This window comes from Pan troglodytes, chromosome 10 (genome assembly GCF_028858775.2).
Source record: "Pan troglodytes isolate AG18354 chromosome 10, NHGRI_mPanTro3-v2.0_pri, whole genome shotgun sequence".
Classification (NCBI taxonomy): Eukaryota; Metazoa; Chordata; class Mammalia; order Primates; family Hominidae; genus Pan; species Pan troglodytes.
In genome coordinates this window covers 75,523,564-75,582,829 of record NC_072408.2, presented here as the reverse complement: position 1 = coordinate 75,582,829, position 59,266 = coordinate 75,523,564, and the positions used below count along the sequence as shown (strand labels likewise).

The 59,266-nt window shown below is 41.0% G+C and overlaps 1 protein-coding gene and 1 pseudogene across 11 annotated transcripts; one reads left to right on the top strand and one right to left on the bottom strand.

Annotated features, from left to right (window-relative positions):
• Positions 1-642: 642 nt before the first annotated feature.
• On the bottom strand, positions 643-35,825 carry MDM2 (MDM2 proto-oncogene). 11 transcript variants are annotated; one of them, XR_010148356.1, is made up of 13 exons: positions 34,981-35,347; positions 34,386-34,456; positions 34,182-34,266; positions 29,857-29,931; positions 26,542-26,675; positions 23,113-23,162; positions 19,031-19,098; positions 18,810-18,906; positions 14,558-14,718; positions 8,832-8,987; positions 8,071-8,148; positions 1,588-5,556; positions 643-1,099 (listed from the first exon to the last, which is right to left on the bottom strand). XR_010148356.1 is itself a non-coding variant. In XM_063786900.1 (12 exons), the coding sequence occupies exons 3-12, from the start codon at positions 34,260-34,262 to the stop codon at positions 4,981-4,983; spliced, it is 1,476 nt and encodes a 491-aa protein (XP_063642970.1). In that variant the 5' UTR covers positions 34,263-34,266; positions 34,386-34,456; positions 34,981-35,347; the 3' UTR covers positions 643-4,980. The 11 variants fall into 11 exon arrangements, 8 of the variants coding, with proteins under 8 accessions (XP_063642970.1, XP_001155208.1, XP_063642971.1 ...); XR_010148355.1 differs by lacking the exon at positions 34,386-34,456 and having other exon boundaries at positions 34,981-35,825; XM_063786900.1 differs by having other exon boundaries at positions 643-5,556.
• Positions 35,826-37,857: 2,032 nt separating this feature from the next.
• LOC129136655 (SUZ domain-containing protein 1-like) lies at positions 37,858-38,512 on the top strand (annotated as a pseudogene).
• Positions 38,513-59,266: the final 20,754 nt, after the last annotated feature.

Below are 59,266 nucleotides of genomic sequence, written 5' to 3'. Positions count from 1 at the left end.
CCAAGATTGCACCACTGTACTCCAGCCTGAGCCACAGAGCAAGACTCCGTCTCAAAAAATAAATAAAAATAAAATAAAACCCTTATTAAGGATTTTAAAAATCTTAATTATATAATGCCAAAAGCTAGTCCCCGTCTGGCTTAGGGGCCCACAAGCTCCTGCTTTAAAGCCAGTTTTTTTGTTTTTTTCTGATGTACTTACATTTGTGCATCACAATCAAGAGGTTCCCAGCTTGGTGGAACTTTCAAAGATGAGGCAGAAAACTAAACAGGCAATTACAATCTTACTTTTCATGCTGACAAGTGGTACGGTGGCTAGCCCAAACTCCCCTCCCTGTCCCAGCTACCTCCCTTATAGACCATTCACGATCACTTAGGCCAGGCTGCCATGTGACCTAAGAGAAGACAGGGAGAACACAGCATTTCTTACTCCTACTAACTTGCAACATCATTCTCTCAAGTTGCTCTCATTGGAGGCGCCCAACTGCTTCAAGCTGCCCAGTGATATTTGTATTTCTAAAGTGGGCAGGCATGGCCATTCCAGAAAAAGAAACACATTCAGACTTGTGCCTTTTGTTACCCAAATATATGATATTCAAATAATTTCTATTTTAACAACTCATAAAAATTTAAGATCAAATAATTGCATTCTTGAAACAATTCTTAATCATTTATTTTCAACACGTGTACTATAAAGAACCTAAGAAATCAGACAATTTTAATAACCCATAAACATGTTGAATCCATTTGCAGATTTAAATTTTGTAAAAATAGTTGTCACTGCCTCCATATATCAAGTGTACTATGTTTATAATCACATTTATGCTACCGATACTCCTCAGAAAAAAACAGATTCTGCTTGGTTCTAGCTTCAGTATTATGAACTCCAAATAATGCTTTGAGGACCTCCAAAGGAAAAAAACAGATTCTACTAGGTTCTAGCTGAAATATTATCAACTCCAAATTGAAGCTGAAGTATTATCAACTCCAAATAATGCTTCGAGGACCTCCAAAAAAAAAGAGATTCTGCTTGGTTGTAGCTGAAGTATTATCAACTCCAAATAATGCTTGGAGGACCTCCACAGGTAAACTACTAATCCCTTTGGCCATTTATTGAGACAGATAGAGAGAGAGAGAGAGTTTTGAAGCAACAATGTACCATTAGTAAAGTTGCTGTGCAGAATTACCTCAGTCCTATTCTAAGCTTACAGTTCAGTTGATTTTATTGTCCTCACCTAAGTATATACAATTCACATATGGGAGAAAAACACTAAATCAAGATGGTTATTTTCACTGTTTTGCTTAAGATTCATATTTAAATATAAATCAAGAAGTTAATCCACAGTTTGAGAGATACTTATATTAGAAATTTTAAATGTTAAACTAATACATAATTGTAAATATGGTGTATGTACTGTTTCACATACAATGGGTATTGATCAAATCAGTGTAATTAGCACACCCATCAGCTCAAACATTTATCATTTATTTGTAGCAAGAACATTCAATACATTAACTATAGTCACCCTACCCTCTCTCTCTCTCTCTCTCTCTCTCAATAAATGGCCAAAGGGATTAGTACTTTAACCTTTGGAGGTCCTCAAAGCATTATTTGGAGTTCATAATACTTCAGCTAGAACTTATTCCTCCAAACTTAACTCTATACCCATTAAAAGTGGTTTTGTGTGCAATTAACAGACACATGTTCTACCCATACATTGTTTTCCAAAATTATTGTGTGGCTTTTAAAAAAAAAAACCCCACACAACAAATTGCAAAAGGCACTGAGATAACATCTGCTTCTAGATCATTGCTAGGCTCGAAAAATAAAGCTTGTTCTACCAGGAATGACAAGTTAGAACTCAGTATTTGCCAAAGCAGAAATTATATAGTGTCAGTTATTTCAGGCAAACCTTATTCGGCTCTCATCCCCAACTATCTGTCAGAACAATTAAAAGAGATCAAAACAGTCCAGCATAACTAGGCTTCATTATATAAGGCCATTTTGTTCTAAGACACTAATAAACCAAAATAAGAAATATTAAAATCAAAATAAAAGATATTATTCGAGCTATTTTCATACAAACTGTTGGTTCCTTATATCCTCCCTTCTATAATAAAGGGCATATTTTACTGCAAAGAAAATTTTACTTTATATCACTAGCCATAAATTTTTGAATGTCATTAATTACATGTTGTCTAGTACCATTAACCAAATAGCGTAACTATTTTATGTCCACATTTCACTTCTGTATTTACAAACATATCTATCAGTAAAGAGTTAACAATGAGATGCGATCAAACATCCATATTATCTGATGTTTTGTAGACAGCAATGTAGATGATTTTGTAATCACCTTTCATCGGAGTGACCTTATATAAAAAATAAGTCAATAATTTAGAGGTTCTAAGTCTCCAAAGGAGATTTTCAAATGTAAATATAGAAATGGTTATAGATAATGAGATTTTTAGGAAACCTCTGCCATGTCTGCATCCTGTTAACTGTTATATCATCTTTTCTTCCAGCTGCTTTCCTTTGCCTGCAACAGGGGTCAAGATAAGTTTTGCCTGACTTCTTTGATGTCTTGAACTTTCCGTAGTCCTTTTTCTTCAATTTGTTCATTATAAATATAGCTTGGCATTTGTTTGATCTTTTCAACTGTCTTCACTGCATCAGTAGTTTTATTCCATAGTTCTTGCAGATATTTGACAGGCTTGTTTCTATATTTTTCAAATTCAAATCCACTGTAAGCTCATTATTAGCAGTTGCTTTACAGAATGCTTTAGTCCACCTAACCTTTTGAGAATTGCACTTCTTTTAAAGTTTTTGTGACATTTATGTTTATACAATCTGAACACCTTGCAATAGCTGCAGATGAACATCATGATGTGGTCAGGGTAGATGGGTCCCAAAGAAACTAACACTTCTCAGTGCTGAGCTCGGATGGGCCTCCACTGACCAAACATGGAGCTGAGAGGAAGTCAAGAGGTATCTTGGAATTCCACATGCTGACCCTGTCATTCTTGAAGGAAAATGATGCATAATTTCTGAATAATTGAGAAAGAACTTAACAATCTTTCCAGTTAGTTTTTAAATAACAATTCTGTTTATCAAATTTCTGAATTAACTTTTCTGAATACACGGGTTTCTAAAACTGGCCTTAAGCAAAAGTCTGAAACCTAGGCTGGGAACCATGTAACCCAGGCCAAGAAGGTACTTTAAAGTGTCTTAGAGTTGTTTTTCAACTTAGGGGGAAACAACAGATTCCATTAAATCCCATAAAGGATTTTTTTGTGTGTGAAAAAGGGCCTGATGTACTAGGTTAGACTCAGGAGGCTTTAACAAGTTTTGTCTTACGGGTAAATGGTGGCTATTTTCACAAATAACATCATTACTCCCATCCCTTACTATGGTTTATACAAAAGAGGCTGGAGAATAAGTACATTTTTACAGCCGGGTGTGGTGGCTCATGCCTGTAATCCTACTTAGCACTTTGCGAGGCCAAGACAGGAGGATCTCTTGAGCCCAGGAGTTCGAGACCAGCCTGGGCAACACAGGGAGACCCTGTCTCTATTGTTAAATCAAGAAAACCTAAAAAACATTTTCACTTACATAGCACCAAATATAAGAGCCTTTTTTTTTTTTAACCTAGAAAGAGTATTTTGGAGAGAGAAACTAAGGATCAGAAGGTTTAAGAGTATCAAAAATCTGAGGCCAGGTGCCTCACACCTGTAATCCCAGCATTTTGGGAGGCTGAGGTGAGTAGATCACTTGAGTTTAGGAGTTCAAGATCAGCCTGGCTAACATGGTGAAACCCTGTCTTTAATAAAAATACAAAAAAAATCAGCTGGTATGGTGGTACATGCCTGTAATCCCAATTACTTGGAAGGCTGAGGCAGGAGAATAGCTTGAACCCAGAAGGCGGAAGTTGCAGTGAGCCGAGATCACTCCACTGCACTCTAGCATGGGTGATGGAGCAAGACTCTGTCTCAAAAAAAAAAAAGAGTATCTAAAATTTAAATACTAATTCTTGGCTGGACATGGTGGCTCACATCTGCAATCCCAGCACTTCGGGAGGCCGAGGCGGGTGACCTCACTTGAGGTCAGGAGTTCGTGACCAGCCTGGCCAACATGGTGAAACCCTATCTCTACTAAAAATACAAAAATTAGCTGGGCATGGTGGTGCATGCCTGTAATCCCAGCTGCTCCAGAGGCTGAGCCAGGAGAATGGCTTGAACCCGGGAAGCGGAGACTGCTAGATCATGACACTGCACTCCAGCCTGGGCGACAGAGAGACTCATCTCAAAACAAACAAACAAACAAAAAAACAAAAAACTAAATCTTTCACACATTTTCTCTTCATATCAAAGGTACTAAGTGACATTTAGGCCGGACGCGGTGGCTCATGCCTGTAATCCCAGCACTTTGGGAGGCCGAGGTGGGCGGATCACGAGGTCAGGAGATCGAGACCATCCTGGCTAACACGGTGAAACCCTGTCTCTACTAAAAGTACAAAAAATTAGCCAGGTGTGGTGGCAGATGACTGTAGGCCAAGCTACTTGGGAGGCTGAGGCAGGAGAATGGTGCGAACCCGGGAGGCAGAGCTTGCAGTGAGCCAAGATCATGCCACTGCACTCCAGCCTGGGTGACAGAGCAAGACTCGGTCTCAAAAAAAATAATAAGTTACATTTAAATGTCATATACATATTTAAGAAAAAAAAAACCAAGTACTTCTCATTTAAGACAGAGTAGAAATTATTTAAAATTAGGAGTTGGTGTAAAGGATGAGCTACATATTCAAGTCAAATTATAGTAAGTATTCACTATTCCACTACCAAAGTAGGTCAATTATACTAAAGAGAAGAAATCTATGTGAATTGAGGCATTTTCTCACCTTGATATATGTGAATAAATTTCAGGTTGCCTAAATTCCTAGGGTTATATAGTTAGAAATATATAATTCTCTTATAGACAGGTCAACTAGGGGAAATAAGTTAGCACAATCATTTGAATTGGTTGTCTACATACTGGGCAGGGCTTATTCCTTTTCTTTAGCTTCTTTGCACATGTAAAGCAGGCCATAAGATGTCCTGTTTTGCCATGGACAATGCAACCATTTTTAGGTCGACCTTGACAAATCACACAAGGTTCAATGGCATTAAGGGGCAAACTAGATTCCATACTCTCTTCTTTGTCTTGGGTTTCTTCCCTTTCAAACTCTTTCACATCTTCTTGGCTGCTATAAATAATGCTACTAGAAGTTGATGGCTGAGAATAGTCCTCACTTTCTTGTGATTGTGAAGCTTGTGTAATTTTATCATCATTTTCCTCAACACATGACTCTCTGGAATCATTCACTATAGTTTTTTTACAATCAGGAACATCAAAGCCCTCTTCAGCTTGTGTTGAGTTTTCCAGTTTGGCTTTCTCAGAGATTTCCCCTTTATCTTTCCCTTTATCTTCAGGAAGCCAATTCTCACGAAGGGCCCAACATCTGTTGCAATGTGATGGAAGGGGGGGATTCATTTCATTGCATGAAGTGCATTTCCAATAGTCCTTCAATGAAATAAGACACACAGTCAGTTTCTGTAACCCTTTAACTGCTCAGTCACAGGAATGCTAGCAACTTTGCTATGTCTAAGGTAAAATATATCATAGGGCTCAATATTCAGTGTTTCATGTTTTATATAAAATAGTCACTGTGAACAGCATGAGGACTATAGTTAGTTATATACTGGTATACTGGAAATTTACTAAAAGAGTAGATTTTAGGTATTTTAACCATACACACAAGAAAGGTTAACTATTCAAGATAATGGATTACATTAATTTGCTTGACTGTAGTGATCATTTCACTATTTACATGTGTGTCAAAACATCACGTTATATGTCTCAATTATACACAAAACAGATTTTTAAAAGGTCAATATGTAACAGTCTCTCCTAAAGTAGAGTAAATACACCCATTTTTTTCACCCATACCATCCTGAAAAATTCTAAACTAAAAATATATTAACTGTGATGTGATATTAATATGTACCTATAAAGTTATCTGTTTCAGGATAACTTGCTTTAGTTGAAGCAAGTCTATGGGATCTTTTACTCTGTCATGCAGCCTATATCCACTCCCTTAAAGGCTCAACCCTAGACGCTATTCCAAGAGTCTATCCAATCAATCTAGATGAAATCTGCCTCTTCGAGAAAGACTTCCTAATCCACCAGTGACTAGAACTACCTTAGAAGTACTCTAAAACCATGGCTTAACTGAGTATTCCCTAACTCCATCCACAAGAGAAATGCTAAAACATTTTTCACAGCAAGCATTGCTGCTAAAACCTATCATCCTTGGTCACTAACCGTAATATCCTTTCCTTTACCTCTCTATCCTTTCCTGTGTTCTCATCTTTGTAACTGCTCAATGCTTCTTCCTTTTCCCAACGTTTTATCCCACAAACCTTTCCACCATGCAATTTGGGTAACAAACTCTCCCACATCCCCAGCCTTTTTACATAACCTATCTTCTTGCATTAGCTGAAGCATGGTTCTTGCCTGAGGACTTTTAACAAGTGAAAACTCGTAAGTAAGAGGTATTTCCGTAACCATTTTGAGATTGCCTCACAAATGATGTTAAGACAGGAGCAATAAAGATAGACTATTCATTCTTCTTTTTTCAAGTTATAGAAGGGGGTTTTTCACAGCTCATAAAACCAAAGAAAAAGGTCTTGCAATATGGGAGTAAAAGTGCATCAAAAAGTCCAATAAATTCCAAGATGAATATCTAAAATAATTTGAGTCTTAAAATAGATTTAAAAAATTAAAAGTATCTAAAATATTTTACTCAACTTGACATCAAATGATTCAATTAGTTATTTATTTTCTAACACAGTAAAAATTTTGGAAACTCTTGAATTTTCATCCTTTTTTGCACTTGAATAATTAGTAACTGTCTATAACTCAGAAAAAAATGGAATTTATTTCCTATTCAAATATAATAAAGGCAATATTAAGAACAAAAACTAAAGCACAATAGTTTTAAAAAAACCTATAATACCTCAGGAACTCAGTGAAGTATGCATGAGATGTAAACATTTAAGTGTTAATTTCTTTAATGGCAAATCCTACCACATTCTATAATACAAATCAGTAATAAAAATGTTTACATTTGGCTGGGTGTGATGGCTCACACCTGTAATCCTTGCACTTTGGGAGACTGAGGCAGGTGGATCACTTGAGCCCAGGAGTTCAAGACCATCCTGGGCAACATGGTGACATTTCTACAAAAAATACAAAAATTAGCTGGGTGTGATGGCATGCACCTATTATTCCAGCTACTCAGGAGGCTGAGGTGGGAGGATCACTTGAGCCTGGGAGGTGGGGGCTGCAGTGAGCCATGATCACATCACTGCACTCCAGCCTGGAAGACAGGGCAGGACCCTGTCTCAACTGAAAAAAAAAAAAAAGTTTACGTTTGACAAGGTTGGCAAAATGTTGGTAATAGTTAAAGTTGGGTGATGAGTATACTGGAGATACATTGAAATTTTCCAAAATAACATCAAAATGTACAAATTCAGCTGGGCAGTGACTCATGCTTGTAATCCCAGCACTTTGAGAGACCAAGGTGGGCAGATCACTTGAGGTCAGGAGTTCATGACCAGCCTGGCCAACATGGTGAAACCCCATCTCTACTAAAAATAAAAAAATTAGTGGAGTATAGTGGTGCATGCCTGTAATCCCAGCTACTCAGGAGACTGAGGCACGAGAATCACTTGAACCTGGGAGGTGGAGGCTGCAGTGCACTGAGATTGCACCACTGCACTCCAGCTTGGGAGAAGGGTAAGACCCTGTTTAAAAAAAAAAAAAAAAAGTTCAAATTCCAGCACCTAAAAATAAAAATTATAGCTACAGGTCTCATCACAACAAATAAAAGAAAAATGCTTTAAATTATTCAGACTTTACAAAAACATTTTAACTTTATAAAAATCAGTTCATTTCAGAAAGAAGCTAGATATAGTCTCCTAATCTTGACCTTAATGAAATTTTTATTTCTTAAAAAAGTAGATGTATACTTACAGCTAAGGAAATTTCAGGATCTTCTTCAAATGAATCTGTATCACTCTCCCCTGCCTGATACACAGTAACTCGATATACCTAATAAAACACATTCATTAGCATCAATTCATTGCCCTATTTCCTTCAATCAGAAGGCTTCCTAGTAATAAGTCCTAAACAAATATCATGTACTACAATATATGAGAAAGTCTTAGACAATATCAAATAGAGTAAGTGAGTGTAAAGGGGGAAAAAATGGAGGAGAGAGAAATCCTTACCCACAATGGTAAAAGTCAATACAAAGGATGTTTGGGATGAATAAAACAAAACATTCAGCTAGGTGGTTTTACTTCATAAATAAATAATATGGAGATATTAAATAATAGGGAAATAGCTAGAAATGTTAAAGGCAGTCACTTCTGGGAAACAGATCTCTAAGGGTACTACTTGACTTTGTATGCATGTTTTACTTTTATAGAAAGTAAGTTAATATTAAAACAGTAGTTGAATTATATGTTTTTAAAAGTGAACAGACCATTATAATAAGCATGTTCATTGAGGTCTATTGACTTCTTGGCAATTAGTAGTAATATAATAATATAAATCAGATGATAAAGAACTATGAAATCCTCAAGTCCACAAACCGATGTGTTAGTTTAAACAAATCAAGAGGTAAAGATTTCAAGTGAAATCTGAATAATATTATTTCAATTTCAAAGTCAATGAACATGGAAAATATTTAATAATTTTCCAATATAATTAGAGGGGAAAAAAAATACTACCTCATCATCTTCATCTGAGAGTTCTTGTCCTTCTTCACTAAGGCTATAATCTTCTGAGTCGAGAGATTCAACTTCAAATTCTACACTAAACTGATCTGAAACTGAATCCTGATCCAACCAATCACCTGAATGTTCACTTACACCAGCATCAAGATCCTAAAACAAGAAAAAAATATATAACTTAATAAACATCACCTCTTGACCTCTGTATCTGTTTCCTAACTCATCCCTGTGCCTCTGCTGCTGCCAGCAGGGTGTAACAGTTGGGGGATGGTCCTGCTGCTCTGATCCGGGACTTCCCGAGGGAGATCGGCGGGGAGAAGACTAGGCCCCCCAGCCAGCCATCCCGGAGCCGGCTGCCACGCACATTTCCTCCTCAGATCCATCCTGCACACTGAAACTAGATTAAGGTTTCAAGGTTATTACTACATTATTTTCCCTGTTCAAAACCCCACTGCATAAAGGAAAAACACCAAAGCCTCTTGGCATCGAAAGTACCTACAGTGTGACTGTATTAACATCTTCGTCTGTCTTCAACTAGACACCCCTCCTCCCTTACTAAATATGGATAATCCCGCCAGATCTAGATTGCTTCCTCAACTAATCTTGGCATTTCAACTTCCACACTTTCCCCCTCTAACTAGAATAATTTCAGTTTCAAAATCCTATTCATCCTTCTTTGATTAAGCCTTTGTCAATACCATAACTGAAAAGGCTCTTCCACCCTTAATTATCCTTACTACTTGTATAATAATGAATTATATAGTCTCACACATAAATTATGCAAAACATAATTTTGCAGGCATGTTTCTCATCTGAATTATATATACTTTGAGCTAAAACCTGTCACTCATCTTTCTATGTCCAAATTGGTAGAATACACGTAAATAAAGTATAGTATTTTTATAGTATCCTAGGACAGGAGTTGGCAAACTTTCTGTAAAGAGCCACATAGTTAATTATTTGGGCTCTGCAGGGCCATGGTTTCTGTCACAGCTACTCAGCCCCGCTCTTGTAATGCAGGAGCAACGGTAGACAACAAGTCAACAAAAATACCATGAAAAAATGCAATATTGGGAGTGGTTTTTAAAGTTTTGGCTAATGTTCGCAAAAGAATGCCCCAGAAACTATTAAATTATCTCTCTCTATATATATTTTTAAAATATATAAAATAAATATTTAAAATATATATTTATATTTATATAAATATTAATATATATAATATATACAGATGCCTGCCCATTTATATTTACATAAATATATTTTTATATTTAAATATATATTTTTATATTTAAATATATATTTTTATATTTAAATAATATATATTTTTATATTTATATAAATATATATTTTATATTTATATAAACATATATTTTTATATTTATATAAATATATAATTATATATACTATATATAACAATGTAATATATAATATACATTAATATAGATTTATAATTATATATTATATATTTATATATTATTTAAATATAAATATATATATATATATTTTTTTTTTTTTTTGGAGACAGAGTCTCGCTCTGTCACCCAGGCTGGAGTGCAGTGGCACCATCTCGGCTCACTGCAAGCTCCACCTCCTGGGTTCACACCATTCTCCTGCCTCAGCCTCCCCAGTAGCTGGGACTATAGGTGCCCGCCACCACGCCCGGCTAATTTTTTGTATTTTCAGTAGAGACGGGATTTCGCCGTGTTAGCCAGGATGGTCTCGATCTCCTGACCTTGTGATCTGCCCGCCTCAGCCTCCCAAAGTGCTGGGATTACAAGCATGAGGCACTGCACCAGGCCTAAATACTATATATTTAAAAAGCATCAGGCTGGAGGTGGTGGCTCATGCCTGTAATCCCAATACTCTGGGAGCCAAAGCAGGAGAATCACATAAGCCCAGCGGTTTGAGACCAGCCTGGGCAACAGGCCAAGATCTCATCTCTGAAAAAAAAAAAAGTAAAAAATAATTGGCCAGGTGTGGTGGTGCACACCTGTAGTCCCAGCTAACTCTCAAGGCTGAGGAGGAAGGATTGCTTGAACCCAGGAGGTTGAGGTTGCAGTAAGCCATGATCAAGTGCTGCACTCCCGCCTGGGCAACGGAGTGAGAGACTGTCTCAAAAATTTAAAAAATATATATATTTTTAAGCATCAGATAGGCTTGCTCTGCAAAGATCTTAGATCTTTGTAGTCAAAAATACCTAGAATTGTTTGAATTCCAATTGTGACAATTAGTTGTAGGAACCTTAAACAAGTTATTTAAAACCCCAGTCTTAGCTAAAAATGGAATCTGAGGCTGCAAAGATGACAGAAGATCATAATATAAACTGCGTGGTGTACAGTCTAGAACACAGTCTTAGTTTCCCACAATTTATTAAACCCCAAAGAAAGAAAAGATGGGAGAGGAATGCACTTTCCTTTAACTCCCTTCACAAACTGGTGAATGATGACACCCAATGATGACTACAACATTCTCAAATGAGGGAAATTCGAAGAAGAAGAAAAAAAAACTGGCCCTACCAAAAGCTTTCACAACTAGGGACTTAACCTGAAAAACGAGATTTTGTTGTTGTTGTTTGAGATGGAGTTTTGTTCTCGTTGCCCAGGCTGGAGTGCAATGGCGTGATCTCAGCTCACTGCAACCTCCGCCTCCCGGGTTCAAGCGATTCTCCTGTCTCAGCCTCCTGAGTAGCTAGATTACAGGTGCCCGCCACTATGCCCAGCTAATTTTTGGTATTTTTAGTAGAGATGGGGTTTCACAACATGTTGGCGAGGCTGGTCCTGAACTCATGACCTCAGGGGATCCGCCCGCCTGGGCCTCCCAAAGTGCTGGGATTACAGGCATGAGCCACCATGCCCAGCTGAGATTTTTTAATAGATAGGATTTTTTAAGAGAATGCAGGACAGGACTAACAAAAAGAAAAAAAGAAATACCCCTCTACTGCACACGAGTTATTAAGAAATTATTTTAGGCAAATGGAGAGGAAAAGTGGTCCTTGGAAGGTTTTTCGTAGCTCCAGAAAAATTTCTTGTCTAGCATAAAAGCCCTGGCTCTTAAAGGCTGGCAACCTTTAAGATGCAAATGCAACAGGGTCCACCCAACATGGCGATTCCCACCGTTGTCCTCTTGCCCTTGCCCCATCAGGTACCTAACAGCATGGCCGCCCCCACATAACCCCGTGTGTAAAATGTCATGGCATCCTGCATTTGTGTATTAAAGGACTGGGGTGGGAGGGCCAGTTTTCTTGAGGGCTAAATGACATGCCTGGTCAAACCAATCCTCTGAGCCCTATGCAAATAAGACACCACCCCCTCCAGCCATCACATAAAACTGGCTAGTATTGTCGGAATGTGAGGTCTCCTCTTTCAGCTTTAGAGCCCCCCTCCCTCTGTCTGTGTAAGGGGGAGCTTCTTCCTTCTGCCTTCTCCCTTCTTGCCTATTAAACGCTCTGCTCCTTAAAACCACTCCACGTGTGTCCGTGTCTTTTTTTTTTTTTTTGTCCGTGTCGTTTTATCTAATTCAACTCAAAACAAAAAACCTGGTGTTCCTCTACTCCTCAAAGCCATATCAGTAACAAGGCAGTGTCCCAGGTACAAAGCAGGAACAAGGACTCTAAATATCATTCAGCTAGAATTCTGATATAACTTTAACAAAAACTATACATTAAATAGGGGTCCGGGCAGGTGGCTCACATCTGTAATCCCAACACTTTGGGAGGCACTTGAGGTCAGGAGCTCAAGACCAGCCTGGCCAACATAGTGAAACCCCATCTCTACTAAAAATACAAAAATTAGCCAGGTGTGGTGGTGGGAGCCTGTAATCCCAGCTACTCAGGAGGCTGAGACATGAGAATCGCTTGAACCGGGGAGGTGGAGGTTGCAGTGAGCCAAGATTGCACCACTGCACTCCAGCCTGGGCGACAGAGAGACTCAATCTCAATAAATAAATAAATAGGGTACAATAATTCTCTTTTAAACCAAACTTGTAGGTTGGATACTCATCAAGTTTTAATTGGATTCAATTTCATCACATATATTTCCTCTCAAGAGCCTATTTTTTCCACTGGATTTATTAAATGTTTTCATTTTTGTCATTAATGATCTATCTCCCCATGAAGGCAAGAACCATATCTACCTTGACTACCACTGTATCTGCAGTGCCATCTCAACTGTATGGAATTTGGTATAAACTTAAATATCTACAAATGAAGAACCTGCTCTCAGACTGAGCAGGAGCTCATCATGCCATCTAGCGGTCTACATGAGTAACAGCTCCGTTAGGTACAGTAACTCTAGAGGGCAGGTATGCGTTCATACAGTCACTGCTTTGGAAGAGAAAAAAAGATAATACAGGAAGTAACAAGAATAGGTAAAAGACTAGGATTACTATCACAATTGGTTCCATTTCCTACATCTTCTAGAGTACTATACAATGATTACTAATACCCAGAATAATGGCCATGAGACACTGCCATATTACCAAAAAATGTATCCAATCCTTTGGTTTCCGTGGGCGACATTGGAAGAATTGTCTTGGGCCACACATAAAATACACTAACAATAGCTGATGAGCAGAAAAAAAATTGTAAAAAAAAAAAATCATAATATTTTAAGAAAGTTTATGAATTTGTGTTGGGCCACATTCAAAGCCATCCTGGCATATGGCCCACAGGGCATGGGTTGGACAAGCTTGATTAAAGACATACAAAACAAAATATTCCATTTGTGAAGCATTCTTGTTAACAAAAAAATTTTTTACCAAACTTCTTTCAGTCACATCTCTTAAGAAATGCTGCTCACTAATATTTTGGAAGTCTGTATTAGTAATGAGAAAGTACTGATACTCTCCCGTCATCCATGCAATAATAAACCTGCATTTTTTTTTTTTTTTTTGAGATGGAGTCTCGCTCTGTCAACCAGGCTAGAGTGCAGTGGCACGATCTCAGCTCACTGCAACCTCCACCTCCTGGGTTCGAGCGATTCTCCTGCCTCAGCCCCCCAAGTAGCTGGGACTGCAAGCATGCGCCACCACGCCTGGCTAATTTTTGTATTTTCAGTAAAGACAGGGTTTCATCTTGTTGGCCAGGCTGGTCTTGAACTTCTGACCTCAGGTGATCCACCCGCCTCAGCCTCCGAAAGTACTGATTACAGGCATGAGCCACCGCACCCAGCCCAGTATAAACCTGTATTTTACAGCATAAGTAAATAGAACTTACCTGATGTCTAGACCTATTTGGCAAATGTTAAGTTCAGACTATGCTGACTTTTTTGCTGATGGCTGTAATAAAATATATTTTTACTCTAAATAGTCAAATTTGCCTTAAAATGCTAAACTATTTAACTGAACCAAATTTTTGGTTTTGTTCCTTTTTTAAAAAGTGTAACTTTGAAATTCTCAAACAACTCTATACTCCAATTTATTTGACTGTACTATTGGTGCAGTGGTCCACAAATATTCTCTAATACATACAGTGACACTGATAATTACTAATACTACTACTAATTTTACCAATACCGGTGTTACTCCACTATTTTCCACATTTCTCACAATACCTTGGGTTGAAGGTGGAGATCAATATAGTAGTTTTATTTTAAAGTAAAATTTAGCACTGTGTTTTCTATCAATCTCGTAAGACACATGTACATTCTATCGGTATCCTTATTAGGACTGCCAAGACTAGACTTTGAACAGTAAGAGTCTTGCCTTACTTAAAATGAGAACATTACCGGATTCGATGGCGTCCCTGTAGATTCACTGCTACTGCTTCTTTCACAACATATCTCCCTTATTACACACAGAGCCAGGCTTTCATCAAAGGAAAGGGAAATACTATCAGATTTGTGGCGTTTTCTTTGTCGTTCACCAGATAATTCATCTGAATTTTCTTCTGGATATGTAAGGAAAAAAAATAAATTGCTGTACTGTGATTTAGAAAATTGAGCTGTTTTGAGTACCTATTTGTACAGAAACTTAGTTTCAATAAAATTAGTTCAAAAGTTAACACTGTTTTATTGAATCTGTCCAACTGTTACAGCAGAACACTATCTGTGTGTATTTATTTATTTGTTTATTTATTTATTTTCTGAGAAAGGGTCTTGCTCTGTCACCCAGGCTGGAGTACAGAGGCACAATCTCGGTTCACTGCAACCTCTGCCTCATGGGCTCAAGCGATCCTCCCACCTCAACCTCAGCCTCCCAAGTAGCTGGTACCATAGGAACGGTACCATAGGAATGCACCATTTTGTATTTTTTGCATAGACAGGGTTTCAACATGTTGCCTAGGCTGAGAATACTATTTTTTAAAAGCTTTCTGTTCTTCTTTCAGAACTTTATCTCCATACATCACAATTTAATCTATCTAATAAAGTTTTTATTAACCAAAAAATCTAGGAATTTTTTTCTGTCAAAACCAAACTTTAAAATATAAGAGCTCATCTGTTTTTTTCCGAAAAGAGCCAAAGTGTTTAATGTACTTATATGGTATTCTTAATGTTTCAATTTCTTCAGTACCCTACACTTTTTCTTTTGAGACAGAGTCACACTCGACCACCCAGGCTGGAGTGCAGTGGTACATTCTCAGCTCATTGCAACCTCTGCCTCCCAGGTTCAAGTGATTCTTGTGACTTCAGCTTCCAAGTAGCTGGGATTAAAGGTGCACACCACCATGCCTGGATAATTTTTGTATTTTTGGTAGAGACAGGGTTTCACCATGTTGGTCACACTGGTCTCAAACTCCTGGCCTTAAGTGATCCTCCTGCCTCAGCCTCCCAAAGTGCTGGGATTACAGGCCTAAGCCACTAAGCCCGGCTCTTCAGTACCCTATATTTTAAACAGAAATCAAAACCAGTAAAAATTTTCCATTTTATTTTAAATAATAAATTATCTCTGAATGGGTCAGAATGTTAGACAAATCCGTTAGACATAAATGAGAATACTACCTTATACTAGACATAAAAATGAATTCCAGGTGGATTAAAGAGCTAAATATAAAGAACAAAACCATTCAAGTACCTATAACAAAATATTCTTATAATGCTGGGGTGGAGAAGTATTTCATAATACTGCAAAGTCCTCAATAAAAAGGCTATCAAGATTAGACCATGTCAAGGTTTACATGACAAAATAAAATACCAAACAAAAGTTAAAAGGCAAAGGTCAAATTCGAAGATAATATCTGCAACATATATAATAAAAATTACCCATAGTATACATATTATACAAAGTCCTACCAAATCAAGATAGACTGTATTTTCTTTTAAGGAAACAGGAAAAAGCAAGTCACAGAAGAAATACAAATGACTAATAAACATATGAAAAATCTTGAGTTATGTACTTGAGTAATAGAAAAAAAAACTCTTACCTCCTAGGGATCAAAGAAATGCAAAGTAAAATGATATCATTTTTCACCCATGAGAATGACAAAAATTAAAATGAGATAGTATCAAAGATTTGAGAAAGGACTTTTTTTATCATTTTTTTGAGACAAAGTCTCACTCTTGTCCCCCAGGCTGGAGTATAATGGCATAATCTCGGCTCACTGCAACCTCCACCTCCTGGGTTCAAGCAATTCTCCTGCCTCAGCCTCCTGAATAGCTGGGACTACAGGTGCCCACCACTCTGCCCGGCTAATTTTTTTTGTATTTTTAGTAGAGACGGGGTTTCACCGTGTTAGCCAGGATGGTCTCGATCTCCTGACCTCGTGATCCTTCCTCCTCGGCCTCCCAAGGTGCTGGGATTACAGGCGTGAGCCACTGCACCTGGCCGGGATTTTTATGTTTTATCTAGATCACAAGTTCTGCACGTGAGTTCTTAATCATGTTTGTGTTCCCTATTTTTAAAAAGGTGATCTTGGCCGGGCTGCAATTATAAATAATGCTGTAATTAGTATCTCTACATATAAATCTTTGAATTTTTTATTACATCCTTAGGATAGATTCCTAGAAATGGAGTTACTAGGATAATGTTAAGAACTCTAAGACGTTTTTTTCTTTTCTTTTTTTTTTTTTGAGATGGAGTCTCACTCTGTACCCCAGGCTGGAGTGCAGTGGTGCGATCTCGGTTCACTGCAACCTCCATATCCCAGGTTCAAGCGATTCTCCTGCCTCAGCCTCCCAAGTAGCTGGGATTACAGGCGCCTGCCACCACACCTGGCTAATTTTTGTATTTTTAATAGAGATGGGGTTTCACCATGTTGGCCAGGTTGGTCTCGAACTCTTAACCTCAAGAGATCCACCCGCTTCGGCCTTCCAAAGTGCTGGGATTACAGGTGTGAGCCACCGCACCAGGCCATCTAAGCTTTTTTATAATCCGAAAAATTTAATCAATTTTTACCCACTTTTACCAATTTACAGACCACCAGTTTATCAGTGCTAATACACAAGTTATTAGCACTGATGAGTAAGGATGAGTAAAAATTTTATTTTTACTAATTTGATAGATCAAAAGGACACCCTTTTGGCATTTTTTACTATCTGTAAAGCTAAAAATCACCAAAATTCACCCTCTCCCCATATTTATTAGTCATTTGTATTTACTGTGAGAAATTTTTGTGAACTGTCTGCCCTTTTTGCTATTTGAAGTTTTAATGTTTTCCTTATTGATTTGGGAAGACTTTTTATGTAATACAGATATTAACAGTCAAATTTAAAGTGACTATCAAATATGTTGTATTCTATTTTTCATTTAACTTTTAAACTCATTTGAAATTCATTTTGGCATAAGGTACAGATCTAACTTCACCTTTTCCCCAAGTAACTACCATTTGTTCTAGTTCCACCTCTGCCCTAGACACCTCTGCCCTTCCTGTCTTCTGCCTGCATGTACGAGATTCTGGTCTGGGTTCATTTATTCTGTTTCACTGATCTGACATTCTCTTTCATCTGAATCATACGGTCTTAGTTACTGCGACTTCCTCAGGCAACAGCCTTCTCCTCTACTAACTGTTCTCAACTATTTTCTCTCTGTCAACTATTTTCTCTCTCTCTTTTTTTTTAGACAGTCTCACTGTGTCGCCCAGGCAGAGTGCAGTGGCGTGATCTCGGCTCACTGTAAGCTCTGCCTCCCCGGTTCATGCCATTCTCCTGCCTCAGCCTCCCGAGTAGCTGGGACTACAGGCACCCGCCACCACATCCAGCTAATTTTTTGTATTTTTAGTAGAGATGGGGTTTCACCATGTTAGACAGGATGGTCTCGATCTCCTGACCTCATGATCCACCCACCTCGGCCTCCCAAAGTGCTGGGATTACAGGCGTGAGCCACTGCGCCCGGCCCTTATCTCTTCATTTCTAAAATGCTATTTACTTTCTGTTTTAAAACTCATAGGTATGTACTACCATTTATTAAAAATAACAATTTAAAAATTTAACTGTTAAGGTGACTAAGAATAATGGTGAAAATAGAGTTTATATGCCTGTCTCCTATTATCTTTCTTTTTAGACAAAGTCTCACACGGTTACCCAGGCTGGAGTGCAGTGGCGCAATTTCGGCTCACTGTAACTTCTACCTCCCGGGTTGAAGTGATTCTCCTTCCTCAACCTCCTGAGTAGCTGGATTACAAGTGTGCGCCACCAGGCCCAGCTACTTTTTGTATTTTTTTTAGTAGAGATGGGGTTTCACCACATTGGTCAGGCTGGTCTCAAACTCCTGACCTCGTGATCCGCCAGCCTCGGCCTCCCAAAGTGCCGGGATTACAGGCGTGAGCCACCACACCCCAGCCACCTCCTACTATCTTAACAGAGAGTTGGCTAACTATAAACTCCAGTGGGGCACAGTAAACTGTGCCTGCTGTAGTCAGCCAGAAAAATATTGCTAAATAAGCAATTTGTAAATCAAATAAAATCAAGAATGAAAAAAACTCAGAGGTTAATTCATCTCAACCAAAAAAGGGGAACAATTTAATTAAGTCTAAAAGCACTAATTTCATTAGAGAAAGAATATCAAAAAGCTGTGTGAATGCGTCAAATAAATATTCACATATACCTGTCTCACTAATTGCTCTCCTTCTAGATGAGGTAGATGGTCTAGAAACCAAATGTGAAGATGAAGGTTTCTCTTCCTGAAGCTCTTGTACAAGGTCCTAAGCATTTAGGAAAAAAATAAAATACAACAAACTTAACATAACCAGTAAGCTAACTTGTTGTAAATAACCTTTCCAATTTGCAAATAATATTACATTAGAATGAGAAATTTACTTAGATTACCTTTTGATCACTCCCACCTTCAAGGTGACACCTGTTCTCACTCACAGATGTACCTGAGTCCGATGATTCTGAGAGAAAAGAAAAAGGATCAGAAACTTGGTGGTGGGCGGGGGCAGCAGGGGGAGGGGGGGCGCTACTCAGTAGATATGCTATCAGTCTAACACAAACCCTTATGCAATTTAACCTTTCAATAAACATTAAACATGTATTTTCCAGGTGGCACCCTCATACTAAATGTTGCAGATGTAAATAAAATAATTCAACTTTAATGTAGAAGAGTAAAGTATAATCAAGACATTAAAAGACTGTTAGATAAATTAGCAGAGAGACAGGAGAGTCATTATTTTGGTAGGGACAGGGAGTGTCTGAGAAACAAAGAATCAGGAAATATTTTGTAGGACAATGTGAAAATAGGGCTAGGAAAGGCCATTCCAGACCAAGAAAACGCCATGTGAAAAAGTATCCAAAAGCAAACTAACAGTTCCTGTTGCAGGACACCACAAGCAGTTCATTATTACTGGAATGTAGGCAGGTTCAGACTGTAAAGGATCCTGTGGTCTAGCCAAAGCAGGACTCATGCTGTCATTCCCTTATCACTGCATTCTTCCCCGCAGATACTTCAGAATCTTCCCTAATGCGATGTTGCAGCCACTCACCATTAAAAAGGATTTTTGTCCAAGAAATGAAACTGATTTCTAGCTCACAGAAAATATTACATCCAGAGAGCAATAATGAACCCCTAAATGGTAATTTTAAGCAGAAGAGTGACAAATCACTCTAGCAAAACATAAGAAAAAGAGGGCAGAGGCAGGAAAACCAGTATTAGACAATTGCAATAATACAAACTAAAAACTATTAAAGCCTAAACTAAGGCATGGAAGACAAATTCCAGAGATATTAAATAGGTAAAAACCAACAAGACCTGGTATTTGATATAGAAGGCAAGGAAGAAAGGAGTTAAGATGATTCCAAGATTCTAACTTGGGTGAATAAATCAGTGGTACCATTCACTAAAAGAGAAACTTTAGAAAGATAAACAGATTGGATGGGAAGATAACAAACTGAGTTATTCAGGCACATAGGTTTCATTTGTAGTTGGATATACAGACTTTGAGCTCAAAAGTCAAAGTTTCAGATTTGGGATATACAGACAATTATCATCAAATACCCTTTACTACCCCCCTTGGAAACATTTTCATCTTAACAGTGAACTCATGCCTGGACATTAACATTTTGAAATTACGCATTATCATAGATTAATTTTCTCTTTATACTATGGGTAAGGCATTACACTAATTTTCTTAAGTTGTACATAATAGGTTATATTGTCCAGGAATTTTGGATTAGTATAAACAGATGCTACAAAAAAGATGTAATAAAAAGGAAGCCCTAGGCTGGGTGGGTGCAGTGGCTCACGCCTGTAATCCCAGCACTTTGGGAGGCCAAGGTGGGAGGATCACCTGAGCTCAGGAGTTTGAGACCAGCCTGGTCAACATGGTGAAACCCTTTCTCTACTAAAAATACAAAAATTAACCAGACGTGGTGGCAGGCGCCTGTAATCCCACCTACTCGGGAGGCTGAGGAAGGAGAATCACCTAAACCCGGGAAGCAGAGGTTGCAGTGATCCGAGATCGCACCACTGCACTCCAGCCTGGGTGACAGAGTGAGACTCCATCTCAAAAAAAAAAAAAAAAAAAAAAGTGACAAAGTTGAGAACATGGAATAGGAGTTCTGAAGTTAATTCTACTGATATCTAAACCAAACTCAGACTGCAAATAAGTAATTTGTAAGTTTCCATCTCAATAATACAATTTTTCTAGTAATGTGCCAAAGTTTATTTAAACAAATGAAGGAATGAATACATCAGGGATACATACTTCAGAAAACTCAAACTACTACTACAAATACTACAATTGTATATTTAGCTATCACACAATTTCTTAAAGAGCTTTAAAACAACAGGTATACATATGTAACCAACCTGCACATTGTACACATGTACCCTAAAACTTAAAGTATAATTTAAAAAAAAGGAAATAAAAAGGATACAATCTAAAGCTCAAAAAAAAAAAAAAGAGCTTTAAAACAATAAAATGCCAAATCATCAGCCTAATAACTACTTTTATTTTGGGATAAAATGGAGATACTTTTCTGGGCTTTAAATCCTAACTTTGGAAGAATAAGTATTCAATTCAACACATTTATTAAATACCATATTAATAAAACACTATAGTGTGTGATGCACAATGCAAACCTGAATAGGACACAGGTAACAAAAATATAAACAAGTACAACAGCCAGACGCAGTGGCTCATGCCTGTAACCCCTAAACTTTGGGAGGCTGAGGTGAGAATATCTCTTGAGCTCAGGTCAAGACTAGCCTGGGCAACATAGCAAAACCGTCTCTACCAAACATACAGAAAAATTAGCCAGGCGTGGTGGAGCACATCTGTAGTCCCAGCAACTTGGGAGGCTGAGGGGGAGGATCATTTGAGCCCTGGAGGTGGAGGATGCAGTGAGCCAAGATTACCACTGCACTTCAAGCAGGGTGACAGAGTGAGAGCCCATCTCAAAAACAAACAAAAAAACCCACAAGTAAAACAAAGCAATTTTACAATAAAATCTGAATATGGAATAGAGGAAGTACAAGGGAGTGGTCAATTCATTCTAGGAACTAAACAAGCTCCTGAGAGGTTTTTTTTTTTTTTTTTTTTTTTTTTTTTTTTTTTTTTGTCTTTTTTTAAGAGATGAGGTCTTGCTCTGTCACCTGGACTGGATGGCATGATCACAGTTCACTACAGTCCTGACCAACCAGGCTCAAAAAATCCTCCTGCCTCAGCCTCCTGAGTAGCTAGGACTACAGGCATACACCACTATACCAAGCTGATTTTTGTAGTTTTTGCAGAGTTAGGATTTTGCCATGCTGCCCAGGCTGGTCTTGAACTCCTCGGCTCAAGTGATCCTCCTGCCTTAGCCTCCTAAAGTGCTGGAATTATAGGCATGAGCCATCACACCTGGCCTAAGAGCATTTCTTAACTGTAGTTTGAGGATGGGCTTTAGGAGCAGTGTAGTGTATTAGAGACAGCTCTAAGCAGCACTCAAGAGCAAACTGTGAGACCAGGTGCAGTGGCTCATACCTGTAATCCCAGCACTTTGGAAGGCCGAGGCAGGCAGATCACAAGGTCAGGAGTTCGAGACCAGCCTGGCCAACATGCTGAAACCCCCTCTCTACTAAAAATACAAAAATTAGCCGGGCGTGGTGGCATACGCCTGTAGTCCCAGCTACTCGGGAGGCTGAGGCAGAAGAATTGCTTGAACCTGGGAGGCGGAGGTTGCAGTGAGCCGAGATCATGCCACTACACTCCAGCCTGAGTGACAGAGCAAGATTCCTTCTCAAAAAAACAAAAAAAAGCAAACTGTGTACATCTCTTCCCAACTCCATGTTTTTAGCCTTCAAACGAGAGTATTATGCTATGGAAGTCAGCAAGCACATAAATCAGGGCTTTTCTCATGGAAAGTAGGTTGTAAAACACTTACTGACTTATCCATGTATATATACATGTGCATCTTTCTGGAACAAGAACCCAATGCTTTTATCAGCTTATTAAAGAGAGATGTGACCCAAAAATAACCAGTTAAGAAACGGAAGTAGGAACATAAAATTCCACTTCCACAAATTGGTAAACAAAATTTTGTCTATAACCAAAGAAAAAGACCCATCCTTCATCCTTACACATGGTCCTACCTAGGTAACAATATTATTTCCCAAAGCCTTTCAATGCATTTTCAAGGTAGATCACTCCTAAACAGGAGCTTTTGAAATTACAGACCTTTCAAAACAAATCCTAACTCTGATATCCCAAGTCTTAAATTGATCTAACAGGATATTTAACTTTACATTAGAACCTCAGTATGTGGTTTTAGTTCATATGTACTTCTAATAAATTTATCATACTTTTATTACAATATTTAATTAAAGCAACTTTTAAAGAGAATCACAATTATAAAACATATGCACATAAACAAAAATGTCTTTAAAATGTTTTTATGGTATTTATCCATGATGCTCAAAATTAACTTACCCTGCTGATTGACTACTACCAAGTTCCTGTAGATCATGGTATATATTTTCCTTGTAGACAGAAAAAAAAAATAACAAGAGATGTACATTTTAGAATAAAAATTTGTATTAAGCTGAATCTAACCAGACTTCTACATACATACTTAGTATGAACTACTGCACACATTCAAAACCAAATTTATCATTGGCAAGCTTGTAGGCACTTAAAAGCACAATAATTAGTAGCACAATGATTACGTACAGCTACTTTTAATAATTACTAAAGTCTCTCTAGCTGAAAGATTTCACACTACCAATTCCTGAAATGTGCTTTGTTTGGACTTTACCAGAAGACCCCCAAAAAATGAGTATGCAAGCAGGAAGAGGTTGAACATACTTATTTTCAAACAGGAATGTTTTTAGCTCCGTGCTTAGTAGCAAACTGCCAAAAAAAAGCATTGAGTTATGCAAAATCCATTAAATACAAACTGCCAAAAAAAACTATTGAGTTACGCAAAATCCATTAAATAGGAATTTGATTATAATCTTGACTTTCATCAAGCTTCAACTTCCTTTCTTGATCTTAAAACGTATTAACAGAGGCCGGGCGCGGTGGCTCACAGACACCTGTAATCCCAGCACTTCGGAAGGCCGAGTCCGGCGGATCACCTGAGGCCTGGAGTTCAAGACCAGCCTGACCAACATGGAGAAACCCCATCTCTACTAAAAATATAAAATTAGCTGGGCATGGTGGCGCATGCCTGTAATCCCAGCTACTCAGGAGACTGAGGTGGGAGAATCACTTAAACCCGGGAGGCAGAGGTTGCGGTGAGCCAAGATCACGCCATTGCACTCCAGCCTGGGCAACAAGAGCAAAACTCCGACTCAGGGAAGACAAAAAAAGAAACTTATTAACAGATAAAGCAGTACTCATTCATTCAATAAATACAGACTGAAAACCTACCATGTACCAGTCACTGGTACTATGTACCAGACACGGGGGAAAACAAAGAATGAAACAGAAATGTATATGCCCTCATGAAGTTTATATCCTAACAGGAGGATAATTCATTTACCCCAGTATTCGCTGATGTCACAATGGATTTTTCCTTTTGTTTTTAAACTAAGGATTTAAGAGAGTGTTTGTCACAAAATATTGTTCCTCACTCAATATTAAGAGGAAATATGAATCCCAACTATCTTTTTTCATCCTTGGGAATAAGGATACAGCAACCTAAACCCACAATATTTTTAATTCATATCCTTTTCAAGTCAGTAATTTCTCCTATTTCTTATCTCTCAACATTTAGAATTCAAGTCCAAGGAAATCATACTTCCAAACATTATCCGAAGATTCAATATTCAGACCAGGCACAGTGGCTCACGTCTGTAATCCCAGCACCTTGGGAGGCCAAGACAGGCAGATCACTTGAAGTCAGGAGTTCGAGACCAGCCTGGCCAACATGGCAAAACCCCATCTCTACTAAAAATACAAAAAATTAGCTGGTCATAGTAGTGTGCATCTGTAATCCCAGCTACTCAGGAGGCTGAGGCAAGAGAATCGCTTGAACCCAGGAGGCAGAGGTTGCAGCCTGGGCAACAGAGCAAGACTTCATCTCAAAAAAAAAAAAAAAAAACAAAAAAACAGAAGATTCAATATTCAATAGGTAAAGAAATCACCAATATACCAATATAGTTATTTTTAAAATTTATAAAATTAAACCATATATACCAAGGCCACGTATAAAATGACAACATATATAGATATTAAACAGAAGTGACTCATCAATAAAAAATGATAATTATACATATATTTATAATATATAATTATATTATATGTATATTATAATATATAATATACAAATTATAATACAAATTAAGAAGCTAGATGAAAAATATAGTACTATATTCATAACTAGGTTAAAACACACAGTTGCACATAATACACAAATGACTGGTAAAAATACCTTTTGTTAACTACAGTCCTTTTTTTTCCTCTACTTTTCTTAGTTTTCTGTCATCTCCTAATGTTCAATAATAATATATACTATGTTTACAATAATAAGGTTGTTTTAAAGTTATAAAATCCCTTGCTCAGCTGAGGAAGTTATGTTTTTTAATAAACTAAAATCCCATTTAATTATCATCTTTTCAGCTATACTATTGAGCATCAAATACTAGCAGAAGCTAGTTAATTGTCTCAGGTGAACGTATTCATTCCATTTATTAATGTAATGAATGCTAAGGCTCAACACGGATTGCCTGTGCTAAACCAAATGTGACAAAGAATTCCAAATGTAGGCCGGGTGTGGTTGCTCACATCTGTAATCCCAGCACTTTGGGAGGCCATGGCAGGTGGATTACCGAAGGTTAGGAGCTCAAGACCAGCCTGGTCAACATCGTGAAACCCTGTCTCTACTAAAAATACAAAAATTAGGCATGGCAGCAGGCACCTGTAATCCCAGCTACTCGGGAAGCCGAGGCAGGAGTATCACTTGAACCCAGGAGACGGAGGTTGCAGTGAGCCAAGATCATGCCACTGCACTCCAGCCTGGGCCATAGAGCAAGACTCCCTCTCAAAACAAACAAACCAAAAAAAGAATAATTTTAGAAAAATATATATTAAAAAAAATTTTTTTTTCAGATGCAGTTTTGCTCGTTGCCCAGGCTGGAGTGCAGTGGCGCGATCTCGGCTCACCTCAACCACAACCTCCACCTACCTGGTTCAAGTGATTCTACTGCCTCAGCCTCCCGAGTAGCTGGAATTACAGGCATGCGCCACCACACCCAGCTAATTTTGTATTTTTAGTAGAGACAGGGTTTCTCCATGTTGGTCAGGCTGGTCTCCAACTCCCAACCTCAGGTGATCCACCCGCCTTGGCCTCTTCAAAGTGCTGGGATTACAGGTGTGAGCCACCGCACCAGGCCTATTTCTAGAAATATTACCTGGGTTAAATTCTGCTGGTTAAGTGCCATAATGATAGGTGACAATGAAAATGATCTCCAAAATAACTTAAGGCTCAAATGTAAGCCTTTACCACTTGGTGGTATACTGTTTCTGGAATAAAAAGTTATAATAGCTACAGCTAATACTTGAATGCTTTGTATGTGCCCAAAACTATGCTTTTTTATACAACGTCTCTCTCCAAGAGCTTTAACCTCCACATGAAGTATTTAATTATCCCTATTTTATAAATGGGGAAACAGGTTTAAAAAGGTTAATTTATCTAGTCACAAAACTAGTAAATGATTGGGCTAGGTTTCAAACACTGGTTTATAAGATGCCAGAGCTCAGGTTCTCAAATAATATGCCACAGAGCTAAAAAATTAAGTTTCAGCATGTCTTTAATATGTTTCAACAGTTTTTCTCTGACAAAAGTGAATGAGGGTAGAGGTGAACTGAAATGTTAGCCCAGATGGCTTTTTACAATGGACTAAACTGAAGAATTACCTGTGCTCTTTCACAGAGAAGCTTGGCACGCCAAACAAATCTCCTAGAAGATCATTTGAACAATATACAATATGTTGTTGCTTCTCATCATATAATCGTTTAGTCATAATATACTGGCCAAGATAAAAAAGAACCTGAAATACAAATATGATTTCTGAGCATTAAAGAAAACTAAGTGTTAGTTGTAAATACATTTAATAATATCCTATTTATCTGAATAGGGGTAAACAACCAGGAACCATATCCACAACTATGTAGAACAACAACCATTTTGTACTTAGAAGCTACTTTTGGCTGGGCGCAGTGGCTCACACCTGTAATCCCAGTACTTCGGGAGGCCGAAGCGGATGGATCACGAGGTCAGGAGATAAAGACCATCCCGGTCCCATCTCTACTAAAAATACAAAAATTAGCCAGGCATGGTGGCAGACACCTGTAATCCCAGCTATTAGGGAGGCTGAGGCAGGAGAATTGCTTGAACCCGGGAGGTGGAGGCTGCAGTGAGCCGAGATTGCGCCACTGCACTCCGGCTTAAGCAACAGAGTGAGACTTCATCTCAAAAAAAAAAAAAAAAAAAAAAAAAAAGCTACTTTTAAGCCTTTTCCATTTAATTTGACAGAAGCAGAAATAACTGCTTCTCTATTTACTTAAGTAAACCTTAAAATGTGAGGTTTTTTTCCTTGTAGACTTTAACTCTGCCCAGATACTCAGATACTAACATATTAGGAAGGGAAAAGGCAGCAAAATAAAAAACTGATAGCCAAAAAAGTTGCAGAAACAAAAATCAACTAAAATATGGCAGTGGTCTGGAGCCACTTAGTAAATAGTCATAAATACTATAAACCTCAATAGCCTCTGAGGTCACCAGAGGAGGAAGACAGAAAAACAATCAATCAATGACAGCTACAAAACAGTTTGAGAGAATTCTGAGAATGAAATAAACCCTCTAAGGTATCAATTTACTCCATATTATGATAAATAATCAAAATAATGACTTTGAACCATTAATAAAAGTTAAATTATATTCCCTGTGCTGCATTAAGACAAGAAGTTGGCAATACATTTTTAAGATATCCAGATATAAACCTATTAACAACTACCTAAATACATATGGCATTTTACAGTTAACAATGTACTTTTATAAGTATTATCTCATTCTGATATTTCATAAGATTATTATCACTGTATTAGAAATGAAGAAATTGCGTTGGGCACAGTGGCTCACACCTGTAAATCTAGCACTTTAGGAGGCGAGGTAAGCAGATCCCTTGAGCCCAGGAGTTCCAGACCAGCCTGGGCAACATAGTGAAACTCCATCTCTACAAAAAAATACAAAAATTAGCCAGGCATAGTGGTACAAGCCTGTAGTCCTAGCTACTGCAGACACTGAGGTGGGAGGATCACCTGAGCCCACGAGGTCCAGGCTGCAGCGAGCAGTGATCATGCCACTGCACTCTAGCCTGGGCAAGAGAGTGAGAAACTGTCACATAAAAAAAAAAAAAAAAAAAAAAGAAGAAGAAACTGGCCCCAGCTCTTCTGACTCTTCATCAACGCTCTTTTTACTACCCATACTAGCTTTCACTACCTTCCTGTGTACCCCAGAACAAAGATCCTATAACTGAGAACTATATCAGACAATACATACACTACTGTTACATAGTTTAGCGTAAGCATTCTAAGTCTTTATGATGGCCTTGGCTAATTTTCTCATTTCTATCTACTGCTAAATCCATACTTTTTTGTTTCCTTAACTGATTATCCAATGATAATAAGGTCAATCCCAAATTAGCCTTAAAAATACCATTTAACCTGGCCCTTTCCTACAAACACTGTCTTTGGATTTAACTGGCTAAGCAGGCATCGGCCTTAAAGGAATATTCTTATGTGACTGTGGACTGGACAGATTGCTGTCCAGCAGTGGGAAAGGAAAAAGGAAGAGAACTTAGATTTATTCTACCAAACATCCTTTAAGGAAGTTTCTAAAAGTATAGCTGGAGAGGAAAAAGAAAAATGGAAGCTCTTCCTGCCCCACTATACCGTTGTAAGAAAGAAACTTAAATGTTTTAAGTAATCTGAGTCCCATAAACTAAGTGGGAGAGACAGAGAACAGGCATATTTCAATCACACTGAAATTCTGCCTAAGGTGGCTCAATCTGTCACTGAAAATCATGCTTCTGTGCACAAATTTAAAAGTGGGGGATGCATTAAAATGCTGGATCCATTAGATAGAATATATGGTCATGAATCAGCTCACCTCTATCCCAGAAAGATCAGTATACTGTACTCATGTATCTCTAGTGCAGAAGTTCTTAACCTGGGATCCAGGGATGCCCAAGAAGTCCTTGGATAGAATTCAGGGGGTCCATTAATTTGGATGGGAAAAAAAAAATTCTATCCTTATTTTCACAAACTTCTAACTAGAATTTAGCTTTTCCTTCGATTATAAATGTAGGCAACAAATCACAACAGTATTAATACCTGTGATTTCATCACCAACAAAAATCAGAGGTGTTTTCCTATCATACTGTACTTATGGCAAACATTTCAAAATATGACTTATATTCCTCACTATATCAAGATAATATTTATTGGCCAGGCATGGTGGCTCATGCCTATAATCCCAGCATTTTGGGAGGCCAAGGCAAGTGGATCACCTGAGACTAGGAGTTCAAGACCAGCCTGGCCAACATGGAGAAACCCCATCTCTACTAAAAAGACAAAAAATTAGCCAGGCGTGGTGGCAGGTGCCTATAATCCCAGCTACTTGGAAGGGTAAGGCAGAAGAAGGGCTTGAATCTAGGAGGCGGAGGTTGCAGTGAGCCGAGATCATGCCACTGCACTCCAGCTTGGGTGACAGAGCGAGACTTCGTCTCAAAAAACAAAAAAACACTATATTTATTATATCTTCTCCTAAATCTTAGTATTTATTATGTTAATAACAAAAGCACACATATCACAAACTAGTTTACTATTTTGGTAACCGTATTTTAGTATGTTTCCTTTGTAATTCTATACATTTTATTTCATACATTTAAAAACATGATTCTGGGAAGGAGTCTACCAAAGGGTTGACAGCATAAAATGGTCAAGCACCCTTACGGGGCTTCCATTTATCTGAGTTCCTAGCTGAGAAATGAAACTCGAGTATAATTAGAATTTTCAGCTTTAAAATATAGTCCAAACGACCACAAAATTAAATGTTGCTGCTTAATGAAAAATCCTTCTATATGGCCAATTTCTCCACATGGTCTTGAAAACTTTAAGTATGGCTACATGTAACTAGTGAGATACTACTTATCTCTTGATTCAGCTTACCTCTTTCATAGTATAAGTGTCTTTTTGTGCACCAACAGACTTTAATAACTTCAAAAGCAATGGCTTTGGTCTAACCTATAAAGAGAAAAAAACTGCTATTATACTTCCAAAATTATCCCAGAACTATAGGCCCTGCAGCAAACATATCCATCAAGTTCAATAAAGGGGATTTGGAAAAAATGCTGGGGAGGATCTAATTATTATGCAAGTATCATGGAATCATCAAGTATCAGTTGTGATCACAGATAGTATCCAATCCAAAACAGCAAAGATTACTTTTTCCTTCAGCTATTTATATTACCTGCTTACTGCCTTACAAACAACCATAAATTACTGAGATCCAATGAGCTTACCGTACTGATCCAACGAGCTTATTGCAAGCTAACTTAGAGAATCAAAGAGAAATGAATAAATCTTTAGAGTGGGTCCTGTTATCAATCTTCTCTTTCTAAAGATTAGGTTCCTGAAGGCTAGAGAACCTAACTAACCCAAGCTGACAAGGGTAATTAAGAACAGATCAGAGATAACAACCCAGGTCCCTCAACTACGACTCAGCATTTTCTTCCTACTATATCATGGTGCCTCTTAGTTAGTCTACATTTCAAATATCTACTTGACAAACATTTATTGAGCTTCTACTATGCACTGGACAGTGGTAGGTACTGCAAAAGAAATTACAAATAAGACATATGACCTGTATGCAAGGAGCCTGCCAACTAGATTAGGGGTCAATTTTTTTCTGTAAAGAGCCAGACTGTAAGTATTTTAAGCTTTTCATACAAATGGTTCTATCCAAGTAAAAAGCATGGCTACTATGTAAACCAACAGGCATGGTTGCATTCCAGTAAAATTTTCTTTACAGAAAGAAAGGCAGCTGGCTGGGCGAGGTGGCGCATGCCTATAACCCCAGCACTTTGGGAGACATTGCTAGAGGTTTGCTTGAGGCTAGGTGTTCAAGACCAGCCTGGGCCACACTGAGAGACTCCACCTCTACAAAAAAAATTTAAAAACTAAAACAAAAACAGGTAACAGGCCAAAGTTGGCTGACAGGCTAACATTTGCCTGCCCCTTATCTAGAGGTTTTACAAATGGTCTTGAGAAAATAATTGTCATGGGGGAGGGGAATGTAATATACTATGCACTTTCTCCCTTCCTTTTGGTTTATCAAAATCTGCAAAACTCAAGTATCTTTACAGCTTGCCACTACCACACAAACTGGTACCTCTGCACCTCTCTTTAATATGCCCCGGTCCTGTGTCTAACTTTAAAATCTGACAGCACCCCCATTGGGGATGCCTTAAAAACAGATTTTTAAAAATTGCCTATTTCCAGCTAATCAATAAAACAAATATTATTTAACAATTGAAAAATTTAAAATACATATAGAATTGAATTATTAATTTTTCTGATCACTTTTTTTTAAAACTGTGCTTACATATGCACTTTACTTTCAGGCTAAAGAATGGACTCTCTCAAAAAAGATTTAAAAATAACCTTTTTTCTCCTGAATTTTTATTATATGCTATATTAGCTTCAAATTAGATAAAATAATCCAAAGTAAAAATCTGTAATGGAAGCCAGGTGCAGTGGCTCAGGTCTGTAATCCCAGCACTTTGGGAGGCCGAGGCAGGCAGATCACCTGAGGTCAGGAGTGTGAGACCAGCCTGGCCAACACAGCGAAACTCCGCCTCTATTAAATATACAAAAATTACCCAGGTGTGGGCCGGGCGCAGTGGCTCACGCCTTTAATCCCAGCACTTTGGGAGGCCAAGACAGGCAGATCATGAGGTCAGAAGTTCAAGACCAGCCTGGACAACATGGTGAAACCCTATCTCTACTAAAAGTACAAAAATTATCCGGGTGTGGAGGTGGGTGCCTGTAATCCCAGCTACTCGGGAGGCTGCGGCAGAATTGCTTGAACCCAGGAAGCAGAGGTTGCAGTGAGCCGAGATCACGCCACTGCACTCCAGCCTGGGCAACAGACCAAGACTCAGTCTCAAAAAAAAAAAAAAAAAAATCTGTAATGGAAAGCCATCAGTATATTAGTGACTTAAAAGACATGTATTAATGAGAAAACAGCTATAAAAGATAATAGCATTTGTAATCTTACACTGAAGAACAAGAAGGTAAATTACAGGTGAAGATCTAAATATTTAAAAAATTTAAATCTAGAAGAAAATATAGGAATATATTTGCAAGATCGTGGGACAGGAGAGTTCTTCCAAAGCATGATATGAAATTCAAAAGCCAACAAATTTTACTTCATAGAATTGTTCTCAATGGGGAAAAGACAACATAAAATTAAATGCTACATTAGTAAACAACAAAAGTTAAATATACTTGAAACACATAGAGCTACTCCAATTACTAAGAAAAATTTTAAAAAACTAAAAGGAAAATGGACAGATAAGACTAGGCAAGTCCCAGAAGAAATAAATGACTTAACAAAATGGAGGCCTGGTGCAGTGATTCACGCCTGTAATCCCAGCACTTTGCGAGGCCGAGGCAGGCAGATCACCTGAAGTTGGGAGTTCAAGACCAGCCTGACCAACATGGAAAAACCCCATCTCTACTAAAAATACAAAATTAGCTGAGCGTGGTGGCGCATGCCTGTAATCCCAGCTACTCCAGAGGCTGAGGCAAGAGAATCGCTTGAACCTGGGAGGCAGAGGTTGCAATGAGACAAGATCTCGCCATTGCACTCCAGCCTGGGCAACAGGAGTGAAACTCTGTCTCAAAAAAAACAAAAACAAAAAGAAAAAGGAAAGGTGCCCAGCCTCACCAAGAAACTAGAGAAAAATGAATTTAAACAATGGTACAGTACCTTTTATCAAAAAAATAGTAATAATAATAAAAGAGGCCAGGCGCAGTGACTCACGCCTGCAATCCCAGCACTTTGGGAGGCCGAGGCGGGCGGATCACCAGGTCAGGGGATCGAGATCATCCTGGCTAACATGGTGAAACCCCGTCTCTACTAAAAATACAAAAAATTAGCCGGGCGTGGTGGTGGGCGCCTGTAGTCCCAGCTACTCGGGAGGCTGAGGCAGGGGAATGGCGTGAACCCGGGGAACGGAGATTGCAGTGAGCCGAGATTGTGCCACTGCACTCCAGCCTGGGAGACAGAGCAAGACTCCGCCTCAAAAAATAATAATAATAATAATAATTAAAGATTGGTGATATTCAGTATTGGCAGAAGTGAAACTGTTAGAGCCTTTTGGTGAGCAAGTTACCAGTAGCAATCAAATAGTAAAATTGAGAACTCAGGAGTTCTAATTCTATAAAATCTTTTTCTTTTCTTTTTTTTTTTTTAGACGGAGTTTCGCTCTTATCGCCCAGGCTGGAGTGAAATGGCGCAATCTTGGCTCACCGCAACCTCTGCCTCCTGGGTTCAAGCGATTCTCCTGCCCCAGCCTCCTCAGCAGCTGGGATTATAGGCGCGCGCCACCATGCCCGACTAATTTTTGTATTTTTAGTAGAGACAGATTTTCACCATGTTGGCCAGGCTAGTCTTGAACTCCTCATCTCAGGTGATCGGTCCGCCTTGGCCTCCCAAAGTGATGGGATTACAGGGGTGAGCCACCGCGGCCAGCCTATAATTCTATAAAATCTTTCTTACAGAAATAGTCACACGGGATGCATGTACAAAGCGGCACTATCTGTAATACTCAAAAACAGGAGGCAATTTTTAAAAACCTATCAGTAAAGGCATAAATAATTTTTAAAATGGTATACTCATGCTGTGGAATACTATGCAGCCATTAAAAAGAATTCTGTAGACTTTATTGACAAGGATGCAAGTCACAGGACAACTATAGTTTCATCTTGTTAGTACAACAAACAGGACAATAACATAGATTTAAATTCAAATGTAAATATATGTGGGTACGCACACAAAAAATCTAAAAGGAAACATGGAGCAAAAAGCCTGGAATTTTCAGGTTTTACTTTAAAATTTCTCTAATGACAAAAATCTTTAAAACAAGCACGAATAATTTTTTTGACTTTTAGAAACCATTTTTAAAAATTAAATACTGGGAGGTCAAAAAGGAAAAAAAAAATCAGTCACGTAACAAACGTAACTTCAACCACGCTTAACAATGTAATGGAACTAATTTTTAAAGCAAATGTGGCAAATGGCTAAAAAAATACTGACCAGTTCTTAACAGTTTTTAACTCCACGCAGTTACGCCAGAGGTAGCACACTTTAAGCTATGCACATACAATTTTATTTACAGAGCCATGCTACAATTGAGGTATACGAAATTTAGTTTATCACTTCATAAAATAAATTATTCTTAAAAGTTACACGAGACAAAAATACTAACCAGGGTCTCTTGTTCCGAAGCTGGAATCTGTGAGGTGGTTACAGCACCATCAGTAGGTACAGACATGTTGGTATTGCACATTTGCCTACAAGGAAAAAAAAGACACGATGAAAACTGGAAATCATGAAACATCTGTGGAAAATACATCATATATAAAGAACATAAACAAGTTAAAACTAAAGCTACAAGCAAGTCGGTGCTTACCTGGATCAGCAGAGAAAAAGTGGTGTGCGTCCGTGCCCACAGGTCTACCCTCCAATCGCCACTGAACACAGCTGGGAAAATGCATGGTTTAAATAGCCCCAGCTGGAGACAAGTCAGGACTTAACTCCTTTTACTGCAGTTTCGGAACGTGTCTGAACTTGACCAGCTCAAGAGGAAAAGCTGAGTCAACCTGCCCACTGAACCGGCCCAATCCCGCCCAGACTACGCGCAGCGTTCACACTAGTGACCCGACAGGCACCTGCGATCATCCGGACCTCCCGCGCCGAAGCGGCCCCGCAGCCCCCGGCCCACGTGACCTTTACCCTGGACTCCCGCGGAGACGTCCGAACCACCCCCACCCCCACCGCTGCGAAAGCCGTCCGAAATCCCGCCCTCCTCCCTGGCGGCGACTGCCTAGCCCCAGTCCAACAAAATCTCCGCAAAGCCACGTGCCCCATGCCCCGCGCCCCGCGCCCCGAGCCCCCAGCCACGAACCGCACAAAGGCTGCGAACGGGCAGAGGCTGGGAACCAGCGATAGAGGGGACACCGTCAGAGCCCAGACCCAAAAGTGACCGCTCGCTGCCGGGCCGGTACCTGCTCCTCACCATCCGGGGTTTTCGCGCTGGGAGTCGGGGGTCCCTCAAGACTCCCCAGTTTCCTTCACGGGGCGCGCGGAAGCACGACGCCCTGGGCCTCGGGGACCATTCCACTCTCCGGGCCAGGGCACTGGGCGCTCGTACGCACTAATCCGGGGAGGGACGGTGCTCCTGGCTGCGAAAGCAGCAGGAGCTCGGTCAGAGGGGTCGCGGCCGCCCCTCGGGCTCGGCTTCTTGCTCCATCTTCCCGACACACAGGGCCACACAGGCCCCAGAAGCAGCCAAGCTCGCCGCGGTGCCTCGGTGCGCGCCCCCTACCGCCCGAGGGGAGCGCGCGGGTCGTCGCGGCGCATCCGGGCATTTGTGCGCGCGCACACAACCGGCCCCGCTTCCGCCAATTGGGTCCGGGGCTCGGCCGCACCACCTCCGGGATGATGGAGTGGGGGGTGTCGCCCCGCGGGCGCGGCGGGCTCTGAGGCAGGGTGGGGGTGTTGGCCGCGAGCTGAGAGGGTGGGGCTCGGCCTGGCGCGGAGCCAGCAAGGTTTGGCGCTGTGACACTCCTTTAGCCGTTGCGCTATGTTTGTATTTCTTGTGTTTACACTTCCCGCCCGCGGTGGAAACTGCGACAAATGCGGATCTCCGTGTCGCTGTTACCAAAAAGAAACCAAAATTAACAGCTGTTTAATATATTAAGCCCACTCCACCAGCCGCTGGAGTTGTACCCAAATGAGTTATTTTAAGGCCTGTTTTTAAAAAAGATTAAAAATAGCACTTAAGGCAGGCTTATACACCGGTGCATACAGCTGTTCTGGTTGGAGAACGAAGATGCTGGTTACCGTTGGTGGGGAGGGGAGCGGTTACTCCGCGCTTTTAGAATGTTTGGGTTTGGCTGGGCGCGGTGGCTCACGCTTGTAATCCCATCACTTTGGGTAGGCCGAGGCGGGTGGATCACTTGAGGTCAGGAGTTCAAGACCAACCTGGCCAACATGGGAAACGCCGTCTCTACTAAAAACTACAAAAATTAGTCGGGCGTGGTGGCGGTCACCTGTAATCCCAGCTACTCTACTCCGGAGGCTGAGGCAGGACAATCCTGTGAACCCAGGAGGCAGAGGCTGCAGTGAGCCAAGATCATGCCACTGCACTCCAGCCTGGGCGACAGGGCAAGACCCTCAGAAAAACAAAAACAAAGTTTGGGTTTGTTAATCTACACATTCATTATCATTAAAATATATATTTATATATTATGCACTCATTCTGACTCACCTACTTTCCCACAGAGATGTGGCAAAAACGTTTTTGATGCGGTCTCATAAATTGAGGACATAAAGAATTGAGTTAAGCTAAACCCAAAAACACAGCCATTGCAAAGAAGGAACACGTTTCTTCTCTGGCCAGTAAGTGATTAGCTCCTTGTGAACAAGGACCTTTTTTTATAAAGTTATATCCTTCCCTTCTCCCGCTTCCCAGCCTACCAGAAAGGAAACTTCCTTAAACATAGTGGTCACTCAGTTGATTTAAGTTGATTGCCAATATTATTAACTTAAGAGATTTAATATGTGGCTTTTAAAAAGATAATCTCATCTTCATCAGATCATATACAGTGGGGTTTCTAATAGACTCAGTGCTTGACCCTGGATGAAAGAAAATCTCAAGCAGTGAGAAAATGTAAGCATGAAAAGATAAGTGATAGGCTGCGCACGGTGGCTCACACTTATAATCCCAGCACTTTGGGAGGCTGAGGTGGGCGGATCACGAGGTTAGGAGTTCGAGACCAGCCTGGACAAGATGGTGAAACCTTGTCTCTACTAAAAATACAAAAATTAGCCGGGCCCCGTGGCGGGCGCCTGTAATCCTAGCCACTTGGGAGGCTGAGGCAGAAGAATCGCTTGATCTCGGGAGGCAGAGGTTGCAGTGAGCGGAGATCGCGCCACTGCAGTCCAGCCTGGGTGACAGAGCAAGACTCCATCTCAGAAGAAAAAAAAAAAAAGAGATAAGTGATAGAGGTTGATATTTGTTAAATATCAAGTGAACGAATGGGTTTGTGCTATAAAAGTTCAGAGACAGAATTAATTGCTTAGTAAATGCTGGAGGCAGTTCACAAAGGCCTCAGAGATCACACATATTTTGTGTCTTGAAAGATGGTGAGACTTAAATAAAAGCAGAGAATATTCCAGGCACAAGAAAATTATCAAAAAATACAGAAAGGAAAATATAAGAGGACTGTTTGAGATACAATAAATAAATCCGTTTGACTTGCATGAAAGTCAAGAAGAAGTTTTAAGAACTTGGAGTCTCCTTAAATGCCAAGCAAGGAAATTTGGGCTTTCGACAGAGTAGACATTAGAAGCATAAAAACAAGTGATTTGCTTCAAACTGTATTTTAACAGGACCACCAAGAGTAGATTCAAACTCAGAATAGTCGGGCCGGCTGCCTTCTGGACCGACTTTCCCCCTTCTCATTGGCCTTGTGCTTTGAAAAAATTCTCTTGACAAAATTATTAGAGCAGGAAAAAAAAGGCAGAACTGATAAGATTAGTCCTTTTCTAATGGAACCAGAAAAGAAGGGTCAGAAATGAAGGCAGAAGGGAGAAGCGGGGGTGGGGGAGAGAGAGAGAAGTAAAAAGGATTCACTCAAGAACCTGGTATTCAAAACTACGTGTACCAGCACTACCACAGCAGTATGACTCAGTGTCCACCTAAAGCATGATGATACTGCTTACCAAAAAAAGTCTGGAGGGAATGAAAAGTTGGGTTAGTTTTAAGTGATGGGTCACAGAACAGAATTCGGTGGTAAAAAGCTTAGGCTGGGAACAGAGCTTGAAACAGCAAAGGAATGAGAGGAACGACCAAAAAGCCAAGGACCATATAGTGATGTCTGAAAAATCAGAATCAAGTAATAATATTGAATACTGCAAAAGTCAGAGAAAATGTGGAAATAAGAAAGCAAGCGATCTGGAAAGTGGCGAGTAAGATGGAATATGAGGAGGTTGCTGAGAGCTGGGAGGAGACGGCAGACAGCGGGGAAATAGACGTCTGGAAAAAAAACTGAAGATCACACAGAAAGCAGGAAATTCAAATCTCCCAAAGTGCCCATTGTGATTCAGGATGATAATTTTCCCCCGGGACCCCCTCCACAGGTCCGCATCCTCAAGAGGCCCACCAGCAACGGTGTGGTCAGCAGCCCCAAGTCCGCTAGCAGGCCCGCCCTTCCAGTCAAGTCCCTGGCACAGTGGGAGGCCGAGTACACCGAGGCCAGGAAGCGGATCCTGGGCAGCGCCAACCCGAGGAGAAGCAGGAGAAACCCATCCTCGACAGGCCTTCCTCTGATCTTCTTCCCTTCGGGCCAACCAGGATCTCCTAACCCGAAGACAGCAGACAGCCCAATAATGTGATCAGACAGCCTCTGGGTCCTGATGGGTCACACGGCTTCAAACAGCGCAGATAAATGCAGGCAAGAAGAGATGGCGCGACTGCCACGTCAACGCGTCCTGGGTCGTCCGCCAAGGGTTGCACTACCGTGGCAGACAGCTGGACTTGAGCAGCGGGAACTTGACTTACTTGCCTGGTGATCCCCGTTGCTCCGCCCACTGTGACCTTGAATCCCATGCACTGTGACCTCCCCCCTTCTCCTCCTTCCCACTGTGATTGGCACTTTGACAAGGACTGTCCCAAGTCAATGGAAAGGGAAAGGGTGAGGGTTAGGAGAAGGTTGGGGGGAACCCACCAATTACTCAGAGTAGAGAGTCAGACAGGGCCAGCAATAGCGGTTTATCATGCTCATTAATTTGGGATTTCAAAACACAAATGAACTCACACCTACCCACCCCCAACTGCATGTCATCACTTAAAAAGTGAGTTCCATTTGAAAAAAAAGAAAGCAAACTATCTGCTCACTCTAAAAGCAGTTGCTGTTGTTTGTGACTTTGCCATTTAAAAAAATACAGACCAGCTGCTGCTGTTTGCTTGCATTCCACAGTTATCTTGTGTCACTTTGCCCTTTGTTGTGCTTACTTGAAGTTTCTCTAGAGGCAAACTGCTTATTTCTAGTAGCGTTGTTCTTGATGCCCAAGAGGTGTTCCAAGAGGTTGAGATACTTTGAGTGTCTTTATATTCTTTGGGACATAAACTCTGCAAACAAGGCTCACACCTGTAATCCCAGCACTGTGGGAGGCCAAGGCTGGAGGATCTATTGAGGCCAAGAGTTTGAGACCAGCCTGAGCAACATGGCGAAACCCTGTCTCTACAAATTGCAAAAAAAAATTAGCGAGGCGTGGTGGCACTCACCTATAGTCCTAGCTACTTGGGAGCCAGAGCTGGGAGGATGGCTTGAGCCCGGATAGGTTGTGGTGTGATCCTGCCACTGCACTCCAGCCTATGTGACAGAGTGAGACCATGTCTCAAGGGAAAAAAAAAAAGTCTGCAACAGACTTATCTTGACCCAAGGGCCACTTCGTACTTGTATTTATTAGTCATAACTAATCTTTTGTCTTTCTTTTTTTTTTTTTTTTTTTTCGAGACGGAGTCTCACTCTGTCACCCAGGTTGGAGTGCAGTGGCACAATCTCAGCTCACTGCAGCCTCCACCTCCCGGGTTCAAGTGATTCTCCTGCCTCAGCCTCCCGAGTAGCTGGGATTACAAGCTTGCGCCACCATACCCGGCTAATTTTTGTATTTTTAGTAGAGACGGGATTTCACCATGTTGGCCAGGCTGGTCTCGAACTCCTGGCCTCAGGTGATCCACCCGTCTCACCCTCCCAAAATGCTGGGATTATAGGCGTGAGCCACTGTGCCTGGCCACAACTAATCTTTAAAGCATGGTGAAAACTAAACAAGATTTAGCTCAGAAACCGTGTTTAGAATGCTGAGTTTCACAATATTTATGAGACCATCTAAAATTACAGAAGTAGTTCAAATTCCTTATGTCTTTCCAAACATCTGGAACTGAATAGTGTTATTTAAAAAGCAAAATCCGGGCCGGACGCAGTGGCTCACGCCTGTAATCCCAGTACTTTGGGAGGCCAAGACAGGCAGATCACTGAAGGTCAGGAGTTTGAGACCAGCATGTAAAACCCCGTCCCTGCTAAAAATACAAAAATTAGGCGGGCATGGTGGTGCAAGCCTGTACTCTCAGCTGCTCGGGAGGCTGAGGCAGCAGAATCTCTTGAACCTGGGAGGCAGATGTTGCAGTGAGCCGAGATCGCACCACTGCACTCGAGCCTGGGCAGCAGAGCAAGACTCTGTCCTGGAAAATAAAAAAGTAAAAAATAGGCCGGGCATGGTGGCTCACACCTGTAATCCCAGCACTTTGGGAGGGTGAGGCGGGTGGATCACCTGAGGCCAGGAGTTCAAGACCAGCCTGGCCAGCATGGTGAAACCCTGTCTCTACTAAAAATACAAAAAATTAGCCAGGTATGGTGGTGCACGCCTGTAATCCCAGCTACTCCAGAGGCTGAGGCAGGAGAATTGCTTAAACCTGGGAGGCAGAGATCATGCCACTGCGCTCCAGCCTGGGAGACAGAGTGAGAGTGAGACTCCATCTCAAAAAATAAATAAATAAATAAAGTAAAAAATAAAAAGCAAAATCCCAGCAAGTAGTGAATACAATGACTTTTTGTTTTTACTTTGAAAATTAATCAACTTTTTGTTTGACTGAAACATACAGAAACATTCACAGAACAATTAATATTCAACAAAAGAAACCACCGCCTCAAGTTCTTCTGCTCTGCAGAACAAAAAAAGAAAAAAAGAAACCACTACCCAGAATTCACATTTGTCATTCTTGCATCAAACATATTTTTTTCATTATTTATTTATTTATTTTTGAAACAGAGTCTTGCTCTGTCGTCCACACTGAGTGCAGTGAGCCAAGATCGTACCACTATGCCTGGCTAATTTTTAGTATTTTTAGTAGAGATGGGGTTTTACCATGTTGGCCAGGCTGGTCTCAAACTCCCGACCTCAAGCAATCCACCTGCCTTGGCCTCCCAAAATGCTAGGATTACAGGTGTGAGCCACTGAGCCTGGCCTAAATAAATTTTTTTAATGAAACATTGCTTAAAAAATTAAAATTTCACTGTTATTCTTTATCCCATTCCCCTCCCTTCCCTTGATAATGATCAATTTGATGCCTGTCCACTAAGTCTGTGTTTTATACATTCACCGTAAATTTATGAATCCATAAACAACACAGACAGTAGGCTGCATACCTATAAGAGGACTTGCTGGGCAACATAATAGTAAACCTTAGAGTAAGTTTCAATATGTAACAGGAAAAGCTCTCTTTATCTTTTTCAGTATTGTTTTGGCTCTTCCTGGATGTTAACTTTTAGAACCAGTTTGTCTAATTCACAAAAAGAATCCTCTTGGGATTTTGCTTTTCGTTGCATTGGATTGTTAGACTAATTTGACTTATTTTCAGTATGAATTCTTCCCAGATAAGAACATGATATATCACTCCATTTTTAGGTCTCTCTTAACATCCTTTAATAATGCTTTATTGTTTCCTCCTTAAAGCTGTTGTATGTTTGGCTGGCTTTTTTCTGAAGTGCTTTATAAGTTTTATTGCTGTTTTTAAATTACACCTTTTAAAATTTTCTTTTCTTTTTTTTTGAGGTGGAGTTTCGCTCTGTCACCCAGGCTGGAGTGCAGTGGTGCGATCTTGGCTCTCTGTAAGCTCCGCCTCCCGGGTTCATGCCATTCTCCTGCCTCAGCCTCCGGAGTAGCTGGGACTACAGGCGCCTGCCACCACGCCCGGCTTTTTTTGTGTGTTTTTAGTAGAGACAAGGTTTCACTGTGTTAGCCAGGATGGTCTCGATCTTCTGACCTCGTGATCCGCCCACCTCGGCCTCCCAAAGTGCTGGGATTACAGGCGTGAGCCACCATGCCCAGCCGTAACATTTTATTTTCTATTTGGTTATTGCTAACATATGAAACAATTACTCATTTTTGTGTTTTGATCTTATAGCCAGCCAGCAATACTGCTTTTTTGTTCTTTCTGTTTTTGTTTTTTGGTTTTTGGTTTTTTTTTGAGACGGAGTCTCACTCTGTCACCCAGACGGGAGTGCAGTGGCACAATCTCAGCTCACTGCAATGTCTGCCTCCCTGGTTCAAAGGATTCTTCTGCCTTAGCCTCCTGAGTATCTGGCACTACAGGTGCGTGCCACCACACCTGGCTAATTTTTATATTTTTACTAGAGATGGGGTTTCGCCATGTTGGCCAGGCTGGTCTCGAACTCCTGACCTCGTGATCCACCCACCTTGGCCTCCCAAAGTGCTGGGATTACAGGCTGTATTTTGTTTTGTTATACAGTACTATTAGTTTTTCAGTAGATGCTCTTGGATTTTCTATGTTAATAATATCATTTGCAAAAATCACTAACTTGTCTCTTCCTTAAACCTCTTTTTCATTTTCTTACAACCATTAGAATGGAATAGTAGCAATGATAGTGGGCATCCTCATCTTATTCATGACATTAGTAAAAATGCTTTTAAAATGTGATGCTTGTTGTAAATTTTAGGTAGATGCTCTTTATTACATAAAAGTTTCCTTCTATTTCTGGTTTTTTGAGGTTATAAAAAAGTATGAATCAGTGTTCAGTTTTATACACTGCTTTTTTATGCATCTAGAAATGACCCTGTGGCTTTTCTCCTTTAATCTGTCTATGTGGTGAGAGTATATTGATAGATTTCCAATATTGACCTTCCTTGTTTTACTCAGATAAAATTCTACTTAGTTACAATAGATCTCTTTTTTTGGACATTTATGAACTGAATTTTTAAGAGGAAAAATATTACACAATGATATGGGAGCATAATTGAGTTCCTGCTCTTAGAAGATAACAAATATTTCAGAGATTTTAGTAGGAATATTGCCCTGTTAAGAATGCTCAATTCTCTAAAGCTAAGTTCAAATAAGGCCCAATTCTTGGCCTGAGACTCTGGTTCCCACAAGGGCAATACAGGCTGAACTGGTTTGATAACTTTTACCATTGAGAGTTTTTTTTCTTTTTGAGACGGAGTTTTGCTCTTATTGCCCAGGCTGGAGTGCGATGGCTTGATCTCGGCTCACTGCAACCTCCGCCTCCCAGATACAAGTGATTCTCCTGTCTCAGCATCTGAAGTAGCTCAGATTACAGGCATGTGCCACCACACCCAGCTAATTTTTTGTATTTAGTAGAGACATGTTTCACCATGTTAGTCAGGCTGGTCGTGAACTCCTGACCTCAGGTGATCCACCCGCCTCAACCTCCCAAAGTGCTGGGATTATAGGCGTGTGCCACTGCACCCGGCCACGTTTAAGAGTTTTAAGGAAGGAGCAGGAATAATAGAAGTCATCTTTTGGTGGAACGAAGAGTTTATAATCTCCCAGCTGACCTAAATCTGAGATCTGTGATCGTATCTAGTCTGAAAGTTACAGAGCCACTCAGCTGGCAGAAGAAAAGTAGTGAAGTTGAACAGCATCCCCACTCTTTGGGGTGGAAAGGTTGCTGGAGTTTCCCCCAGATTAAGTGGTTCATGGAGAAGATGGAAGGAGTATAAGCAGTTCTGCTGGTAACTCCTAAAATGGCCACTACCTGGGTAATAGAACCCTGGAAGCAAAAGACATAGAATATCTATTGGTAGAATGTGCTGGACTAGGGAGAAAGAAGTTGAGCTTCATTCATATACCCCTGCTCAACTTCCTACCAGGACCATGCCACGAGTCTTTCTGGAGAAATATCATCTGGACACCTGCCAGATGAAGAGAACTGGTGGTCAATTGGTAATAATCAGAGAAACTGGGACAACCAACAGAAAGGGACAGAAATGTTTCCCATCATCTAGTTGAAGTTGTTCATACAATGAACCACAGTTATGTCCTGCTAATAAAAGGGCAACTAATTTTGAAGGACAATTATGTAAAGAAATGTAATTTTCCTCTCCTTCCTCCTTGCCACCCCAACTGGTATCGGGATGGCAGGAGTCATGTGTGGTTTTCTATGGCTGTGTAACAAATTACCATAAATGTAGTAGCTTAAAAAAACACAAATTATTAGCTCACAGTCCATATATCAGAAATCCAGGTAGGCTCACCTGGTTCCTCTGCTCCAGGTGTCATAAAGCCTAAATCAAGGTGTGGGCCAGCTTGGGCTCTTAAGGATCTAGGGAAGAACCTGCTTTCTAGCTTATTCAAATTGTCCGCCAAATTCAGTTCCTTGTGGTTGTAGGACGGTAGTCCCCTTTTTCTTGCTAGCAGTGAGGACCACTCTCAGCTCCTGAAGGCTTCCTGCATTCCTTGCCACACACTCCCCTCCATCTTCAAGCCAGCAACAGGGTGTTGAATCACCCTTGTGCTTTGAACCTGACTTACTCTCCTGCTATCAGCCAGAAAAAACTCTGACTTTAAAGGCTCATGTGATTTGATGAGGCCAACCCAGATCATCTCCCTTTTGCCATGTAATGTAACAGAATGATGGGAGTAATATCTCCTCATATTCACAGGTTCCTCCCACACTTAAAGGGGAGGGGATCATCCATAGGCAAGGTCACTGGGAGTCATTCTTGGAATTCTGAGTACCACAAGTAATAATTGGGAAGACAGAATGGGATGTGACAAGAAGACCTATGCCCTACATCCCACACCCCCATTTCCAATTCCAGGTCACCAGAGCCACAGGTCCAGCCTGCTCTGGTAAGAGGAGGAAAGCTTTGAATCAAATATTATTTGAAGTTTCAAAATGAAGAAGTCAATATTAATAACTGAAATGAGACTGCTTTAAAAACTAAAAGAACTGGCCGGGCGCAGTGGCTCATACCTGTCATCCCAGCACTTTGGGAGGCTGAGGCGGGTGGATCATGAGGTCAGGAGATCGAGACCATCTTGGCTAACATGGTGAAACCCCGTCTCTACTAAAAAAATACAAAAAAATTAGCCAGGTGTGGTAGTGGGCGCCTGTAGTCCCAGCTACTCCGGAGGCTGAGGCAGGAGAATGGCATGAACCCGGGAGGCGGAGCTTGCAGTGAGCCCAGATCGCGCCACTGCACTTCAGCCTGGGCGACACAGCGAGACTCCATCTCAAAGAAAAAAAAAAAAAAAAAAGAACTGCCAAGTGCGGTGGCTCACGCCAGTAATCCCAGCACTTTGAGAGGCCGAGGCGGGCGGATCATCTGAGGTCAGGAGTTCGAGACCAGCCTGGCCAACATGGTGAAACCCCGTTTCTACTAAAAATACAAAAATTAGCCAGGCGTGGTGGCAGGTGCCTGTAATCCCAGCTACTCGGGAGGCTGAGGCAGGAGAATTGCATGAACCCGGGAGGCGGAGGTTGCAGTGAGCCAAGATCGTGCCACTGCACTCCAGCCTGGGCGAAAGAGCGAAACTCCATCTCAAAAAAACAAACAAACTGACTAACTAACTAAAAGAACTGAAAGATTATGGATTCGGATTAGATGTCATTGAGGGAGGCTGCTTCCCAAAGAAAAAGGGTATTACATGGTACAGTCACCAAAACACATCTGGTTGCAGTAAAACTCCAATAAGGAACCCTTTATATTGATCTTTTTAAATTAGGGCTTTTTTGTGTGGGTTTTAGAGATTGGTGTATATTGTTCTTTCCTTATATACTCTTGTCCAGTTTTGAGATCAAGGTTTTAATGGTGTTATAAAATGAGTTGAGTAGCTTTTTCTATTCTCCAAAACAGTTTGTATAAAACTAGAATTATCCGTTCATTGCAGGTTTGATGAAACTAGGCTTGAAGATGTCTTGGTATTAGAGATTTTTGACTACCATTTTTAATTTTTAAAATAATTATTGTTTAGGGCCGGGCACGATGGTTCACACCTGTAATCCCAGCACTTTGGGAGGCCGAGGCAAGCAGATCACTTGAGGTCAGGAGTTTGAGACCAGCCTGGCCAACATGGTGAAACCCTGTCTCTATGAACAGTTTTTTTAAAAAATTAGCTGCTGGGCCAGGCGCAGTGCCTCACACCTGTAATCCCAGCACTTTGGGAGGCCAAGGCGGGCGGATCATCTGAGGTCAGGAGTTTAAGATCAGCCTGGCCAACATGGTGAAACCCCATCTCTACTAAAAATACAAAAATTAGCCAGGTGTGGTGGCGGGCGTCCGTAATCCCAGCTACTCAAGATTACAAGCATGAGAATCACTTGAACCCAGGAGGTGGAGGTTGCAGTAAGTAGAGATTGTGCCACTGCACTCCACCTTCGGCAACAGAGTGAGACTGTCTCAAAATAATAACAATAATAACTATAATAATAATTATTATTATTATTTAGATTTATTTCTCCTGAAGTCAATTTTGTTTATATTTTTCTAGAAAATTATTTATCACAACTTTCTATTTTTTAGATATGATCTTTTGATGTATGTCTCTACTATATCTGTAATTATGTTGTCCTTTTCAATCTTATTATGTGTTATTTAATATTAGGGATGTCAGCCAGGCATAGTGGCTTATGCCTGTAATCCCAGCTACTCGGGTGACTGAGGCACGAGAATTGCTTGAACCCAGGAGGCAGGGGTGGCAGTGAGCCGAAATCACACCACTGAACTCCAGCCTGGGTGACAGAGTGAGACTCTGTCTCAAAATAATAATAATAATAGGGATGTGTTCTAATAAGCTAGAGTGAGTGGGTGATTATAGTCCTAATGGAGGCCTATTCCCAGCAATATGAAGAGATATTTATGGCCCAAATACAGTCACGCACCACATAACAACAGTTCAGTCAATGTAGACCACACATACGACAGCGGTCCCGTAAGATTATAATGGAGCTGAAAATTCCTATCACCTGTTGCCATTGTAGCTATCTTGATACTGTAACGAAAGGCATTACTCATACATTTGTGGTGATGCTGCTGTAAACAAAACTATTGCGCTGCCAGCTGTATAAAAAAATAGCACATACAGCCGGGCGCGGTGGCTTACGCCTGTAATCCCAGCACTTTGGGAGACCGAGGTGGGGGGATCATGATGGTCAGGAGATCAAGACCATCCTGGCTAACACAGTGAAACCCCATCTTTACTAAAAATACAAAAAATTAGCTGGGCGTGGTGGCGGGCACCTGTAGTCCCAGCTACTTGGGAGGCTGAGGCAGGAGAATAGCGTAAACCCAGGAGGCGGAGCTTGCAGTGAGCTGAAATCGCGCCACTGCACTCCAGCCTGGGCGACAGAGCGAGACTCCATCTAAAAAAAAAATACAATTATGTGCAGTACACATACTTGATAATGATAATAAGCCACTGTTACCGGCGTATGTATTTACTATACTATTTGTTGCTCTTTTAGAGTGTACTCTTTCTACTTATTTGAAAAAAAAAAAAAAAAAAAGGTATTCCAGAAGAAGGCCTTGATATCAATAGGAGATGGCAACTCCATGAGTGGAATTGCCCATGAGGACGTACCAGTGGGACCAGACATGGAGATGGAAGACAGTGATACTGGTGATCGTGACCTTGTATAGGCCTAGGTGCACATTTGTGTTTTAGTTTTTAACGAAAATGTTTAAGAAGAAAAAAAAATAGGCCAGGTGCGGTGGCTCACGCCTGTAATCCAAGCACGTTGGGAGTCCAAGGTGGGTGAATCACCGAGGTCAGGAGTTCGAGACCAGCCTGGCCAACATGGCGAAACCCCGTCTCTACTAAAAAAAATTAGCTGGGCGTAGTGGCACACACCTGTAATCCCAGCTACTTGGGAGGCTGAGGCAGGAGAATTGCTTGAACCCGGGAGGCGGAGGTTGCAGTGAACGGAGATCACGCCAATACACTCCGCCCTAGGCGATAGAGCAAGACTCTGTCTTAAAAATAAATAAATAAATAGAAAAAGCTTATAGAATAAGGATATAAAGAAAGAAAATATTTTTGTACAGCTGTACAGTGTGTTCATGTTTTAAGCTAAGTGTTATTACAAAAAGTTTTAAAAAATTTTTAAAGCTTATAAAGTAAAAAAGTTGGCCGGGCATGGTGGCTAACGCCTGTATTCCTAGCACTTTGGGAGGCGGAGGCAGGCAGATTGCTTGAGTTTAGGAGATCAAGACCAGCCTAGGCAATACGGCAAAACCCCATCTCTACAAAAAATACAAAAATTAGCTGGGTGTGGTGGCGTGTGCCTGTAATCCCAGCTACTCAGGAGGCTGAGGTGAGAGGTTGGCTTGAGCCCAGGAGGCAGAGATTTGCAGTGAGCCAAGACAGCGCCACTGCACTCCATCCAGCCTGGGCAACAGAGCCAGACCCTGTCTCAAAAAAAAAAAAAAAGTTACAGTAAGCTAAGGCTAATTTATCATTGAAGAAAGAAAAATGTTTTAAATAAATTTAGTGTAGCCTAAGTGTACAGTGTTTCTAAAGTCTACAGTAGTATACAGTCATGTCCTAGGCCTTCATATTGATTCACCACTCACTCACTGACTCACCGAGAGCAATTTCCAGTCTGCAGGCTCCAGTCATGGTAAGTGCATTATATAGGTGTGCCATATTTATCTCTTATACTGCATTTTTGCTGTACCTTTTCTATGTTTAGATATGTTTAGACACACAAATACTTACCATTGTGTTACAGTTGCCTACAGTATTCAGTACAGTAACATCCTGTACAGATAGTAGCCTAGAACAATAGGCTACACCACATGTTCCAAATGTGTAGGCTCTACCATCTCAGTTTGTGTAAGGACACCTCTATCATGTTCACACAACAATGAAATCACCTAAGCACACATTTCTCAGAACATATTCCTGTTTTAAGTGACACATGACTGTACTTACTTTCCTATCCTCCCTCGCGGTTAGGACAGAGGCTGTTACCTAGACTTAAAATTGGGAACTAGTGGTATAAAAGCCAAGATCTAGTAGCTCCATTCTTGGGTGGGGTGCCCGAAGGTAGTTGGGAGTCGCAGCATAGCAGGTCAGAGATACTGGAATAGTCCAAGCTGTGGTGCCCTGGGTCCTGCAGAGGTCAGGATGTCCTCACTGGGCTGCTTTGGGGCATGATTTGAGGAAACAGCTGCACCCAGCCTCCCCTGTACCTGCTCATTTTCCAAGCTGCTACTTCAGCCTTTCCAATGGTTCTTTAAGCCAATATCATTTAAATACATTTTCTCCCTGAAGCATACAAGGTCGGTGTTATGGGTTGAACCATGAACCCCAAAATTCTTATGTTGAAGTCCTAACCCCTCTATCTCAGAATGTGACCATATTTAGGTTGTTACAGATGCAATTAAGATGAAGTCATACTGGAGCAGGGTGGGCCCCTAATCTAGTGTGACTGCTGTCCATATAAAAGGGGGAAATTGGGATCCAGAGACACACACAGTGGGAGAACAGTATGTGGGGATTGGAGTTATGTTGCACAAATCCAAGGAAATACCAAAAGCTAGGAGAGCGACCTGAAATAGATCCATCCCTAGAGGCTTCAGATCAACCATGGCTCTGCCGACATTTTAATTTCAGACCTGGCCTCCAGAACTGGAAATAAGAAACTCTGTTGTTCTGAGCCACATGGTTTACAGCACTTTATTAGTGCAGCCTTAGCAAACAAATACAGTTGATTTCTGCTACTTACCACTGAGGATCATGGCTGGTATTATTTTGTACTGAGTAAATAATTATGAGACAACCCAGAACTTGGCAAATCTGACAGCTCAGGCAGAGATGGGTGTCTTTAAATGACAGGTCGGCATGGTCTTCAAATTCTCACAAAAGTAGTCCTGCCTTGCAGGCCTGTCGAGCAGTCTTTGGTAGCATTCAAGTCCTCTTCCCAAGGCAAGTTGGAGTGGTTCGATGCTCAGTAGGTTCCTTGGGTGGGTGGGAGAATCCCTGCCCTTGAGCCTGCAGCCTCTTCCTGGCCACTCCCTTTTCCTGGTGGCTGAGGTGTTTGGAACACTCTGTCCACCACAACTAGCTCAAGATGTCTTGGCTGTTGGTCTTCAAAGTGGTTAAAAAGACACTGTGCCTCCTCCCTGATGAGGATCTGCCTCACAGTCGTATGGCTCTTTAATTTTTTCTCCTGTGGCTAGATCTAGAAGGCAACTGCCACCTAACCTCTGGCAGTCTCCAAAACAGGTCACTGTAACAATTGCTTTATTAAAAAAATGCCATGATAGTCTTTGTTTCTTTATTCTAACCCAACACTGTCACTTACATAGGTTATGTCAGATGTTTGGGGTCAATCTGTTCCCTAGAACCCAAAGTCAATGGCAGAAAGTTAAGCCAAAGAAGCACAAATGACCCATCTTGCAGTGCATGCCTGGCTGAAGATAGCTCAGGAGAGTACTCATTGGCTGAGAGTCTTAGCAACATAGTACATTTACCCTCATTGGCTGAAGCAAACAGTGCAGCTGCCTTACCAGCTCTAATTGGTCGTGACCATAGGTGGCACTATGAACAAGATTGTAAGAGATTATTATATACAATGTGGGGGTTACACATTTAACTCACTCCAACTCAGAGAGGCAGATAGAAAAGTAGCACTTTAATTTTGCCTATAAGTATTCCTGAGGCTGTACCTGCAGTGTAATAGGAAAGCTAATTAAATGTCCAATATTATTTAGATCTGGTTGGATCTGTTTATTTAATCAGCAATTTAGGCAATGTCTCTTAAATAGAAATGTCAGTCTTTTTTTTTTAGATTTCCCTGACCCTCTGCTTTTCTAAGTCAGTATCCTAGTATTTTAGCGGGGAGGGATATCCTGGCCATGTGCTGTTCTGTCAATTCTGCTCGCATCTGCTGCTTTCCAGCCCCAAGTCTTTTGTCCATCTTTTAACTTTCCATTCTGTTAGCCTCTGATGTTGCAGCCCGGAGGTTCAAGCCCAGTCCCCAGTAATAAAGTCTAATCCTGTCTGGCTTGCTCTGTGAGTCCCTTGATTTCAGCACCTGCTCACTGCTTAGATTTTTGGGCTCCCTTTTCATTCCTGGTACAAAAATTATCACGCTGTCTCTCTCTCTTTTTTTTTACCTTTTTATTTTATTTTATTTTATTTTATTTGGATGTAGAGATGGGGTCTCACTATGTTGCCCAGGCAGGTCTCAAACTCCTGGGCTCAAGCGATCCTCCCACCTCAACCTCCCAAGTAACTGAGGCCAGGCAGGAGCCACTGCAGCCCACTCCATAGCACATTTATATACAAGAAGTATTAATATATAAAAATGAGAATTAGGCCAGGTGCGGTGGCTTGCACCTGTCATCCCAGCACTTTGGTAGGCTGAGGTGGAAGGATTGCTGGAGCCCAGGAGTTCACGATCAGCCTGGGCAACATAGGGAGACGCCATCCCTACAAAAATAAAAAAAATTAGCCAGGCGTGGTGGTGCATGTGTGTGGTCCCAGCTACTCAGGAGGCTGAGATGGGAGGATCACTTGAGCCTGGGAGGCCGAGGCTGCAATGAGCTATGACCTCACCACTGTATTCCAGCCTGGGTGAGAGAGCCAGATCCTGTCTCAAAAAAACGGGGAGTAGGGCAATTAAATAGTAAGAATTTGATCATGATTGTCTAGCATAGGAATAATCAATTCACTGGAAAAATACATAAAAATTTCTAGGCCTTTCCATAGCTGGAAAGAAATAGCTTCCTAAATTAGTCTTCTCCCTTACCTCTGATTATATGGCCCTTAAAAACTTCCTGCTGGCTGGGCGCGGTGGCTCACGCCTGTAATCCCAGCACTTTGGGAGGCCGAGGCGGGCGGATCACAAGGTCAGGAGATCGAGACCATCCTGATTAACACGGTGAAACCCCGTCTCTACTAAAAATACGAAAAATTAGCCGGGCGTAGTGGCGGGCGCCTGTAGTCCCAGCTACTTGGGAGGCTGAGGCAGGAGAATGGCGTGAACCCAGGAGGCGGAGCTTGCAGTGAGCCAAGCCATTGCACTCCAGCCTGGGCGACAGAGTGAGACTCTGCCTCAAAAAAAAAAAAAAAAAAAAAAAAAAAAAAAAAAAAAAAAAAACTTCCTGCTAACCAGGCCGGGCGCAGTGGCTCATGCCTGTAATCCCAGCACTTTGGGAGGCTGAGGTGGGCAGATCACGAGGTCAGGAGTTTGAGACCAGCCTGGCCAACATGGTGAAACCCCATCTCTACTAAAAATACAAAAATTAGCTGGGCGTGGTGGCAGGTGCCTGTAATCCCAGCTACGTGGGTGCCTGTAATCTCAGCTACTTGGGAGGCTGAGTCAGGAGAATCGCTTGAAACTGGAAGGTGGAGGTTGTAGTGAGCCGAGATCGCACCATTGCACTCCAGCCTGGGCAACAAGAGTGAAACACTGTCTCAAAAAAAAATAAAAATAAATAAATAAATAAACTTCCTGCTAACCCATCTAATTTCACAGGTACCTTGATGCAAAGGAGGAGATGCTCATGGAGGGGAAATGCATTGTTCAGGTAGATCCACCTTTCCAAATTAAGGAACTGATATTCCAGTGTATAAATCAGTCTCTTTAATTTTTTTTAACATTATTATTATTATTATTATTATTATTAAGATGGCGTCTCGGTCTGTCACCCAGGCTGGAGTGCAGTGGCGCAATCTCGTTTCACTGCAACCTCCACCCCCTGGGTTCAAGTGAGTCTCCTGCCTCAGCCTCCCGAGTAGCTGGTATTACAGGCACCTGCCACCACACCTGGCTAATTTTTGTGTTTTTAGTGGATTTCACCATGTTGGCCAGGGTGGTCTCGAACTCCTCAGGTGATCCACCCACCTTGGCTTCCCAAAATGCTGGGATTACAGATGTGAGCCACTGCACCCAGTCTTTTTAAGAAAATTTTTTGAGACAGAGTCTTGCTGTGTTGCCCAGGCTGGAGTGCAGTGACACGATCACAGCTCACTGCAGCCTCGACCTACTGGGCTCAAGCAGTCCTCCTTCATCAGTCTCCCAAGTAGCTAGGACTGTAGGTAAGTGCCACCACACCTGGCTAATATTTAAATTTTTGGTAGAGACAGGATCTCCCTGTGTTGCCCAGCCTGGTCTCAAACTTTTGGGCTCAAGCAGTCCTGCCTCAGTCCCGCAAAGTGCTGAGATTACAGGCATGCATGCCTGGCCTCTTTAATTGTTTAAACATCTTAATCCATACAGTTTTTTTTTTCTTTTTTTCTTTTTGAGACAGAATTTTGCTCTTGTTGCCCAGGCTGGAGTGCAATGGCGTGATCTCGGCTCACTGCAACCTCTGCCTCCTGGGTTCAAGCAATTCTTGTGCCTCAGCCTCCTGAGTAGCTAGGATTATAGGCATGCACCACCGCGCCACCCCCCTCCCCCCTGGCTAGTTTTGTATTTTTAGTAGAGACGGGGTTTTTCCACTTTGGTCAGGCTGGTCTCGAACTCCTGACCTCAGGTGATCCGCCCGCCTCGGCCTCCCAAAGTGCTGGGATTATAGGCATAATCCATACAGTTTTCTTAATTTCTCATTCTATGATTCCATCTCCAGGGCTTTCGCATCTGGTCCATAGAAAGTACTTTTAGTACATTTGTTGAATGAATAGATGACCAAACCATTGCTGTTGTTTTGTTTAAAATTTTAAATGTTATGAATCACAGTCATTTTCTTCCCCATAGGATTACTATGTAAATGATTTGTTTCTGCTGAGGGATTATAGGCCGACAGTTTGAAGTAGAGCTAATTATATTAAAGGCAGATTGTAAACATCTCATTCATTTATTCACTCATTCAATAAAAACTTGCTAAGTGCCTATTAACTTGGATGCTCTGCCGTGGGGAATACGATAATCATAATTTTTAAATTTTTTTAATTATTATTTTTTTGAGACAGAGTATTGCTCTGTCACCCAGGCTGGAGTGCAGTGGTGCAATCTTGGCTGACTGCAAGCTCCACCTCCTGGGTTCACGCCATTCTCCTGCCTCAGCCTCCCGAGTAGCTGGGACCACAGGTGCCCACCACCATGCCCGGCTAATTTTTTGTATTTTTAGTAGAGACAGGTTTTCACCGTGTTAGCCAGGATGGTCTCGATCTCCTGACCTCATGATCCACTCGCGTCGGCCTCCCAAAGTGCTAGGATTATAGGTGTGAGCCACCGCGCCCAGCCAAAAATCATAATTTTTAAAAGAAACTGTCCCAGCTACTCAGGAGGCTGAAGTAGGAGGATCACTTGAGCCAGGGAGTTCAAAGTTGCAGTGAGCCGTGATGGTGCCACTGCACTCCAGCCTCGGTGACAGAGCAAGACCTTGTTTCAAAAAACAAAACAAAAAAACTATAGTTCCTTTTTTTTTTTGAGACAGTCACCCAGGCACATGCCACCGCACCTGACTAATTTGGTTTTTTTTGTATTTTTAGTAGAGACGGGGGTTGCACCATATTGATCAGGCTGGTCTCAAACTCTTGACTTCAGGTGATCCACCCGCTTCAGCCTCCCAGAGTGTTGGGATTACAGGCGTTAGCCACCGCGCCCAGCCCAAAAACTATAGTTCTTACAGTGGAAGGTGGAAGGAGTTGCAATTGAAAATAGTCCTAGATGTTCTAAGCAGCATGTTGATAAAGGTGGGGAAACCAAGCTGTGTGTACTTAGAAATGGGAGAAGACTAGTAATCATTAACTAGAGAGGTCTATTGATCTCTAGGGCCTAACTCATCCAGCAGAGGTTTAGGTGGCAAGCATAAGGTTAAAAATCCCAGGCCTTTCCAGAAGACTGTTGAGTCACATGGACGGGTGGACCAAGAACTGTTGGACATTTAGTTGCTTTCCCATTTTTTTGCTATTATCAATAATGTTGTTTCTCGGCGTGATGGTGCACACCTACTTAGGAGACTGAGGCAAGAGGATTGCTTTAGCCCAGGAGTTGGAGGTTGCAGTGAGCTATACTCGCACCACTGCACTCCAGCCTGGGCAACAGAGCAAGACCCTGTCTCTAAAAATGATAATAATAATGCTGTGATAAACTTCTCTGCACAAAAATCTTTATGCAGGGCTGGATGTGGTGGCTTACACCTGTAATCCCAGTACTTCAGGTGGCTGAGGCCAGAGAATCACTTGAGGCCAAGAGCTCAAGACTAGCCTGGGCAACAAAGAGAGACCTTGTCTTTACAAAAAAATTAAAAAAAAAAATAAAAAACTTAGGCACACTCGGTGTCATAAGCCTGTAGTCTCAGCTACTCAGGAGGCTGAGGTAGGAAGATGGCTTGACCATGGAAGTTTGAGGCTGCAATGAGTTATGATCTTGCCACTGCACTCCAGCCAGGGTGACAGTGAGACCCCATCTACAAAGAAAATCTTTTTGCACATCTTTACTTTCTTAGGATAAACTCCTGAAAGTGGATTTTCTGGGTTACAGGGCATGAGCATTTTTGTGGCTATGCAATTTATGGTCTCATGATGAATGTAAGAGGGTACTTGTTTTCCCATACCCTCGACAGGACTAAATTTGGGAAAACATGGATTTATAGGTCTCTATGAAAATTAAAATGTTTCCCAATTTTATATGTTTAAAAATTTCATTTAAGAACAATTTCAATCCATTGGAAAGAGCTGTAGAAAAAGGAATTTGTAGTAAAAGGAATTTGCTTTGTGTTGTACTTCAGAGAGTGCTGGGTCTTTTTTTTGTATTAATATTCCCGAGTTGAAGTAGAAGTGTTCATCAATGCTTTAACTTGTGGGCTTAAAGGAGAGGTGGGATACAAGTAAAAAGGGGTGGTGGAAAATATTTTTTTAAAAAATGTAACAGGCCGGTTGTGATGGCTCACACCTGTAATCCAAGCACTTTGGGAAGCTGAGGCAGGTGGATCACTTGAGGTCAGGAATTCGAGACCAGCCTGGCCAACATGGTGAAACCCCGTGCCTACTAAAAATACAAAAATTAGCCAGGCATGGTGACACCCGCCTGTAATCCCAGCTACTTGGGAGGCTGGGGCAGAAGAATTGCTTGAACCTGGGAGGAGGAGTTTACAGTGAGCCAAGATCGTGCCACTGAATTACAGTCTGGGTGACAGAGCGAAACTCCATCTCAAAAAAAAAAAAAAAAAAAAAGGAACACGATAAGAAATCAAGGCGAAAAGAAGAAAAGAACAAACATGGGAAAGGAAAATGATGGGAAAGCAGGCAGGCCCGGACTCCGGCCACCGCACGGGCTTTTGCCTGGACTTGCCCATTTTCCTGTGTCATTGCTGTCCCATGTTTTCAGTTCACAAGTTGAGCAACTGCAGCTTCCTTTATCATTAGAAGAGGAAATGAAAGAGCAAGGGTACAAGTAATTACTGGGGCCAGCACAGAATGTTTTTTGTTTGTTTTTTTCTTTCTTTTTTTTTTGCCCGGCTTGTTTTGTTTTTTTAGAGGGAAAACCCATGTGTTGCAACTTGTTCAATCACCAGGATTTTAGTCCTCTGACCTTCAGACGTTAGTCATTCCTTCCTCTTAAACAGCTCCCTCCCTAGTTTTTGAACTGGTCTTTGGGTTAAACACAACAGGGCCCTTCTAACCTCTCAGAAAAGTCTGAGAAATAAATTCAAATTCTAATAAGTAGCATTTCTGAATGTTAAAATATGTATGAATTGGCTACATATTTTATATTGTTAGTTCTCTCAGGATCTTTCCTATATAGTGAAATTCACTGAGCTAAAATGTAATGTTAAATACTTACAAGAGGCTTTGGTTATAAAATGACTGAAGAGGAATTTCTCTATAAATAGGTTTAGGTTTAGGAAACCTGCAATAGCAGTGGCTCCACCTAAAGACCAGAAAATGACACAGTCTAACTGTGATGTTTTCAAGCTTAGAGGCGGTCATTCACTTTAAAAGTAAAGCGACATGGTTTTTATCTCTCACCACCTTGCTTAAAAGTGATGCAGATAACTTAAAAAGTGATTTAAAAACATAAATTCAGCACATTAAACACATAATCCATAAAACACAGCACATAAAAGTATGATAGAAAATTATTTAATAATTTTAAAAAGTAAATTGTAGTTACTCTTAAAAGAAGACTAGAGTCTTTGCCACAGTTAAAAAGTAAGTAAGGTTAGGCCAGGCGCGGTGGCTCACGCCTGTAATCCCAGCACTTTGGGAGCCCAAGGTGGGCAGATCACGAGGTCAGGAGTTCGAGACCAGCCTGGCCAATATGGTGAAACCCCGTCTCTACTAAAAATACAAAAATTAGCCGGGCGTGGTGGCAGGCGCCTGTAGTCCCAGCTACTCGGGAGGCTCAGGCAGGAGAATCGCTTGAACCTGGGAGGTGGAGGTTGCAGTGAGCCGAGATCGTGCCACTGCACTCCAGCCTGGGTGACAGAGCGAGACTATGTCTCAAAAAATAAACACATAAAAATAAAATAAAAAGTAAGTAAGGTTAAAAAGAAAGAAAAGTAAACTAGAGTCCAGACCAAACTAGACCAGAACTTTTCTAGCAAAATTGAAACAGTTACTTAGCTGAGTGTGGAAAGGTAAATCCTATGCATCATGTCACAAGTACACACATCATTGCTAGGCGGGATGGCTCATGCTTGTAATCCCAGTGCTTTGGGAGGCTGAGGCAGGAGGATTGCCGGAGCCCAGGAAGGTGGCTTGAGACTGCAATGAGCTGTGATTGTGCCACTGTACTCCAACCTGGGGGTCAGAGACCCTGTCTCAAAAAATAAAAAACAAAAAAACCCCACAACAACAACAAAAAAGAAGTTCACCATCAACCAGTTTATTGATTTACTGCCACTATCCTCTTGGCCAAGTATCAAAATATTTTAAGCATGAATTCGGCTGTGACCCTTAATTCATTAATTAATTCGTTTACTTTTAGAGATAGGGTCTCGCTATGTTGGCTAGGTTGGAGTGCAAAGTCTATTCGAGGCATGACTGTAGTGCACTACAACCTTGAACTCCTGGGCTGAAGCGATCCTCCTACCTCAGCCTTTCAAGTAGCTGGCACCACAGGCTCACACCATCATACCCAGCAATTCATATATTTAACGAATATTTACTGGCACAGTGCAAGGCATTTAAAGTATAGCCTGATTAAAACATATATAACCTGTGCCTTTTTTGAGCTTGCAGTATAGTAAAGGAGAAATACAAGAAGCAAATAAATATATAATTGCAAACTGGGATGAGGCATTAGAAGGAAAAGAACTGAGTTCCTAAAACAGAGACTAGCAAGGTTGATCTTGCTAGTCTGAAATCTGACTGAGATACCATGAGTAATGATCACTTGATTACTCAGAGAACTGCAGCATTTTGGTACAGCTGGTGGTACGTTAATATTTCCTTGTTCATATCTGTGTCCTTGCATAACCTTTTAATATTTGGCCATGCTCTTTGGCCTCTAAATTGAAAGCTCTGTGGTGAAAGGCACTATCTTCCACTTCTTCCTAATTTTCAGAGTATAATACGGGGTGCTGTGTGCAGGACTCATGCTCCTGACTGAATAAAAGACTATTTCTTTGAGTCTAATTAGTTGGGAAAGTCCCCTTGGTTAGATTGCTTTGCCTAATAATTTTGTATTCCTAGCATCTCAGAGTGCCTGGCAGCCAGGTGCAGTGGCTCATGCCTGTAATCCCAGCACTTTGGGAGGCTAAGGCGGGCAGATCTTCTGAGGTCAGGAGTTTGAGACCAGCCTGGCCAACGTGGTGAAACCCCATCTCTATTAAAAATACAAAAATTAGCTGGGCGTGGTTGTAGGTACCTGTAATCCCAGCTACTTGGGAGGCTGAGACAGGAGAATCACTTGAACCCAGGAGGCGGAGGTAGCAGTGAGTTGAGATCACACCACTGTACTCCAGCCTGAGTAACAGAGCGAGACTCTAAAAAAAAGAAAAGAGTGCCTGACATAATCAGTGCTCAATAAAATCTGTGGAATAGTGAATAAAAGACCAAATGGATGATTAATTTTTTCACTATACTGATATACCCATTTTATTTTATTTGAGATGGGGTCTTACTGTGTCAGCCAGGCTGGAGTGCAGTGGCACGATCATGGCTCACTGCATCCTTGACCTCCCCAGGCTCAGGTGATCCTCCCACCTCAACCTCCTGAGTAGCTGGGACCACAAGTGCATGCCACCATGCCTGGTTGATTTTTGTATTTTTTGTAGAGACAGGATTTTGCCATGTTGCCCAGGCTGGTCTTGAACTTTTGGGCTCAAATGACCTTCCCATTTTAGCTTCCCAAAGTGCTGGGATTACAGGTGTGAGCCATTGCACCCAGCTGATATGCCTGTTTTCGTGTCCAGTTAAATCACTCACTTAATTGTTTATTCAACAGATAATTATTGAACACATACTAAGAACCAGGCATTGTGCCAGTACTGGGGATACGAAGGTAAACAGAAACAGACAAGATCCTGCCCTTGTGGAACTTATACTCTAGTAAGTACTTTAAA

What these genes read in the sequence shown, in the direction of transcription:
- MDM2 (XM_001155208.8), bottom strand. An exon ending in TCTCAGATGAAGATGATGAG is followed by an intron (nt 8,149 to 8,831) that starts GTAGTATTTTTT and finishes GTGTTTTATTAG; the next exon opens with GTATATCGAGTTACTGTGTA. An exon ending in ATCCTGAAATTTCCTTAGCT is followed by an intron (nt 5,557 to 8,070) that starts GTAAGTATACAT and finishes ATTTCATTGAAG; the next exon opens with GACTATTGGAAATGCACTTC.